We start from the raw sequence: 72,089 nt of genomic DNA on the forward strand, positions 1-72,089 counted from the left end.
CATACAACGGTTTCGTAACGTTTGATTTAATTCTTCATAAAGCCTCCATTATTCTATAACGGCCATATAACGGTCACTTTTTAATAATTACCAATTGCTCTATAAAGGTTTCTTAATGGTTCTCTTTCTTGTACCTATAAATTATTACTTTGAGCATAATTGGAAAGTGAAATATATACATATAAAAACAAGAATATTCTTTGTTCATTCTTTTATTTATCTTTCCTTTCTTTGCTGGGTTATACACATAACATTATTCCTGTTTCTTTCTAATATTTAGTGCGGAGTTTAGAAGAAGGTCTGTTGTATCTTGGGAGGATAGCCGCTAAAGCCTTACGCACCGAGTTTCGTACTCCGAGGGGCGGGATTATCTTTAAGGACAGTGCTTGCATGCTTCAGACATTTTGATATTATTTTTTCATGTTTTTTCAATAGACTTCCAATTCTTCTTATTTTTCCATGATATCTAACAATATTTCCAACAATCTTAAGGATAATGCCTTACGGATTCACAACCTGGAACTTCCGCTGCTACCACCGCTTTTGGAAATGAGCGTGGAATTGGAGATGGTGAAGGACAAGTATGGCATATTCGTGGGCGGTTGTCGAGGGACATTACTGAGCATTCAGCATAAGTGAAAATGCCTTTCAAGAGATACGTAGAGATCAAAAGGGTCACTCTCACCAACTATGGTAAGCTTGTCGAGTTTGTCGATGTCGTCGACCAGAACCAGGTATGCACTCGTCCTCTTTCTCGTGGGAAGTTTGAAATAAACCCTTTTTTTATGGCTGTGAAGTGTTCCAATTTGCGAGAAATAATGTTGTTGTCTTTGAAAGATATTTGATTTGGAATCACTCTATGAGAATGCTTGTGAGATTGTGTTCTAGCTGATTTATCGAGTGAATTTTGGTGAATCCCGATTTCATCCTCGAAATGCAATGCTCCAGTTTGACTAACGATGCTTCTTCGTCTTCATCTTTGAATTGTTTGATTGATTGTGCGTGATCCTGTGTTTCCGAGGCTGATTGGGCTATGCGTGTTTGGATCGTTTAAATCTAATGTCTGAACGTGTTGTGGCATTCAATCTGAAACTTTTTAGATTGTTTCGCTTCCTTGAGATCCTGGTGTGATGAGGAGTTTTAGTTTGCGAATTGGTGGTAGTTTGATGAAATTTTCGTAAGTTTTTAGGGGATTGGTTCTTGTTTTCTGTCATTGCACTTTGCGTACAAGAGGATGTGCAAATGAGCATGTAACAATCGGTTGAAAGAAATTAAGTTAGGGTTTTGATTCTTGGTTTTAATCTGGCAATTTTTGTGGATTGATGATGCGCGGTTTCGTTTGTTGGTTTGATTAGATGGGTTAGATATTTTGTTCTTTGCAACTTGATTGCTCCGATTGTTTTAATTGGTTGGCCACTTGATATTAGCCATTCTGTAGTGACCCCAGTTTATTCTTTAGTAATTGAGAAAAGATGGTGTCGCGACCTAAAAAAAATCGGATTTTTGATTTTAGGTTAATGAATTACTAGATCAATTAAATTAACTAACCTAGCTCGAGTTCTCCCAAACTCTACCAAATCGCAACTTAGGTCCAATCGTGAACATGCAAATATTTTCAATAGGAGTCGCCACTAATCATTTAAGGTAGGTTGATTAGAAACCTAAATAAAATAGCGGGATTACTATTTTATTTCTGCGAACCAGAAATTATAGATTCGGGGACTTGGTTACGCTAGATTCCCTAATGCCCTTTCGGTACCAATTTCAAGAAAAATACTCAATTGGACAATTTTGATAAATCCTGACTTAGAGTTCAAAGGTGCAGAAATTTTTTGATTTTCTTTTATTTATTTAAATGAAAGCTAACCTATATGTAATGACGTGCAAAAATTGACATGTGATTAATGCAACCTAACATGCAAACTATATGTCATGCGACGACGTGATCTATTTCTAATGACGGGCATATTATTTTTTTTTATTTTTTCTTTAATGAAATTCGGAATTAAAAATGCCAATTATCTAAACATGCAATTTTAAACTAAAGAAATTAACCTATTCTAGAGTAATCTTTTTGGCATTTTTTTTATCAAAATTCGAAACTAAAATCAAGTAAAAAAATATAACCGCTAAATCTTTCGAATTAAGTTTCGATCTGAAACCTGACAGATCGATCATAAAATTCGAAATACCCACTATGGAAATAACTCTATCTAAAGCCTGATAGATAGATTTATTTCCACGTGTGCGGTTACGGATTAGGAAATTTTCCTAATCGATCACATCTTGAAAAAATTAGATATCTTAAATATCTTGGATATATTCAAAAGATTTTGAAAATTCTAAATTCTACCCAAATTTAAAAAGTAATAGATATCCAAGATTTCAAAAAAAGGAATAAAATCCTAATTGAAATAACGCTTATTATCCAAATATGCAAAATTAGATATCAATAAGCACAAATTAGGCAACCAAATATTCGAATCAAATCGGGATATGATAATTACCTGATTTGCAGATTTCTTTCCTAATTTGAATCTGTAGCGGAACGGGATTGCGGATCGACGGTGCGTCGGGAGCGGCGGCGTGACGTCGGGAACAGTGGCGGCTAGCGACGGTGACACGATGGGAACGGCGGCGTGGCGGGCGTCTCCGGGCAGCGGCCAACGAGGCGGGGACGGGCGACTCTCCGGCTAGCTGTGCGGCGGCGGCGGCGGCACGGGCGGTGGGCTAACGGCGGTGCGAGCGGCTCCAGTGGCGGGCGGTGGTGCAGGGCAGCTCTGGCTGGCGGGCGACGGTGCAAGGCAGCTCTCCGGCGGCTGTGCAGCGAGCAGCGGCGACACAGGCGGGCGGAGCAAGGACGTCCAGGCGGCGGTGGCACCGGCGCGGCCGGTGGTGTATGCAGCCGAGGCGGCGCGAGCGAGGCGTGCGCAGCGGTGGCACACGGCGGGAGACGGCGGCGCGGCGCGGAGAAAGCGGCGGCAGCAGCGGCGGTGGCACGCGGCGGGGGCAGCAGCGCGCGGCAGGAGAGGACGGAGGCTTCGCAGGTGGGCGGTGGCGCGGCAGGCGTGCAGTGGGGCGCGGCGGGCGGTCTCCTTCTCTCTCTCTCTCTCACTCTTCACAAAATTCTCTCGTATGTCTCTCTAAAAATCCGATCTGAAAAATTATGAGAGCCCCCTCCCTTGATTATGAGACATAAACATATATTTATAATGTAAACCTAGGTCAATTAGCCGGGCTTTCTAGTCCTAATGGGCTTAGGTTTAGACTTTAATTTAATTCTAAGTGGGCTGAATTAATTTGGGCTTTTCTTTAATTAAGCATAATGGGTTAATTTAAGCTCAAATTAAGACAACCAAGCCTTTTTGTGTGTGATTTTCGGCCCATGCTTTCCGAGTGAGTCGAGTCTCGTCCGGTGCCCGAGCTCGATTTACGTGATGAATTTTAAGCTCGCTTACTACCGCCGATCCGATGCGAAATGTAGTTAATCTATATGAACCTAAACTTTATGCTATGCGATTTGTAATATTTTTGTTCAGGGATTAAAATTTAATCCCTAATTTTCTATGCAATTAATCACTAAATGATGCGCCGAAATTTAGGTGTCAACGGATGGAAACGCTGGATTTTTGTGAGTAAATTGTACTTTACAAGATGACAATAAAAATGGTTTCAAATTCTTACCATCAGACCGTCAACGACTACTAGTATCCGTGAAGAATTTATTTGTGCTGGTAAGACAAGGAGTATGTCTCCGAGCTTGAGTTGATCTCCACCGTAATGATGCTCTTGTTAACGGGATCATGTTCTTCTTCTTGTTTACCTTGTTTCGGGAAATTGACGTGAACTCATTGATCTTAGGTTTTGAGTAATTTGATGCCATGAATAGCTCAAGCGTGTTTTTATGCCCTTCATGCCTTCAGTATGTTGTCTTCTCAATATGAATATGGATGTATTTGGTCCAGTATGGTTGTTCTTTCACTTGTTCACGGCTAGGGCTCAATGTATTGTTGATTTCCCAGTTTTTTAAGCATGCTTAGAAGTCATTTTGAATTCATTTTAAATGTGATGTGTCGGCTGTGTTCGTCAAGACTTTTACTGTTATCTCTCTTCGGGCATGAATTGTAATGGTGTTCAGCCCATGTGGTTGTTGTCTTGATTGCTCATGATGCGGTATTGGCGAAAAGTTAATTTCCTAGTCACCTTAGTATCTTCGAGCATCATTTGTCATGTGAAATTTGGGTTGTTATGTATGTCTTCATGCTGGATGTCCTCCGTGATGCAGTCCAAAAGGTGTAGTTATTGTAATCATCACAGACTGAAAATTGCGTGAATAGTTTCTCTCTTGTTTGGTGAATTTATAATTATGAGCTTATATGTTGACGTGTTGTGTGTTTAGTGCTTTAAACTTTAAAGTGGCGTTTGCGTGCATCCACTCACGTGCTTGTAAGTTGTAAGGGTGTCTCTGTGCAAGCGAATTCATAAGTTGTGCAGTCCCTAGTGTTATGAAGTGCTCGAGACATAGCCTTCACCTTTCAGGGAACATCTATGGCATCCTACGCAGTGAACTTCCTACTGTATTAAAATGATACAGTGATACTAAATGAATTTCAAATTCAGATGAGACAAAAATCCATTAATGGATATGTGTTCACCTTTGTTGAGGTGTTGTAGTTTGGAAATAAACCAAACAAAATTGTAGGGGAAATGATAATCCTGCTAAATCAAAAGTCGACTTGGTTGAAGCAGATGATCTAATGACGTAATTGTTGCGGTCATTTCCCAAGCCAATATTATGGCCAATGTGAAAGAATGGGTGGTAGACTCAGGTGCTACCATGCATATATGTAAAAATAGAATGTTTAATCCTTCTACACTCTAGTAGGGCAAGGAGAAGAAAATATTTTTTGGTAATTTGAGAACAATCAAGTTCTTGAGGAAAGGGAAAATTCTTCTCAAAATTACACTTAAAAATGAGGCTAAGCAGTTGAAAAACTTCTTAGCAGTGATCCTTTGGGAATGAAACGATACCTTCTATGTCTAGACATTGTGATTGCCAAGAGGTAATAGCCATTGCAAAGAATGAAACTTTCAATGGTAAAAAAGAGACACATCCGATTAAAACGTGATGTGGTATAGCAGCTGCTTAAAGATGGAATTGTGTCCATTGATAATATAAAGTCAGAAGTGATTTATTATACATCGAGGGGAATGGGACAAGCCAGTTGAAAAGAAATCAACGGTGATGGTAACCGAACCTATGTGATTGGCGATCCCATGAATTAGGTTCATATGAGTAATAGCAAGTCACTTGTTGATCTATGATGCACTATAAAATTTCTTTTTTGTCCCTCCTAAAGTGAAAATAGTGCAAGGTTGCAAGGAAAAAGAGGGTGAGCTAAGCTCTTAATGAAATTCCATAGCCATTGTTGATGGTGTATTAAACTGCAGAATACACTTGATGGAATCACCTATATAAGTGTAGAGTGAGGCCGCTCCTATGAGTATTATTGGCGATAATCTCTAGAGCGCTTATGAATAAACCAAGCTTGCGCATGGCCTATTAGCGCAAAACCGCGTTGAACAATAAATTTTGTGGGAAGTGTAATGTGATTGATGAAAATCATAATTCACAAAAGGAATTATTGGTTCATAGAAGTTTTCAAACTTCACCAATGATTTCGTGAATTATATTTCATTTTTTGTAGGGCTAGTTCATAGCCTAACAAGCACTAGTTCCGATGCATTACTCTCCAATAATCCAGCATTATTTTATGTTTTCATTTCAAAACCTTTTGAAATATGTGGGAGATTGTTGGATATTTCAGCAGTTTTAAAATATTTCATGACTGCCATAAAGTTATCATTTTGTAACGGTTTTGCAACAGCCATATAACGGCTTCGTAACGTTTGATTTAATTCTTCATAAAGCCTCTATTATTCTATAACGGCCATATAACGGTCACTTTTTAATAATTACCAATTGCTCTATAACGGTTTCTTAACGACTTTTTCCTCTTTCTTAACGGTTCTCTTTCTTGTACCTATAAATTGTTACTTTGAGCATAATTGGAAAGTGAAATATATACATATAAAAACAAGAATATTCTTTATTCATTCTTTTATCTATCTTTCCTTTTTTACTGGGTTATACACATAACGTTGTTCATATTTTCTTCTAATATTTAGTGCGGAGTATAGAAGAAGATCTGTTGTATCTTGGGAGGATAGTCACTAAAGCCTTACGCACCGAGTTTCGTACTCTAAGGGGCAGAATTATCCTTAAGGACAGTGCTTGTATACCTCAGACATTTTAATATTATTTTCTCATGTTTTTTCAATAGATTTTCAATTCTTCTTATTTTTCCATGATATCTAACAATATTTCCAACAACTATATCTTGTAAATGTGTTGTAATGATTAAACTAAAGAAATTGCTGAACAACGCACCGTAGTGTCGTTTTCTTTCGATATCCTTCATTTTGTGCCTTTCTTTTTCACAATTTGGGACATAGTACTCATGATAATGTCAAGATTACATAACCCATATAGCTGGTTAGTTGTGGGACCATAGATGGGTTGTGGAATACTGTTCGCAGATCATGAAACTATATACCATCCCAACTTGATGGGCCGTTTGCGCCACTTATCTATCAAGCATTAGACTAAAAAAGGGAAGCCCTCCCTCCCTCCTCTCGCAATTCAGTCATCAACTTTTCAATTTTGTTAATTTAGTCCTAAATATTTTGACAATGTGCCAATTTAGTCTTAAACCTTTTAACTGTGTCAAATTAATCATAAACCTTTTTGTGATTTATCAATTTAGTCCTATACTTTTTGATAATTTACCAATTTAGTTTTTTTGACCAATTTTAGCCGCAAATCGTTAACGTGGACAACGGTTGTTTACTGTTGCATGGCCAACGCTGACTTGGAAATTTTTTTATAAAATTTTTGAATTTTTTTCTTTTCATTTCATTTCTTTCTTTTTTTTCCTTACTTCCTCTGCTAATCGTCGGGCCTGGTGACCTGCAACATACAAGGGCTGGCAAGGCCCAGTGACTAGTGGAGGTTGAAGGGAAAAAAAGAAAAGAAAAAGAAAGAAAAGAAATTTATAAAAATTTAGAAAATTTTAAAAAACATGCAAAGATTATCCACATCAGTATTGACCCTGCCACACAAGACGGTCGATGTTGACTAAACCGCCACATCAGCGATTTTGAGCCAAAATTATCTAGAATGACTAAATTAGCAAATTTGTCAAAATGTTTATTACTAAATTGACATATATTTGTAAGGTTTAGAATAAAATTGGTAAATATTAAAAGATTTAGGACTGAATTGGCCGCCGTACAATAGGTTTAGGACTTTTTGGACAATTTTTCCCAAGTCACCCATCGTCATTGATCATCGCACCGCCTATCCTCCGATTGTTGAAGCCTCTTTCTCTTTCCCTCAATTGTAGTCTCCATCTCCACTCGAACTCCCCCGACCAACACCCTCTCTCTGCTCACTCATCCCATTGCCATGCTCGACCACTCCATACTCCTCCCTCGTCGATGTTGACCCCTAGCTCGAGTGTTCTAAAGGCAAGAGAGGAAGAGAAGAGAGAGAGAGAGAGAGACCGGCCTTGGCAATTCCAAGGACATGCGTCCTTCATCAAATTGAGGTGATAGCATCTGGGTATAGTTTTCGAGTACAATACCACCACGTCCACTTAGAGGGGCTAGTAGCACCGCGAGATGTTCACCAGCATTTCTTTCTAGGATATTTTTAGCAAGCATAGCTTTTTATGTCATCCCTAACTTATATCATGCGTTTGTTGGATACTATCATCTCCTTGTTCATTCACATCGCATCAGATTTAATAAGTTACTGGCCACCAGACCTCTAAACGCCTTTTCTCACATGTGCAATACTATCTTCAAGGATGGTTGGTTACATCTTATAATTCTTGTCCTGCCGATCATGAGCTGTCGTTTCATCATTGTCTTGCATTAAATACGGTCGAACCCCTCAAGGTGGGGGCCGTTCCCGTCGTCCTCTCTCTTTCAGTCTCTCCGTCTTGACCTTTCAATTTCGTGCACACATCATGTTGCTTATATAGTCTCGAAAAGGCATAATGAGCAAGCTTCAACTACATGTGATTGGTAGTGTGGAACCACAGTAACAACGAGGAAAGGTCAAGGTCAATAACAAAAGGAGGAGAAAGGAGATGAAAAGCCACACCAACTGTCACTGCAGAGAGATTATTCATAAAATGAATGTGGATGCGTTACTTTTGGCTGCAGTTGCAGGAGAGAGGGTACGGAAAAGTTACAGCCTTTAGAAATGGTGATACCTGATGACACGCGCTTTTGTCTATCTCTCTCTCTCTCTCTCTCTCTCTCTCTCTCTCTCTCTCTCTATCTACTCTGAAGAAATATATTTGTGCATGCCAACCTGGCATTCCTTTCTATCTCCTTCATCTTCTTGTTCTGATCTGGCTATTGAGTATAGGCAGTGATCTTCATCCCATTTGGGTAAGTGGGAGTTTGGCACTCTCTCTCTCTCTCTCTCTCTCTCTCTCTCTCTCTCTCTCTCTCTCTCTCTCTCTCTCTCTCTCTCTCTCTCTCCATTCGGGTGGAGATAATTCATTTGGAGTTGTTGAAAACATGGAAACTCCCAATTTTTCAAGCTATTTCTTCTCTCCATTCCCGGTTGAAATACTTCTTATTGATAGTTATAAATAATAAACATTACTCACATATAAGCTTAGGTATGATAACAAGCGTTTAGTATCCATATTTGTGATTCACCAATCGAAAGTATGATTGGACAAAGATTGTCTTCACATAGGGATCGAGGAAATCACGGTCCCCTTGTGATTTAAGCTATCTTGAATGAAATTATGGGGGGCTCTTTAAGTTCGTCCCATTTGATAGCATGTGCTGCGTTTGGTGGCCCAAGTTTAAAGTCCGAGTGAGATATTTTTATCAAACCCGACCTTTATTTGGATTGAATCTGACCATATATCTCAATATTGTTATCCAATTATAACCTAAACAAATTATTAGAATATGTGAAATGGTTTGTTCCGTCCAGATAAAATGAGAAAATTTTATGGAATTCGAAATAACAAATTAAAAAAAAGGGCTAAGGGTCAAAGTGGGAGGAAGCAATGGCAGGCACCATGCCCCGAATGTTTTATGATCTATCAAAGAAAATGGGGGTCTGGCGAAGAATTTTTAGGCTCAAAACACAACTCCCCCTCCCCCACTGATCAAATCTACTGTCACCATGACCACACTATTCCATCAATATAGCTTTTGATTCTCTTTCCAATTCTAATTTTTTATCAAAATTGATTTTTAACCTAATCCTAGCCCATGGGAAAAATTACCGAAAAAGTCTTAAACCTATTACACTTTTGTCAATTCAGTCCTAAACCTTTTTATTGTGTCAATCAAGTCCTAAACACTTTCACGTATTAATAATAGAATCCATCCAACTAATTTTGACTAGAAATCGCTAACGTGGACGCCGGTGTCAACTTGTAGATCTTGATCTTTTGAACATCATACTAAAATTTTAGTCAATTCCGATACAATTTTACCGTCCAATGTGGACTGCATCTTCTCCTTTGAACTGTCGCTCTATGCCTCTCTTTTTTTTTCTCTTTTATGCGAATGCTCGTTTTTCTCTCTTCACTATCAAGAACATTTAGCCCTCTTTTTCTTTCCTTTTTTATTTTTCTTCTCTTTTTTCAACGATGTGGTGGGCCCCATGAGGCAGACCTAGCCCAAACCCCCCCTTCGCCTCATGAGGGAAGCTCCATCATGCTCGTTGTATCTCTACAAGAACCAAGTTTAACCATTGGCAAGGTTTTGCTCATCATAGTGGATCCATTGTCATTGGTGTAGACTTTCTCAAGCAAAAAGAGCCTCTTCTGTAGTTTCTCTTAGATCCAATGATATTTCACATTTATGTGCTTCGATCTTCAACATTGGATTTTTGCTAAGGTAGATAGCACTCATGAATATCACAGTACAACACAAATTTCTCTTACTTCAAACCCAACTCTTGTTGGAATTTCTTCATCCACAAGAGTTCCTTACCTTTTTCAGTAATATTGATGCACTATGTTTCAATTGTAGACAAAGCAATATATTTTTGCAATCTTGATTGCCACGAAATTGCTCCCCTGCAAAAGTGATCATGTAACTTGATGTGGACCTTCAAGAGTCAATGCCACCGGCATAGTTTGCATTCGAGTAGCTACTCAACTCGGGCTTTCCATTTCCATAGCATAAGTAGACTTTAGAAGTGCCTCTAAGATACCTCAAAATCCATTTTATAGCAACCCAATGCTCTTTACCTATATTTTAGAGAAACCTGCTCACAACACCCACTACATGAATAATATCCGGTCTTGTACAAACCATGGCATACATCAAACTACCCATGGCTGACATATAATGAATTTTCATCATCTCTTTTTTCTCCTTCTCACTTGTTGGACACTCTTTACTGCTCAACTTAAAGTGGCCAATAAGTGGAGTATTTACCAATTTGCATTTGCTTATCTTGAATCTCTCCAGCACTTTTTCAATGTATTTCTCTTGAAATAGCTAAAGTTTCATGTTCTTCCCGCCACAAGTAATTATCATGCGAAGCATTTGCTTAGTTGGCCCCAAATCTTTCACTACAAGAGCTTCACTCAACTCATTTTTCAAGCTTTTAATTTTCACAGCATCATGACCGATTATCAATTGTCATCCATATAGAGCAGGAGGATAATAAAATCATTATCTGAAAATCTTCTTATAAAGCCACAAGAATCAGAATTGGTCCTACCATAGATGAAGGATTCAAACTTCCGGTACCATTGCCTTGGCACTTGCTTTAGATCATATAAGTTTTTCCTCAATCTGCATTTAAGATGTCCTTACCTTCAGCTTTAAAACCCCCCGCCTACTCCATATATATTTCTTCTTCTAAGTTTCCATGAAGAAAAGTTATCTTTACATCAAGCTGGTCACTTTCTAAATCCAAGCTAGCTGCCAAACCAAGAACAACTTGAATAGAAGGCATTTTAACCACTGGTGAAAAACTCTCTTCAAACAATTCCTTTTTTCTTTCTTGTAACGAAAGCCTTTCACAACAAGCTTAGCCTTGCGTCAAGGTTGCAAGTTATTTTCTTTCGTCTTTAACTTGTACGTCCACTTGTTTTTTTAGTGTTTTCCTACCCTTAGACAACTTCACTAACTTAAATGCGTGGTTCTCATGTAAGGGTTTGAGCTCCTCTTCTATGACTTCATGCCACTCAACTAACTAAATTGGTTGCACGCAAAAGTTTGAAGTTCTAGGGTTTTAGAAATTTTCTGGTTCTTATCATATATCTTCTAAAGCGTAATGGTTTACCGTTTAAAGTCTAAGGTTCATATCTACCCAATTAATTAACTGTTGAAAAAAGTTAATGATTTTCCTTATGGCACTTTTATGTGTGTGTGTGTGTATATATATAAGCCCCTGATTCTTGAATCGGTCTCCTAACTTCCCCACATACAACAGATAGCTTAGGAATCCAACCGTACCACAGGACCCCAAGGACGGCCTACAAACCCTAAATTCATGCAAACCCCCCATTTATTTATTTTTTTGGTCGGATCAATCCCCCCATCTGGATTGCAAGAAAATGGTTAGAAGAATAGTAACTGAATTTTGAAAAGTGAGCCTATAGCTTGGCCTCAAAATGGTCTTTATTTATCTTATTTATGGAGCCCAAATAACCACCAACATTCCGACAAATTTTTTGTATGATTAGCTCAAAGGGATGGTGAGCTATCTTCATCAGTGGAAAGCATACAATAGAAATATATGTGTGTGTGTGTGTGTGTGTGTGTGTGTGTGTGTGTAGGTGTCAAAGCACGTGATATCTCAGCAAGGAAGAACGGTGAGAGATAAGAGCATAAGGTGGGTGTCAATTCTTTGGTGGCTTTTTAGGGTCCATTATTGATTCCAGGGGATTGTGGCCAAAAGGTGTGGACGAAGGCTCTCTCTCTTTTCCCATTTTACTCTGCATTTTAATTAGGGTTTCTGATAGAAGTTGTTTGGAGAGATTCGAGTTGGGATATCGACGTTTGGCATCGATGTCCATGTTATTTGTGCTTTTGATTAACTCGGGATGTGAAAGTTTAGAGATCCATGATACATAAATTTTCGCGATTGCCACGTGTTTGAATTTTGGTAACGGACATGCATGCTTCTATTAATAATTTTGACATATCGGTCTTGTTTGTGCATACAAATCCATTTTCAAACTCATGATAAAAAGTGAAGGGAAAGCGGGAAATCTACATAATTTATGAGAGACAATATAGATCACAAGGATTTGATTAACAAGCCAAACCTTATGTGCATACAAATCCATTTTCAAAGTCATGGGAAAAAGTGGAGGGGAAGCAGGAAAACTATATAGTTTATTAGAGAACGTAGATTACAATGATTTCATAACAAGCCAAAACTGAATAAAGTACATATAATTGGTTTTTCATACTTTAACTTTTCTTGGGAAGTGCGTGGTGCATAATTAGTATTGGGAAATTGAAACATTTCTATATACCAACAAGTATATCGAAAATACTCGTCAATATATTATAATTGACTATGCAATGCTACGTTAGTTATGACGTGATGTATATTTACATGATCATAATCCATTGCACAATAGTTCTGTTTTGAAAGACTACGCACGTTGACAAATCTAGCTGCCCCTTAGAAGATCTTTTGATGATGCATGGTCCCAAATTGCCGAAGTCTCTTTCGCCAAACATTGACTATAGCAGGTCTAGCAAACTCCCATCGTTCCCTGCTGGCCCAAAATAATATAATGGAAAAAAGAAAATCCTTATCACACTTCTTCTGTCCCCATTAAATGCGGTAGGCAACTAGCAAGAAATAAGGAGATGGAGATGGAGATGGAGATGTGATGCTAATGTGAACTAGGAAAAATTCCTTTAAACTATCTTTTTCGGTAAGCATCTCTCAGGTCCAAATGTATTGCAGATAGAGGCTCCCACAAATTAGAGAGACGAGACCCTAGTCCCTACAAAGTAGCCCGATTATCATCTCGATTTTCGTTCAACGGACTAACGGCGACAAATCATGACACCGGAGAGATTTGGGCGTCGACACATATATATAGTTTTCGATTTTAGAAAACCGAATTCATTCCATTAGTAAATTAGAGTTTCCATAGATATGGATCGGTGCCGACCAGCTCGATTTTTTTCTTTTTTATTTCATTTTGTGAGCAAAGTCCTATCAGAATTCCAACCTGGGCTGTCACCATCTTTGCAATACGGAAAGAACAATGCCAAATCGAAGGCAATAGGCTCACACATATAGTGGCAACATATCCACAAGCACAATTATTGCCAGTCCTCCAAAGGCGGTCGTAGTGGAACGTGATCGTGTCGCTGGCTTCGGTGACATCCCACATTTGGGACAACCCCCCACTATAATTATTTGGCTTCCCCTCTTGCAATTATTTGTGTGGGGGGAAGGGAGTTACGCAGCACACAAGGGGCTGAAATCAGTTCGGACAAAGTTGCAACATTTGATCGATTTGATCGTGTCGTGCTGCCGCAAGCTCGGATGAAACAAGAGAAGCATGACGCACTTTGTGCTAATGAGCAGGGAAATGACGTGACTAAGTGTCACTTGAGATCAGTTTAAGTACCCATCGAGGGTCTCCTTAATGATATAAGATGGTCATCGACCGGCTCCAACGGGCCGACTAAGTGTCATTTGCGCTAATGATTGCGAATGTTCCCAAATTGTTTTCGTCATTGGTGCGTGCGACTCGTAGTTATAAGTGTCGGTTGTTGGAAGCACTTTCGAAACTGTCCCTAAGCTGCATGAAGCTACTCCCGCATGTTTATCGTTAATCTTCGTTAATTCATGACGAAGTTGGTAGATTAGAACTACTGTCGAGCTCAGCTTCAAAGGGTTCTCGAATCTTGCAACAGAATCGTGCTGTGGAAGTTGTGGATCCTTCAACTGTAATTATGTTGTCTAAATAAATATCAGTCAAGAATGAAGATGGCTTTATGGACATGTGAATGTATCTTGCGTTCGATGGATGGACTGCACAGAAAAGTGGCATCGCTGGCCAATTGATGGGTCTCAATTGAAAAAGGTAGTGTCATCATGATCTGCACTCGATGCATGATGCATAGAGAACCCTCGCGACCTTATACGAATTTGTCAAGGTTAAGGTTTTTTTCCTTTTCCTGCTCAGCTGAAAAATTCCATATCTGAAGGATAATTTTCTATTGTATTTAGCTTTAATTTTTCTCTTTGCTAAAAAAAAGAATTGGATATATATATATAAAGTAAAATATCACCATAGTGTCTTTCTTTTTTCTTTTTCTTTTTGTGCCTCCTGAGCAAATGATGTGGCGGATCAGTTGAGTGGTGGATCTAATCGGATCAAATAGGAGATATTCCTCTAGCAACACAAAAGTGAAATAATAATGATAATGATAATAATAACAATAAAGCAGAGATATTCCATTTTTATATTCTTGTAAAGTGACTGATTGTACAAACCAAGCTGGGATTTTCGATCACAATCTATGTTTGGGTGTGGATTGCACAATTAAGAGGTAACCTGCAAATTGATTGAAGTATATTTCCCCATAATTTATAAAATAAACGTAATGTCCTATAAAAACCCTAACTCTTTCCTCTGTCGCCTTCTCCTTCCTCAGCTTTTTGCTTGACCGAACATCTCCTGACTCGTCGTTGCTTGCTCCCACCCACCATCCTTAAGAAAATTCTCTGTGAGGTCTCGACCTCAGGGAGGTAGGGAGAGAGAGATAGATTGATGTGGCAGTTTAAATCGCGATGGCTGGCGCAACGACGCAAAGAGCAGTCAGAATGGTGGCAAGCGATGGCATACGGAGGCGGAACATCGAGGAAGAAGGAGCAATAGGGAGAGAATTAAGGGGAGAAAAGGAAAAAAGGAAAGGAAAAAAAGAGAAAATAACATATCTGATCAACCATCGAAATTCAATGTATAATCCAGTCCTTTCAACACTTCTCATTCTTTTGTTTTTCTTAATGCAATAATTGCATATCGTGCGATGACCAAAGGGAGAATACGAATCAAAAACATAGACGAAACTCTCAAGTTGGATCTATTATGGACTTGTCAATAAACAAGAATATCTCCATCCATAAGCTTAAGCATATTCAATTTGGAAGACTCTCAGAAAACCCTAATTGACTGAGGTAGTCTCAAGCGCAAAGTAAGATTAGTTGTATATAAGCTCTACGAGCATCGAAACAAGAACAGAAACTTCACCATGGCTTATGGATTAAGCAAGAGGGAAGCACAAAATCCCCATATGTAAACATCTCCAATCACCATACCAATCTCTTTGGTAGACAGCTCTTAAGAAGAAGAGCTAGAAAAATGAGACGTGAACCCACTCCCATCATCTTTTTGCCCCCCTTTTTTCTATTTTAATTTTCTTTTTTAGCTGGACGATCATCTTCTCTTCCTTTCTTAATAATTTATTCAATTTACGGGTCCTAAAATCATTTTTGGGGAATTTCTTTTTCCTTTTTTTTTTTGGACACTTGGGGGTGGGGGGAAAAAAGGATGGGATGGGACCCACGCGCTCAGGGTGTCCACTGTCTTTTACTAGCTTGAACGATAAGGAGCACCGCACGTGGATTCTGAACCGAGGGGCTCTGTCCTCAACCCAACCCCAACATCATACAAGCACCAAAACATTACCCCCCCAAAAATAGGCAAAATTAGAGAGGAAAAAAATAAAATTACCAAGAAAACCCGGAATTTAAATTTACCAGCATATCTTCTCCCCAACGAAAGATTTCATTTTTTATTTTTTGAAAAAAAAAATATAATCATTTTCCCCCTTCATGATTCTTCTTCTGTTTTTGGTTGAATACCCTTTAATGAATGATTCTTTTCTCATTATGTATATGTTGCTTCAAGCTTTGCCCCCCCTCCTCCCTCTCTCTCTCTTTCTCTCGCGCGCGCGCGCCCATCTCTCCTCCGTATCCTCTCTCTTGGACTACACAGAGAAAACGACCCGTTTTTGCCAGCTCCCATCTGGAAGGAACCCCTGTATTATCCCTCTGAAAGAGGGAGAGAGAGAGAGAGAGAGAGACCCACAAGGGCACCAAGTTCACTGAGTAGCTGGGTCATCTACAGATACACACACACACACACCCACGAGCAGAGAGAAAGAGAAAGAGAAGGGGAAGAAAAAGGGAGGGGAAACAGTCCAACATAGTGTGTAGTATAGTCCACCACCGCCATATTATATTATTATGATCCAGACATGGATGATGATAATGGCTTCCGCAGACCTAATTTCCCTCTCCAATTGCTCGAGAGAAGCAATGACCACCGCCAACCACCACCTCCTCCCCCTCCTTCTTCCGCTCCCTCCTCCTACGCATCCCTCGCCATCGCCGGCGGCGGCGGCGAGCCGAGCACCAGCCGCCCCGGTTCCAACCTCCAGGTCCCCGAGCTGCCGAAGAAGGCCGTTCCCAAGCGGACCTCCACCAAGGACCGGCACACCAAGGTCGATGGCCGCGGCCGACGCATCCGCATGCCCGCCCAGTGCGCCGCGCGGGTCTTCCAGCTCACCCGCGAGCTCGGCCACAAGACCGACGGTGAGACCATCGAGTGGCTCCTCCAGCAGGCCGAGCCCGCCGTGATCGCCGCTACCGGCACCGGCACCATCCCCGCCAACTTCACCTCCCTCAACATCTCCCTCCGCAGCAGCGGCTCCAGCATGTCAGCCCCCTCCCACTTCCGCAGCGGCTACTTTAGCCCTGCCTCCACCAGCTTCGCTGCGTCGCCGCACCTGAGGAGCATGATGTTGCACGGCGTCAGTCAGTGGGAGCGGAGCATCTCCACTGTCGACGAGCCAGTGACCGCCTCCCAGCACAGAATTCTGTTCCCTGGAGTTGGCCTATCGTCGGATAATTCATTTAACGCGAACAGCAGCACCATGTCGGAAGCAAAGCAAGAGCTACGCGACGCCGATGCCGCGGCAGTGGCAGAGGAAGAGGGAGAGGAGGCAGGTTTAGGGAGGAAGCGGAGGCCCGAGCAGCCAGAATTCAACAATCAGAGCGTGATGATGGGGAACTACCTGTTGCAGACGCCAGGCGCCACAGCGGGATCTTCGAGCTCTGCCGGGAGCCCGACGGCATTCTGGATGATGCCGAATACGAGCAGCCAAGTGATAAGCGGCGATCCCTTATGGACGCTCCCTTCTGGTGCCAGCAACAGCAACGCTTCCATGTACAGAGGCTCCATCTCCAGTGGCCTTCATCTCATGAACTTCCCCATACCAATGACCCTCTTGTCTAGCCAACAATTGGGCCCGGGAATCGGTGGCGGCGGCGGAGTGACGGTAGCTGACAGCCACTTGGGCATGCTGGCGGCACTGAATGCATTTCGGCCAGGCGGCGGCGGTTCGGAGTCGCAGGCCAGCGGTCCACAGCCGCATCATCATGGAGGTGATCAAGATGGCCGCGATACAGCCAGTCATCATTCTCATCACCATCACCATCAACATTGACGTCATAATTAAAAAAAAATGTATGACCTTTTGATCTTCTCTGGCCTTTTTCTTCGCCCTACCTTTTCTTTTATATATGTATGTGCAATTTTTTTTTGGGCCATGGCGGACGTCGGAATATTTGTTTCTGATTAGGGATTGTTGAGATTGATGTTCGATTTTTTGGTTTGAGACCGACTGTGGAATTTAGGGTTTTTAATGCATAAGTGTTAATATGAGTATCGATTGGTTTTCTTTTTTGATTTTCTGATGAAGTTTCTTGTTCAAAGTATATATGTCTTTGATCTCTAAGTCCGAATGAACAAACTGCTACAAATTTTTTGTTGTCTGTTCCATTTTTGAAATTTGAATTATTACCAATAGCCAAGACATATCTTTGAATTGAAGAAGACGACTCGTATCATGCAATGTTAGTGCATTATCAATGACCTCTAACTTGCACTTTGATCAGCTTAGATGCAACAAACACCTAATAATAACTCTCTCTCTCTCTCTCTCTCTCTCTCTCTCTCTCTCTCTCTCTCTCTCTCTCTCTCTCTCTCTCTCTCTCTCTCTCTCTCTCTCTCCCGCTCTCTCTCTCTCTCTGAACCACATTAAATTCTTCCGTGTGGAGATCATCATGTCCATGGCATTATTGCGCTTTTCACATATCAGTGCTTCATATTTTGTTGGCATTTTTCATCTTACATGTGTCCTCTTCCTCAATCCGAAATTGGTAAAAGGAAAAACAAAGGGTGTTCTTCCCCATGAAACATGCTAAATAGCTGGGGATGATGAAGCATCAAGTATTGACAGAGATTGGTCAAGATCTGATCTTTCAGGTGACCCTCGTATGTTAAATTTAATAGACCCACCAACGCACTTCAATTTCATCAGTCCTCCTTTTCCTTACATAAGGTGTGCGGCTCTCTTGCAGAACTGTATGAGAAAACTGGTGAGTTTTCAGGACCCCACAAAAGAAAAAGCAAAATTGCTTCTTTCTATTTTATCGGCTATTTTATCAATACCCACCAAGGCCATTGGTTGATTTGCCATATATTAATCTCCATCCACCATCCTTAATTAGTGTCCTCCAGCCTGTGTTCCCTCATTCATGATAGATCAGAAGCCACGATGCATTACTATACATATATACCATTTGAAACAATGTATAAGATGAACACCTGTCAGAATTCATTTTCCCGGCGCAGCCGAGTTCAAATTCACCCTTTCCCTTGTTGAAGCAAAACTTCTTCGCGACTAACAAATTCAGCAAGGTTTTGTTGAGCATTAAGAACGACGTTTGCATTTTCATTCATGACATCTCTCATGCAGATTCTTGTAAGTGTCCAGAGACCAGTAAAAAAGGCACTCAGTTGCTGTGACTTCGGTTGCAAATGAGATGGTAAATTCATTTCAAAGGAAAGGGACACCACGTGCATTTGCCCCGAGTTCACCAACCAGTTGATCAGACTACGCATCAGGAACTGTTAATGCACTTCTGAAGCGCTAGAAGTTATGTCTTTCCTCTCATCGGGATCGAGTTTCAGTTGTGTTTCATGCGACGTCTGGAGTTGTCATCGTCCACACGTGCTTAGGGTCCTTTTCGATTCTGCAGATTGTTGGGTGAGTCCTCATCACTCAGTTTTTTTGATGATTTTATGCTGAGACTCTTCCTCGAGACCTAGCTATCATCAGACACGGTCTGCACTGAGCATGTGTAGGTGTGCACTAAAAGCCATTTCATGTGATCCCAAGTTGTATGAGCCGAAGGGTATCTGTAGCTATACCTAGATTGAACTGGTCGATACGGTGTTTCGGTTTATTGTCGTCGAGCAATGACCGACCAATCATCAGGAGGAGCTGAAACACATGCAAGGAAATGAGATGTCATTCGCGATTACTTGAAGCGGACTTCGTGCACTCAGTCTTGACTCAGCTTTGTTCATGGAACTATTTTTCTTTACTAGATGGTACTTAATAGTCTTGCACAGTTCCGAACCTTAGAAAATAAGGGGAAAAATACAATGTTTTAAGCATATGCATATACTCTCAAACTTAGACATGTACAGCAAGATAATGTGAAAAACATAAACTAGACTTCCGAGGTGCGTGTTTGGTGTACAGCTACAATTTTAAGAGGAGGTTTGATACAACTTTCTTTCAACGTTGTCCCTTGTGATATCCTTTCTACTAATTGAGGATTCTTCTTAGCATAGCACGGTTGCAATACAGCTAAACGAACTATCATACCAAGCGAACGGTAAGGTGAATAGAGGGTATCGATGATTCACATGTTGTGAGTGATTTCTATAGTTCAAATCAAGAAAAAGTATGTTGGAATGTCCTAAAATGATTTATCAAGGAGTACACTTATCGGTCCTATAACTTGTCATGTGCGGCATTAAAATTTTTTCATATTTAAAATGTCTAGCATGGCAATCTGATCTTAAAATGTACGAAATGAAATGTTGAAGGCTAAAGTTTGATAGTGCACAGCACAAATAATGTGAATTTGGAGGATTAGATAATGTGGTTTCCATCCTTCACTACTCCAGTCTTCATTGAAAATAAGTCAAAGATCGGAAGATTAAGCGGAGCCTTCATCGTTTCGAGCATATTATTTGCTTTCAATTACAAACAATCGGATTACTCGATTGAGATGATCTTGGTGCACTCCTGGTCGCCGTTAGATGATTTATCTCCAATTAGGAGTTAGGGTTTGTGCATGGAATGATTTGCACAGAAATATCTTTGATTCGAAGAAAAGATTGAACTGAAACAACATTGTTTAATGGCTCAATTGGGGAAACATTTCTCCTAGCAGCCATTTATTGTAGGACAACTCAAGAACCAAAAATATACCACGTTAGGCCGATATTCTCCGGACGAGATAAATTGTTTGAAAATAGTTCATTGAGCTACTTGAAAAAGTTTTGGAACTCAAATAATTGGACCTAAAGTTGGGGTTTTTCAGGTCCGATCTCAATTCTATCTCGAACTGGAATACCGTATCAATTCTATCTCTAACTAACCCTGATGTTGCTGGGACGACCGTGGTGTACGGAAGAACGATAACCTCATAATGTTGATAATTTTGAAAAAACAAGTGACTTTGGATGAGTGAGCAGATTTGGAACTAGATTATAAATTGGAGATTTTTTTTTAGACAAAAAAATGTTCGGGAAAAAATTGAGATAGAACCTGAAGTTTGGGGTTCTTTAGAGAATGTGGCCAATGATTGATGGAAAAGTTATTATACTCAGCAGAATAGTGCTATTTAGGACTTTCATGCACTTTTCTCTTATCACATGTGAACGGGGAGTCAATAATCAGTTTGGTAAAGCTTCATTTGAGAACGTAGACATAAAGAGAATCAGGAAAATTTGGCCCAATTCCTTTGTTTGTGAGAGGAGAGGAAGTGGGTATGTATAGTGAAACAAGTTACTTTAGGAATATCAGTTAAAACCATTTTACGGGATCAGACTTACAATTATGTGATAATTAGTTGCGAGCGTTTAAAGGAGTGAGATCATATGCCCAATATTCAATAAGAGTACATAAATTATAAATCGATCCTGGAAGTTTATGATTCTAGCAGAAAAATGGAAAGAAACCCTTAGTTCCTTATGAATGAGAATAGCTCATTTGCCTGATGAGTATCAGTTCCTGTGCATCAAAAGGGAAAAGCACTACAGAATGGCCAGGAGCTAAGTTCAGTTCTTGGAGGAGGCAAAAGGACAGGCGCCCCTGTTGAAGTCCTCTTTTGAATTCAAAAACTTAGCGCTGAGAGTTTGAGCAGAACAGTGAAACTCTTCAATCATCCATTTTTGAAGATATGTCAAATGGAAATTGGGGGATCTGGGTCCCATGATGGGAACTTTATTTTATGATCAGAATATGCAAAGGAGAAAAGAAAAAAACTTCCATTTTTAGAAGAATATCAAGTAGATGACATGAATATCGGGTAACAATACTAGTGGATCGTCACGAATAACACTTGTGGACCCTGAAAATTGCATTCGTATCTCATCATACTCACCACCAAGCATCAATACTTTTCTTTTATGGGTAAGTCAAGCATTTCTTACTAGTGCTGAAAAACATGGGGCAAACCCCGCTACAAGCCCAGCAACCTTCTTGTACAACTCCACGGAACAAGCTGCAACGACACACTTCACATCCCGGCAACAGTCGACTACAGCAGCAACCAAACGATGGATCAATAAACATCTCAAGAAGAATGCTCCAAGCAGTAGATAATATAGGAGACCATTAGAGGAAGCGGGACAGACTACTTTGTCAGCGACAGAAGTATTTGGCCACCACGCACCACGAAGAGCGACTTGGACAGCGACAAGTTCTTCTCATCTAACAGAGGGCCAAGTCCAAACAGATTCAGATATAACAGCAGCCACTTCTGCATTTAGAGAGAGAGAGAGAGAGAGAGAGCTGAGTTGTAAACAACCCTCCTAGGATAAGCTTCAAGAAGAATGCCATGTGGATGCCAATTATCAAACCACAAGTAGTTAGCCTTAACATCACCAACTACATACTTGATAACTGGTTTAAGGATGCCCCTGACCTTTGATAACTTTCTCCGAGCAAAAGGTAGACGTAGCAGATGCCTGAACAGCCCAAATATTACCTTTGCTTATGAATAACTGTGTAAACAAGCAATCCAAAGGGAACCTGTAATAACCTGGGTCCCACTCGCAAGATATTATCCACTTTAAACACTAAGTCCTCACGATTTTGTTCCTCTGATGGCAGCCCATACTACCCCCAGAAAAGGCCTCTTGCAAGTTAAGGCTTCCCAAGCCTTTATAAGTTGCCCAAGACTCCCCCCCCCTCAAGCGATGTGAGACAGGAGAGACGTGCCCCCTTCGCCATCCTAGAAACCTGCAAGGAGCCGCTCCTTGTCCAGGTCCTCGGACCCCGGCGACCACTCCCCGCCCTCATCGGACCGGGTTGTCACACTCCCCCCCCCCCTCGAGCACAGCGTCCTCGCTGTGGCCTCACACGCGGTCAGAAGTCGGCTCTGATACCACCTGTAACGACCTGAGTCCCACTCGCAAGATATTGTCCGCTTTGGACACTAAGTGCTCACGGTTTTGTTCCTTCAAGGGCAGCCCATACTACCCTCAGAAAAGGCCTCTTTCAAGTTAAGGCTTCCCCCTCAAGCGATGTGGGACAGGAGAGACGTGCCCCCTTCGCCATCCTAGAAGCCTGCCAGGAGCCGCTCCTTGTCCAAGTCCTCGGACCCCGGCGACCACTCCCCGCCCTCATCGGACCGGGTTGTCACAGAACCGGACATGGATAACTGTCTCCAGAGGCATTTGAGTATACAAGCAACGTTGCAAAGATCCAATCTTCGAAGACCGAGTCCTCCTTCCAGTTCAGGAAGACATATCTTGTCCCATTGAACCTTAGGTCCACCTGCGGCGTTCTAGAAACCTTTCTAGAGAAATGATAGGCATTTTTGCTCCACTGCTCTAATCACTTTCTTAGGGAGAAGAATGATATGGGACCAGTAATTAACGAGGCCATAGATGACAGATTTGATCGACTATAATCTCTGACAACAGGGAAGCTTCTTCACAGTCCAGCCATTAAATTTTGAAGCAATCCTTTCGACAAGTGGTTTACACTCTGTTTGTTAGTCTACGTGACGCAGAGGAAGATAGACTTGGAAAAGAATTCCAAAAGATAACATTTATTATGAATATCGAAGTACCATTTACGATATCTAAGTCGCCTATTTATAGGGAGGTCGCCCTTTGGGAAACAATCAAATATTTAAAATCAAATAACATAATTAAGGAAAACAATATTGATAAAGGGGAACATCTTCAAAACGCGTTCCGAAATCTGCAAATCACGTCCGAAATCTTTGAAGGCTTGAAAATCAAGGATTATCTTTAAGGATTGAATATCAAGGATTTTGATTTGATATGCTATATGCACCATAACTCCTCCGGATCAAAAGTTATGATCGTCTGAAATTGACCCGTCATTTAAGGCGAGGGCGGATCGCTTGCTCTTTTGATGCTCGAAAGTTTCCAAATAAGCATTTGCTATTTGTTCTACATCAGTCTTCTCCACTTCAAAGGAACTCGAACCGAGTTATTGTCAGGATAAAGGGGAGTATTTGGGGAATGATACTCAAACAGGTTCGCTACATTGAATGTCGGAGAAATGTTGAGGTCACCCGAAAGATCAACAATATAGGTGTTGTCATTGATCTTCTTTACGATTCGACAGGGGCCAATTTTCTTGTGCTTCAGCTTGTTATATGTACTAACAGGGAAGCGCTTTTTGCGGAGGTAGACCATCACTTCATCACCCTCAACAAAAACTTTGAGGCGGCGGTGTTTATCTGTAGCAACTTTATAGATAGCAATGGAAGCTTCCAGCTGTTGCTTCACACAACCTTTTATTTCGTGCAATTTTGTTGCTAAATTCTCAGCTGCAACGCTATATCCTGGGACTTTGGGCAAAGGCACGAGGTCCAGTGTATGTTGTGGGGTTCACCCATAAATAACCTCAAACGGCGATGTGCTTATGGAACGGTTGACAGTGTTGTTGAAGGCAAACTCAGCAGGAGCAAGATATCGATCCCATTGCTTTAGCATGTCACTACAAAGGCAACGAATGATATCCGCCATAGTACGGTTGACGACTTCAGTTTAACCGTCAGTTTGGGGATGGAAAGAGCTACTATACTGTAAATCATAAGCGCCATAGGGTCCTCCAAAAATGACTGAGGAACTTGGTGTCACGGTCAGATGTGATTGTTTTGGGCACACCATGCAGGCGGACTACTTCCCGAAAGAATAGGCTCGCCACATGGGAAGCATCGGAAGTTTTTTTGCAAGGAACAAAGTATGCCATCTTTGTGAACCTATCCACCACCACAAAAACAAAATCCATACCTCGTTGGGTTCGGGGAAGGCCCAACACAAAATCCATTGAAATGTTTACCCAAGGTCCAGAAGAAATAGGTAAAGGGGTGTAAAGACCAGTGTTCTGCGAGTGGCATTGGGTAGTCTGACAGATGTAGCATTTTTTTTACAAATCGCCCAATGTCCTGCTTCAGTTGAGGCCAATAGTACCGCTCTTCAACCAAGGCAATAGTTTTGGCTCGTCCCAAATGTCCTCCAAGGGTGCCACCATGGAGTTTTTGAATAAGTTGTTCCCGCAAAGAGATGCGAGGGATGTACAACCTATTGCCAAAGAACAAGAATTTATCTTGAATGATCATATCGCCATGAGAGCCTGTCGTAGAATACTTTTCCCAAATATCTTGAAAGTCATCATCATCGGCATAAAGGGCACAGAGGTGGTCAAATCCCACAACATCGGTGCGCATGATGACGAGTGTTGCAACACGGCGACTAAGTGCATCAACGACTTTGTTCAAGTGGCCCACCTTGTGTCGAAGCACGAAGTTGAATTGCTCCAAAAAAGAGACCCAACGTGCATGCATTCGATTTAGATGCTTTTGACTCTTGATATACTTGAGTGCTTGATAGTCAGTGTTAAGGACAAATTCATGTTGATAAATATAGGGCTACCAATGCTTGATGGCCCGTATTACAGCAAAGTACTCATGTTCATAGGTAGACCATCGCCTATGGACATCATTAAATTTTTCGCTAAAATGAGCAATAGGCTTACTTTCTTGGGAGATAACAGCGCAATGCCTACTCCAGAGGCATCATAGTCCAATTCGAATACCTTTTCAAAATCTGGGAGCATCAATACCGGTGCCGTGGAAAGTTTCTCCTTTATGAGAGCAAAGCTAGCTTCTGATTCATCGCCCCAATGAAATTTTCCTTTCTTCAAGCATTCAGTGATCGGCGCCATAATGGTACTGAAATTTCGAAGAAAGCGTCAATAGAATGTCACGAGCCTGTGGAAACTACTCGCCTCACCAACAGTCTAGGTAGCTGGCCAATCGCAAATAGCAGCTATCTCTTGTGCATCAACTTGGAGGCCTCTGCTTCAATAATATCCCCCAAGAAAAGGAGTCTGTCAGTCATGAAACTACATTTCTTCAAATTAATATACAATTGGTTCTTCTGCAAGGCCGACAAGACATCCTTTAGATGTTTCATGTGTTGTCGATCATATGGACTGTTTATGAGGATGTCATCAAAATATACCATCACGAACTTGCCAATGAAAGGTTTGATGACCTGAGTCATCAAACGCATGAAGGTGTTGGGTGCGTTGGTGAAGCCAAACGGCATGGCAAGCCATTCGTACAACCCTTCACTTGTTTTAAAGGCCGTCTTCCATTCGTCGCCGGGGTGGATGCAGACTTAGTGGTATCCACTACGTAAATCAATGTTTGTAAAGACCTTCGATCCAACAAGCCGGTCGAGCATGTCATCCAGGCGAGGGATTGGAAATCGGTATTTGACAGCCATCCGATTAATTGCATAGCTATCGACGCACATATGCATGCTCCCGTCTTTCTTCGGTGTGAGGAGTGCAGGGACTGCACAAGGGCTCATGCTCTCATGCAAGAAGCCTTTTCGAAGGAGTTCTACCACTTGGTCTTGTAAGATCTGGTTCTCCTTCGGGTTCATCCAGTAGTGCGGCAAATTAGGGAGGCTCGCTCCTGGAAGAAAGTCAATCTCATGTTGGATATCCCTCAAGGGAGGTAATCCAACAGGTAGATCATCCGGAATGACATCGCTATATGCTTTTAACAACGGTTGAAGAGCCTCGGGAATGGGAATAACAGCTTGTTGATCACCTTTTTCCATAATCATATATATCCCTTAACGTTTACGGACGTTTAGCATAACACCCGCACTTTGCTTCTTTGAGGCCTGGGGAATGTTACTCCGCGATTTCCAAATAATCTGTCTTTTCCCACACAAAAGAGTAGGTGTTCTCTCTGGCTCGGTGGGTGATATCAACGTCGTACTGCCACAGTCGTCCCAGCAAGACATGGCATGCATCCATCTCCATCACATCACAAATAATAGTATCCTTATAGGACTTTCCAATTGAAATAGATAAACGACATAATTGTGTTACCTTGAGTTCTGCCCCTTTACGAATCCACCCGATTGTATAAGGGAGGGATGTGACTCTGTCTTTAGCTGTAAGTGGTCCACCAGGGCCTTGGACACAATGTTCTCACAACTACCACTGTCAATGATGACATCGCAAACTTTACCGTTGACAGTACAACGGGAACGGAAAAGACTGTTTCGCTGGGTATCCTCTTTTCGCAAGGTAAGCAATAGTCGTCTGACAACGCAGTTGACATGCTTACCCTCTTCATCCTCCACATCTTCTTCATCCACCCACTCATCTTCATATATTTCGTCATCGTGATCAACAACATTAGCCATCTTTCGCCGTGGGCAATCACTTGAACGATTACCTAGATCATTACACTTGTAGCATCTAATTGGTTGTGGCTTAGCATACAGATTCTGGGCCTTCGGATTAGTGTTACGATTGTTTGCAACAACTGGTTCCTTGGGCGCCCCAGCATTACTCCCCAAAGTTCGGTTCATATTACTGGTTTGTTGGTTTGAGGATTCTGGAACATCTAGTTGTCTCCCCCTTCCAAATGATCCACGTGCAAAATAATTATTAGCCCAATTAGTGGGGCTAGTTCTCTCCAATTGCATCTCGATCTTTTGGGCCATTTCTTGAGCAACCTCAACAAAGAACAAACGGTGTAGAGAAACGTGGTCTTGAATGTTGAGTCGCAAGCCATTGATGTACCTAGCAGTCTGTTGTGCCTCCAATTCAGCCAGGTTGTTGCAGGTGGAGAGTCGAAGAAACTCCTCCGTGTAGGTTTGGATTGATCGGTTTAGCTGCTTACAATTCTGGAATTGCTGAAATAACAATCGTTCATAATCGGTTGGAAGGAACCTGACCTTCAACATTTGCTTCATCCGATTCCACGTTCGGATGGGGGCTTTCCCTTGTTGGCACCGGGTCAGCTGTGTTTGCTCCCACCAGACTGAGGCACCTCCCTTCAATTTGTACGCCACCGGTTTTACTTGGCGGTCCTCTTCAATCTCCATGGCATCGAAAAATTTCTCAACTTCCCAAAGCCAATCCAAAAAGTCTTCGATATTCAAGTTGCCATTGAAGGTTGGGAGGTCAACTTTCAATTGATATTGCGTGGGGTCTCATCGATATCCACCGTTTCAACGAACTCCACGAATAGGCCCGTCCAAGAACTCTTCGTCTTCTTCTTCGGAGTCCTCCACATAGGCTTGTCACCTCTGTCGGGGATTTGCCCCACGTTCCATAGCTACCTCCAGGACTCGAGCGGCATGAGCACGTTCTACCGGAAGATTACCAGGTATGAGGTTGGCAGACAAATGCTAGATGGCAACAAGTAATTCTTGAAACCTTTGTGCGGTTTGCTCCACAAATCGATTGAACTCAACCAGTGTAATAAGCTCGTTTTCACGACCCTCAGCTACGGGATGATTGACATTAACATTATTTGTCATCGTCATAGAAGAGACCTGCTCTGATACCAAATGACGCAGAGGAAGATAGACTTGGAAAAGAATTCCAAAAGAAAACGTTTATTCTGAATATCGAAGTACTATTTACAATATTTTAGGCGCCTATTTATAGAGAGGTCGGCCTTTGGGAAACAATCAAATATTTAAAATCAAATACCATAATTAAGGAAAGCAATATTGATAAAGGGGAAAATATTCAAAACGCATTCCGAAATCTACAAATCGCGTCCCAAATCTTTGAAGGCTTGAAAGTCAAGGATTATTTTTAAGGATCGGAAATCAAGAATTTTGATTTGATATGTTGTACGCACCACAACTCCTCCGGATCAAAAGTTATGATCGTTTGAAATTGACCCGTCATTTAAGGCGAGGGTGGAACTACTCGCTCTTTTGACGCTCGAAAGTTTCCAAATAAGCATTCGCTATTTGTTCTACGTCACTACTTGAAGTAAGTTGAACTGCAAGGTATCAAACAGGGGCTTGGCCCCTTGTAAAACCACTAGCATTCACCAACTCTGCCACTTGATCAGCAGAATAGCCAGCGATGCCGATTTCAGTGGTAAGTGGTTTCACTTGATGACCAGAAATGGATCTGCAAAACTGTAAAATTTCGAAGTTTCTCGTTGAAAGTAGCAAGATCATCTTTAAAAAAATCATCAAATCATCAGCAAAGCACGATTGAACTGGACTAATGAGCAAAGAGGGGTGGTACTGAACACTCTCGTGTGCTGCAGCAGGACTTCCATGACTGAACCTATGCTGTTTTTGACCTGACAATGATCATGTGCCCACTTATTTTATTACATAAAAGAATTCTCTTCTTGCAACCTTTTCATCGGACAACTGACCCCTTAAGGATTTGTTTTTTGTCCAAAAAGTTCAGGATCTGACATGTGTGAGCTGGCTTTGTTTAAGAACGCATGTAGAAAGCGAGAGATGTCTATCCTTTTTTCCTAATAAACCGACGTAGTACTTTTGGTGGTTAATTTACATTTATAGCACCATGGACGGACGACAGCACGAGTGTCAGCTTGGCTGGCTAATTAAAGCACGTACAACGAATGATTTGATTCCGTTCGGAACTAACTACACGGGCGTCGAATTGATTAGGTACTTATTGTATTGCATCGATTCCCTGCACTCATCGAAGTGACCTTAAAAGCACGATAATCGTTAAGACGGTAGGGAACTTTAAAGTGACCTCAAAAGAAGTCGTCTTTGTCGGGACTTGAAGCCGTGATCGTGGCTCCCCCGTGCAATCTATCGCGATTGCTACCTGCGTCGAGGCAAGTATGAATCTGGTTCAGTTGAGAAAACGAAAAGGGAATAATTTATTTTCAGCATGCCAGGTTGATCGACTACGAAATGGCTCTTGACCTCTTACTCTGTTTATGCTGTCTTTCGAGCAAGCACGAAGCAAGAATTGTGACACGAGACCTGGAATAAGAACTTTTCATCTTGCCAATCTTTCTTAATTGCATAATAGTATGTGAAAGTTTCGGTACTTTTATCACCAAGCAGACAGAATAAGAATTATTAGTTCGGAGCACATTTAAATTGATAGAAAGTAACCTTACCATGCATCGAACAAACTAATAAACAAAACGATGTCCTTAATCAGAAACAAAAGGACAATTCTCGTATGCATCAGCTAAAACACATGCTGTTTCCCTTAACTAGGAAACATGTAAAATCGAGGTAATTAATGGAAGTCTTATGAATTATAACTTACCTTAATCAAAAGAAAAACGAAAATGTGTACTATCAGCAAAAAAAAAAAAGGATAATGACACAAACAGTCCCTGAACTTTGGTCCAATGTGTAATTTGATCCCTAAACTTTTAATTTGTTTAATGTAGTCCATGAACTTTAGCCTAAAGGTCAATTTGGTCCATGAACTTTTAATATGTTCAATGTGGTCCCTGGACTTTTGGTACATATTCAATGTGGTCCCTGGACTTTTGGTACATGTTCAATTTAGTCCATAAACTATATGGAAATATTCAATCTAGTCCCTGAACTTGAATTGATAAAAGGACCACATTGAACATTTTCATATAGTTCATGGACTAAATTGAATATTTACTAAAAGTTTAGGGACCACGTTGACTAGATTAAAAGTTCATGGACCAAATTGAACTTTAAACTAAAGTTCAGGGACTACATTAAACAAATTAAAAGTTCGGGGATCAAATTGTACATTGAGTCAAAGTTCGGAGACTGTTCATGTTATTTTTCCAAAAAAGAAAATCTCGAAAAAGCTCCAAAGACAGCATAGACAAAATAAAATAAAATAAAATCTTTATCTCGAGAATCATCGGACTTCGAATCATAATATATTTCTTCGGAGCAAAAAATACTTTCCGACATACGGAGGGGTGCGCGGTCAAACCTTGACCAGTACCGACGAAGCCAAGGAACGGGACGCGGGGGGGGGGGGGGGGTAGGGCAGCCCAGGGGCCGCGAGCTGACGCGGCGCTCATCGATTGGCGGGGCCGTGCGGGTGCGCGGTAGGTCCTCGCAGCAGCGGATAAAATTTCCGAGAATTCGGTGCCCCCCTCGCGCAAAGATTCTCCGGAAAATCAGCCTCGTTTTGCTCTGCAGAACTCCCGCCTGTTTTCCAAAGTTTCCTCCCCTGTTTTTTCTGCCCTTCGCCCTTTCTCGGTTTTCGAAGTCTCGCTTTTTTCGTGCCTTTGTCAGCTTTCACTATTCACTTGAAAAATCTACCCTTTCTTTTTTTTTTGTTTTTTTGCTCCCGTGCGCGTGTCGTGGAGAAGGAGAAGGAGAAGAAGGAGGACCCGGAGGAGAGCGCGCGCGGAGCAGCTCCCGGCGGCGAGAGCGAAATGGGTTCTGGGAATCTCCTCCAAGTCGTGGCCAGCAACTTCGATGTCCTCGCGCTGTATGTCTCTGTTCGTTTCTCACGTTTCGAGGTGTTTGGTGTTTGTTTGTGCTCCGTGCTGTTTGTTTCCAATGGAGTGAAGTTGGGTTCTTTGTGCTCGATTCGCAGGCCTCTCGTCACTCTCGTTTTTCCTCTGTAAGTTTGGGTTCGAGCTACATTGGTTTGGGTTCGAGCTACATTGGTTTTGGGTTTGAGGGTCTGTTGATTTTGTTCGAAATTACGGAGTTTGGTTTGCTTTTCTTCTTCTTTTTCTTTTTTTTTTCCTTTTTGTTGGGGGGTTTGACGCAGGTATGCTTCGATAAAGGCCATAGAGACCAGGTCTCGCACGGATGATCAGCAATGGCTCACTTACTGGGTTCTCTATTCCTTGATTACCCTCTTCGAGCTTACTTTTGCCAAACTCCTCGAATGGTAATCCAATCTTGTTCGTTCTTCGACTGTCTTTTTTTTTGGCCTATGGTTAGTTCGTGAAGATAAAAGAAACATGTCGATATGCAGAAAAAAATCTGGTGTCGTCTTTTAATTTTAATAAAAGAGGGGCACTTATTGTTTTAGGTACAGACATGTTTTCTATGTACATTGGTGCATCTGTACTTCTTTCATGACAAACTAGATGCGGTAATCTCAATTCAAATTCTCTTTAGGGGAAAAAAAGTAGTAAACTATAGAAGCCCAAAAGGTCATCCCCATTGTGGCTCAGTAATTTCTGGAAAAAATCTGGGCATTAATTGATCTAGCACACTTTTGACTTGGGCTTTTTGGAAGGAGTATGATGAACGTGCAATGGATGGAAGGAGTGGCTGCTATAGCAAACGGAACAGATTTAACTTCAGAAGAGAGCAATCGAGCTTGACAATTCAACCGACCCTAATATGTAGTATCTGCAGGCCACTTTGCTTTTGCAACATTAGGCCTTGTTAGGACCGGTGCTTTTTAGTAGCGTAACCAGGATAAGTTACGCTGTGAAAATGCTAATGGGCATCATTCTTCTGATAAAACTATTGCCAATTTGACATGAGCAGCATGTTTACTGGCCTAATTAATTATGTTTGATCGTAGAAGCAAGTGTGAGACTGCATCTTCATTTATGGATGGAAGCAATGTACTTTCAAACTAGAATGGTGCTACTGCCAGATTCAACTCAGACTAGTTCATTATTCATCTATGTTCTGATTATTAATGATTATACGGGAAAGATTTGTGATAATCTGCTTATTAGGAAAAATAATCAAATGTAGTTGTGTTGCCAAACCAATTTTCATCTTGTCCCTAGTTAAACTGTCACCGAGCGGTCCTGGCACCCGAATATGTATCTGCTCGTGGCATCTATCTGATTGGTGTAGTTTTCATTTTCTTCTCTATTTCAGGTTTCCTATATGGCCTTATGCAAAGCTGATATTCGCCTGCTGGTTGGTCTTGCCACACTTCAACGGCGCGGCTCATGTGTATCGGCACTTTATCAGACCCTTTTATATGAATCCTCATTCTACTACAATGTGGTATGTTCCACGGAAGGGCCTTTTTCATAAGCGAGACGATGTGCTCACGGCTGCTGAGAAGTACATGGAAGAACATGGGACCGAAGCATTTGAGAGGCTCATTTCCAAGGTATGCAGGCTCTTACATGATGAAATTTTATTTTTGGGACTTGCAAGGCCTGATCCGCTTGTTTGATATGTCGAGCCAATGTAGTGTGAATTGCTAAGGCCTCATGGTACTGTCTCTTGATTTTACATTTGATTTGATTGTCAGCGACAAACAACCCGTTCTCGTTGGCGAACTGAAGAACTTGGGGTTCATGGTCCTCCTGAAGAGCATCACTGGGGGTTTGATACGAATGTAAAATCTTTTATTCATGCTAGGCTTCTTTCTGGAACATAAGGATGAGCACTTGCATTGGCATTTAGGATTTACTCTTTTAATCATGCAGAACATATCGGTAAATCAGGTCTTAGTTTCTATTCTCCGACAAAATCTCACTTTGGTAATCTTTCAATGTTCCCGAACTTCAATTGAAAATCCTTCTTCTCGCTACTAATATTTTAGTCATGCAACAACCAGCGCCCTGTTCTAGCTGTTCTTCTATGGCCTATTCTCACTTTTCCTTTAATTATCACAATGAAGACGGTTCCTAACTTCTATAGATCATGAATTGGATGATTAGTACCGATAAGATACCCAGGTTCAACTTTGTCCACAACGTGGTTCATGCTCCTAAAGAATTTGCCTCGATATATTTACTCGTCTATGTAATATGCAGGCTGATAGAGAAGCTCGAGCTAGAAGAAAGACCAACTACGTAATATTTGACGATGACTACAGATATTGAAGAAGATGAATGTGGCTTTTTCGGGTCGAAGCTGTGAGGAACCCGGATAGCAACAGAGTAGGCAATTACATTCCCAAATCATGTCCATCTGCTTCCTTAATTCGTGTTGTGGTAATTCCTCGCAGCTGAGAGTCGGACATGATGCTAGGATTGTAGAGAGTTCCCTATGTACTGGAGGAGTTCATGCTACTTACCTAACGGTATGCTTGTGAATACTAGTTTCTGTAATCTTTTGGATGGGATAATGAATCCTTTTGAGTTGGTTTGACACTGCAATTCTTCTTTTAGTTGGCAACTTGATGCTTGAAGCTTAGGGAGCTGGAGTAGCTGTGCTCTGGACAGCTACTTGGATATCTAAACATGACCAATAGTCACTTTGGAATTTAAACAGGATCTCTTGTGATCATGTATCTATAAATGGTGAAAATAGGGAAAAGTGTCAAAAAAGTCCTAAACCTTTTACATTGATGCCAATTTAGTCCTAAATCTTTTTTTGGTGCCAATTCAGTCCTAAACCTTTTGCATTTGTGCCAATTGAGTTATAAACCTTTTTTTAATGCCAATTGAGTCATAAACCTTTTTTTTTGTGCCAATTCAGTTCTAAACAATTTGCATTGGTGTCAATTCAATCCTAAACCTTTTTTTGTGCTAATTCAGTCCTAAACATTTTGCATTGGTGCCAATTCAGTTTTAAACCTTTTGCATTGGTGCCAATTCAGTCCTTCGACACGTGAATAGCTATTAGCCGGAAGGACTGAATTAGCACCAATGCAAAAGGTTTAAAACTGAATTGGCACAAATGCAAAAGATTTAAGACTGAATTGGCACAAATGCAAAAGGTTTAGGACTTTTTTGACACTTTTCTCGGTGAAAATAAGTTGGGTCATAAGATCAGACATGGCCCAGCCACTAAGTTACTATGAGCACGTTAGCTATAGGTATGGCTGCATAGTAACTAGATAAATAATTCTAAAACTTTGTTAAATTATTACAATCATTAAAAGCTTATAGCTTCAGTACTTTGTCAATTTCACTCATGATACAGTATTGTTATATAAACAATTTAAATTAAGTAAGTGGATGTAAGTGGGTTTGTCGATAAGGTCGGCACAGACCTTTTTAACCAAATAGGTCAAAAAGATCAATTTCGAGTTGTGCAAGTTGAACCCGAATACTATCGGTTTATTAACCCTGTCATACAGGATGACACAATCATGGCAAGAACACAATCGACTTATGTCCAAACCTGTTAATTTAGTATCATGTCCAAGTCGTGTTATTATGTTGTACCGATAATCGCCACCCCTAGCTATAATTTGTTGTAATTTGTGTATTTCGCATATCAAAGCACTTTTTTTGCACAACTTATAAATATTATTTAGGAACTTAAATCAAAACCAAACAAAATGAAGCTAAGCATATATATGGCATAAACTATGAACATGAATAACCAACCAAAATACAGTTCTATTTCGTACCACATTTTGAAATTTATGATGCCCAAACACAAGGTTACATCAAATGTGTTTCTTTTATACTTAACATACCTCGTCCTAATCTCTAAACTCAGCCACAATATAGTTAAAAAAGAAGTACAAATCAGCAGACTCATAAACTCTAGAGGACAAATCCAAAAAAATAAAAAATAAACTCTAGAGGTGAGCATCAATCGAAATGCATCATAGAAGCTAGAGGCGACAAGTTGGAGGAAACTAAACCCGTTTTGCGATCGACTATATGCTTAAAACTGATTTTCCCTCATCTCATTTACGCTTTTGTTATTTATTATTAGAGTGTCGGGGCGCCGGTCAATAATTGCTTAATCCTGTCTGAATACAGCAGTCCCCATCTCCGGACCGCACCAGAGTAATCGCGGAGAGAGTCGCACGGGTCTAGACTCCTGAGAATGGCGTTGAGGAAATTGGAATCGCTTAGGGTCAAACTCGGGATCTCTCGCTTCTTAATAAAGCAAAATCTTAGAGGCAAACGAAACGAGCGACTAAAGTAGCGAATGATAACCATTCTGTTCCGGAATGAGTTCCTGAACCAGAAATAGATTTTTCTATTTCTGGTTTCTGGATGAGTTTCTGAGAAAAAAAACCCGTTTGATAATGACAAAAAATTTCTATTTCTAGAACGTAAAACCCGTTTGATAACAGCACAAAATTTCTATTTCCTGAAATAAAAACCCGTTTGATAAACAACAGAAAATTCTATTTCCAGGAACAAAATTCCATTTTTTTAGAAATGGAATAAAAATAATAAAAAATCCGAAAAATTCATAAAAATCTTTAAAAAAATTCAGAAAATCCCAAAAAATTGAAAAATTCCAGAAAAAATCATCAAAATGTCGAGAAAATAAAAAAAATTTAGATTTCGGGAAAATAGGAAATTTGTTGAATTTTTTCAAAAAAAATCAAGAAATCAAAAATTTCAAAACTTCACAGAATTGCTTAGAATACCTGTGGCCACCCCCTTTTAGTGAAATTTAAATTTTTTTAGGTGCAAAAAAAAATAAAAAAATCAAAAATTTCAAAACTTCACAGAATAGTTTAGAATACATATGGCCACCCACTTTGAGTGAAATTTAAATTTTTTAAGGTGCCCAAAAAAATTCAAAAACTCAAAAATTTCAAAACTTTACAGAATGGCTTAGAATACCTATGGCCACCCACTTTGAGTGAAATTTTAATTTTTGGAGGTGAAAAAAAAAGCAAAAAATCAAAAATTTCAAAACTTCACAGAATGACTTAGAATACATATGGCCATCCACTTTGAGTGAAATTTAAATTTTTTTAGGTGAAAAAAAAACATAAAAAATCAAAAATTTCAAAACTTCACAGAATGACTTACAATACCTCTAGCCACCCACTTTGAGTAAAATTTAATTTTTTTAGATGCCCAAATGGTATTTTTTATTTATTTATTATTTTTTTTGGTTCCTAAAGAAAATTAAATTTCACTCAAAGTGGATGGCCACATGTATTCTAAGCCACTCTGTAAAGTTTTGAAAATTTTTCTTTTTTGCTTATTTTTATTTTTTTTCGACACCTAAAAAAAATTAAATTTCACTCAAAGTGGGTGGCCACAGGTATTCTAAGCAATTATGTGAAGTTTTTTATTTTTTATTTTTTTATTTTTTTCGACACCTAAAAAAATTTAAATTTCGCTTAAAGTGGATGGCAACAGGTATTCTAAGCCATTTTGTGAAGTTTTGAAATTTTTTCTTTTTTTCTTTTTGTTTATTTTTTTCGGCACCTAAAAAAATAAAATTTCGCTCAAAGTGGGTGGCCACAGGTATTTTAAGCCATTCTGTAAAGTTTTGAAATTTTTACTTTTTTGCTTATTTTTATTTTTTTTGGCATATAAAAAAATTTAAATTTCACTCAAAGTGGGTGGCCACAGGTATTTTAAGCTATTCTGTGAAGTTTTGAAATTTTTTATTTTTTTTATTTTTTTCGGTACCTAAAAAAATTTAAATTTCACTGAAAGTGGGTAGCCACATATTCTAAACCATTCTGTTAAGTTTTGAAATTTTTGATTTTTTGCTTTTTTTTCTCACCTCAAAGATCGTGACTTCCATATGAATATGTGTGTTGAAGAAAATGAATTCCTCAGAAATGGTTCTCACTTTTGTTCCAGAAATGAAAAACCAACTTTTTTTTGGTTCTCATTTCTGGTTTCAGAATCAGTTTTGGAAGCAAACTTGTCCCGGAAATAGAAAAATGAAATTGCGTTACCAAACGGGTTTCTGGTCCAAAACTGATTCTGGGAATAAAAAACCAGTTCTGGACAGAACTAGAATGGTTTTCATGCAGCACCTAAAGTATTGAGATTGGGCCTTATTCCATTTTCGTTCAATTTCTGAAAATTTCTGTGTTGGTCCACGGGCTTTTTCTATGACTACCGGCCCTAAAAAATGGCCTTCAATGAAGTCCAAAAGGTGGGACGCAAAAAACTTTAACCTTGGGATGAATGGAACATAACAATTTGACTATCGACATCAGGTTAATTCAACCTCGGAAGGAAAAGTGAAAATCTCGGCTTCAGAAACAATGGGATGGATAATTGCAAAAATTCTTCTTTCATGAGAGAGCCGACTTTAGGTAGGTGAAATGCCAAGCTCACGAAATGCCCGACCGACATCGTGAACCGGGTAAAACGCAAGCTAAACCTTAGATGAGTAAACGGATTGGTGGGAATTCATTAAATGTTTTGTGGTGTTGGAGTCAAATCGATACTGTTGAGCACTTTAAACCGTACGCACAAATTCGTTACTCCATCTTTAAGACACTCGCGAGGCTCATTACAATTCTTATTATAAAAATGTAGATAGATGTCATGTGTGTGACATTTTGCGAATGAATTATCAACGGAAAGGAGAGTGGAACAAGCAAAAGCTTGCTTGCTTTAGTCGAACATGGCTCGATAAGTTTTCTTTCTCGACGACCCAAAATGCAATAGCGAAACTAAAGAGTGAATTTCAAATTTTACTTTTTCAGCAGTCGCCAATCGCCGGTATCTACGTAACACTTCTAGTAGCTTATATTCTCTTCCTTTCTGCTTACTTTTCTTTAGCTCTCAAACGAAGATACACGGGAACAAGTCACCATTTTTTATATATAGACAGGCTGTGTTTATGAAGTAAAAGACTTTCGTACACGAACTTGGGCTGGTCCCTCCCGAGAGCTTCGGATATGATATGGACATCGAGCCAACCGCATTTTCTCTGAATTATCTCTTCTGTATTATTGGCATGATACATACAAAACCAGTTGACGCGTCTTGAATTGAATTTCACCACAGCGTTCGTCAATCATTGCATGTCACTGTCGTTCTTCCTTCGATTGTATGCTTGTGGAGTTGGTATGGAGATTAATCAAATGTTCGAGATGTAATGCTCGGATATTATCGTAGGTCGATTCTTGGCCAGACGTATTAATCAAAACCCTACTTGCTTGAACGATTGTGTTGAATAGCCGATCATCTTGTTTAATGTTCGGTACTTTTCATGCACCAGCAACGACGACATGTTAAGCGAAACACCAGAAGATAAGAAGAGCGTAGAGTGTTGCCGTGAAAGAGAGAAAGAGTATTGAGTAGAGAGACATGATTGCGAAACTCTTTCTTCGACTGCGAAAACGAAAACACTCTTTCCTTTTTCGGTTGTTTATGGTAAACAGACTGGACTTGCTTCTAGGTCACGACATCCACGTTATGATTTTTGCGGTGCGTAAAAGCTCGAAACGAATCATCAACATGAACAATGCCGAACTCGTTCGTCTTCTGCATGCTTGTGATCTACAGATCGGAGACGCGGTCGGAGGGAGGTTTGAAAACATGGCCCTATTCGGAAACCACTACGTACCCTTCATTACAATCGACTCGTCTTCTATCTAGATTGATTGAGGCCCATTTCTGTTTTTAAGCATAGTATCTTCTTTTGTTTCAATAGTTGGTCTCAATTATTGACTCGTCGACTCCTTTGATTTTGAACGTCCTTCTCCTTTGTCTCTTCCTTGAGTTTAGCCCTTTTCTGCCACTTGTTCACACTAGAATTTTAGAGATTCACAGAAGAGGATTATGAATGAAAAAACTAGCGATAGCTTAATCTATAACTCTTTGACTAAGCAAAACTTTTTTGGTTTGAAAAGTAAAATAAATAACCATATATGTGAGATTTTATGGTACTACTCAAACTGATAGAGCAAGTTGAGGTTTTATATTTAACTATTCTGATACTTTCCCTCACTCATTGGCTAGGTTTTGGCTTAAGTGTGGAAATATATCATTGAGAAGGCAAATAAGGGCATATAAAGATTTAAACTCGGGATCTCCTATTCTGAGACCATGTGAGAAAGTTCATCCCAAGAGTTTCGTTTGGACTTTCTCCCATTGTATCAAAGCTAGTGTCATTCCTTTCACGTATATGCGTCCACCCCGATCAGTCAAATTCCATGTGCCGCTCCTAATCTGGCTTACAGTAGCATTGAAAATATTATCCCACATTACTTGATAACGAGTGTTATATGCTCTTCATATTTATGTAGTAACATTTCACCTTTTAGTTTAAACTTTTGAGTTAGATTTTCAAATAATAGAAATGGACTTAAGTTGCAATATACTCCAACATTAAACACTCGATTCAGCAACAGCAAAATTTAACGGATTTGAAATCATTTATTCTAAGTTATTGCCACACCCTATTCTTACGTAAGACATTCCATATCAATACGTAATCGAATATTTCACGACTAATCCATACCTTCAAGAATTGGAAGATAAATAAATAAATAAATACATTATAATTGTTTTACCACAGTTAAATGCATGGCATTATGATTAACTATATATGCGAAATTCATGTTTATAATTTAAAAATTTTGAAGAAAAGTCCGCGCAACGCACGGGCAGACAAACTAGCTTGATAAGCAATCGTGAAGTCGTCCACTTGTTTCCCAGTGAATTGCGCACCAAATTTACAAATCGAATAAAGTCTATGATTGGTGGTGGGGTACCGCATTCGATGACCAAGTTGCATCTAGAAAAAATCAACAAGATTATTCAATTCAAAAGCCAACAAATTTGGAAAAAAAAAAAAGAAGAAAGCAATTGCGGATGAAGCACGCCGCCCCTTCCCTTTCAATCCCCATTAATTTCGGTCAATTTCATCTTTTCGTAAAATATATTATACGAAATAGAGCCGTTGAATTTGATAGGGACGGCCCCGAATGGACAAATTCACGCACCCAAACTCGGGTCAATCGGGCCGACTTCGAAGAAAAATCATCAGCCGAGGATACTATTTTGAAGTGGACTCCAACCCCGCATCTTTTTGCCTTTTCTACGTCTAGCTTGCGAGCTTTTGTTCTCGCGAAGGCATCTCTTGTCGTGCCTCCACCAAACACCGGCGGCAGTTCATATTGTCTTTTTATAAGGAAAAAAGCAAAGTCTTGCACGGCATAGATACGATAAGAAGCCGGTTCTGACTGTCCATTTCTCACTCTTCCAAAGAAAAACCCTTAAAAACATAAATGGAATACGACTTTTTTGCGTGCGATAAGATGGAAACCTAAGAGCGAATCATCTGGTGTGACCCTCGATTTATTAACGGGATGAAGCTAAGCATGAGAACACTATTTCGTAAACTCGGGATACTAAGTAAATATAACATATTTTGATTAGGGTTGGATTCGTGGCATCGCATCACCGAATTAATTAATTTCGCGTGTCAGTTAATTATACCCAAAATTATTCGAAAATCAATAACTTCTTTTTAAGGGGGAAATCAGGAGCAAAAGGGGTTCTCAAAAACAGTGCCTTCCTCCTTTTAATTTCCCTTCTCGCAATCAATTCGAGAGCAAATTCTCTCTTTTGGGCCATGCCTATGCAATCAAAATCAAAGGACATCACTAACCAAGTTGATTGATTTACAAAAGAAAAAAAGAAGCTGTAAATAAAAAAGAGAAAGGAGAGAGCTTTATCGAAAGGACCAGCTTGTCGCATTGCGCAGCATCTTCAATGTCGAAAGAAAATGCCTTATCATCATCAAGAAAAAGGAGATGCCATTCCCACATAGCACATTGGAAAGGCTCCTGGTTTATCCAACATTTGTTGCCAAGCTTTCATATGGAATTTATTCTCGTAAGAAGGCCGCCCGCTTTTCCTTCCTTTTGACATTTTCATTTCGCGGCACATTCCGTAGATGACTTGCTTCCAATCACCGTCCATGTCGAGGGTCGACGTCTTTAACCATATCGCAAAAATTGGAAAGAAAAAACCAAAAGAAAATTTTAATAAAGGCTCGTCTTGACTTTTGCTTGTAGCGCGCGCATTGTTAGTCAATTGCCAAATTAAACCACTGGAGTTTGCCCCGGTGATCACCATTCTTACTTGGCAAGGGAGAGATGGGAAGTTCGAATCCCCACCTTATCAGGAGGAGTTACGGGTGGGGACGTATAGTTTCAGATGTGAATTTCGACTCCCACGCCCTGCAAGAGACAGGATAAAAGTCTGAGAGTGAATTGAGAATTAGAGTAGGACAAATAAAAAAAAATCGCCAAATTCCTTAAATTTCTAATTTTATAAACTTAAGGACCATCCCAGAAACTACAACTCTCCGGCCAAGAAACTTACCCTGCTTTGTTGCGTAGGGTTAATCGATCTTTAGATTCCTTAAAAAAAAATTCGAAAATTTAATTCCATAATGTCATCAAATTACCTTATGAAACTAAAAAGTACAGGGTCATGTTAGAATATCTCTCCTGTAGAGATACATTTAATGTGATCCTCTTTGTTACAGTCATCAAGTTCTAGAACCCTAATACCAATGAGGTGATATTGAGTCCGGTGACAATTAATGATCAACTCGATCTTTGAAAAGTCGTAATTAAGGTTTTGTGTCTTCCAATGCTCTCTCGATGAAAGATACACTGAATCAAATTCAAGTTAAATAAGGTGATTGTGGTCCTTAATCTAGCCAATAAATATGGAAGTGAGCTCCATCGACTTAAGGTGTTCCCCGAAATTCCCGCGACGTACCGTTATTTTTGTGTTGAATATCTTTCGTAAATAATCAATGTGTGTATCGTTATTTTTTTCCTCCATAATGCCAAATTAGCAAAATTTCATTAACTTGAATTAATGAAAAAATAATACCGAATAGTTTCATAAGATGCAAGGACTGCATTAAATATTTATCAAAAATTTTGGTGATCAAACTGAACAAATTAAAACTTTCGAGATGAATTCTGCGCATCGAATTAAAATTCACGCAACGCTTAGTTCGAAGAGGGAATTTGTACGAAACGCCGAGGGCATTTTAGGAATTTCAGGACTTGGCAAAAGAAGGAAATTGCTGGTGCGAATCCGGGACGGTAGCGTCAAAACACATGGCCGACAGCTCATGGTCCGGTCCGGAGCTCATTATCAAGTGGTCCCACGTGGGCCCCCCCACCCTCTGCGTGTCCATCACGTTCTGATTCGACCGGGGCCAGCATCCGTGGGTCCCCCACCCGCACCTGGGCCCCCCACCCCAATAAAGCAGCAACGCCACGCCCGTACGCGATTATTGTTCTGCGCCCCAAGCTGTTCCCGCTTTTTAGTATTTTGTCAAAGGAGGGAAGGGAGGGGTTCGCTTGTTTTACTTATTATTATATTCAGCGAAAGTCTCCAACTTTAGAAAGGTCCAAAAATAAAGGGGTCGACATGCGTCGGTCGCGAAAATTTAAATTGAGTCAAAAGGCTGAAATGTTAAGAACATGTCCAAATTGAGATCCGGCTTTTCTTTATCGACATTAATTGGTTAATTAGATTCCGTCGCATATATTAATATTATGACCTAGTTCTTTTCTCCCGATATTATTCGAATTCTAAAGTCGATCAGATATTCGAATCAAAAGAAAAAGTCGATTGGAGTCTCTTCGTATCGTGTTTCTGAAGTCAAAAGTTTGTACTGATCCACATGGATTAAATAAAAGTTGAGCCAGAGATAAATTGAATTGATTGATATTGTCACTTCAAAATTAATTGGGCTCGAGTTTATCTCTTATCTAATGTGTTGTGAAATAACGTGGAAACTACCAACGTTATAATCAATCGAAATAAGATGAATTGATTGGAGAAATCAATAAGCAAACGAAAAGGATATCGGAGATTTTATGTAATATGATTCGAGTAACGGTATTTACATCGGGGGTAGAATCATCAGCTAATAAACCCACTATGAATTCGGAGAATTACAATTACAATGGCTCGAGTGTTTCGCAGACTAGATTAGATTACAATCTCTTAAAGAGAACTCACTCGAGAAACTTTATAGAAAACCCTCGCACTTCTTTTGTTTGTTCTCTAGAGTAACTTGCGAAAATGGATTAGCAATGAGTTTTGAATTTCGAGTTTACCTAGATCGGTTCTCCTAGGCGTTCGGTACATGGGCAAAATTGAGAGCCCATCTCAACTAATCATGGAAGATTGAACTGGAAACATGTACTCCCGAACAATTAAAATGCAAGAGATCTCTACCGTTCAACATATTTCAGTTCGGACGATTACGATTTTTTGCTTATCAAGCCGATAGTGAAAAATTTATGGAGGCACAACATCCATGAGGGACCATAGACTCCTCGAAAATTAAGGTGCGCTCACCCCTCATGAATCCTACATTAAGTATGATGGTCTCACCATCGTTTAAATTCAAGATGAACTCATTTGTGAATATAATAGTGTATTTTTTTTTATTATGAAAGGGGCTAAAGCCAAATAAAAAAATTTAACATTGTAAATTTATTATCCCTATTTTATCACCTAATAAAACATGAAGTAACAACGGAAAAAAACTAGTATCCAAGCATTTATCGATTTCAAGATCAATAAGCCGATCAGCAGAGCGATTTCCTTCTCGAAAATTATATTGCACTTTAAACTCAAAATCAGAGCACATCAATCTTCTTATATTTTTAAGCAGAGCAAGGCCAATATCATCAACCATAAGCTCTAGCCTAATAAAATCAGTGATAGCTCTAGAGCCAATCTCTTCATCAAATTGTTTTAGGAAGTTAATTCCCAACCACGAAGCTCAAAGTTCTACTTATGTCGACGTTAAGTGGATCGAGCACTTCTCCGATTCTGGTAAGATGGGATCCTCCACCTTCCAGATGGTTAAACTGAATACTAACTTGCTGGCGCATGGGGATTACTTAGAAATGAAGGGGCTGACTTATTATAATTTTTTATTTGCTTAGCGACATAGAATAAGGTGATGAACTAATATTATCAGAACTGTTGCGTTTGGGTACAAGTTTGTACAATTTCAACTTCCATGCTTTCCAACAACAAAGGTAAAATATCCAACGGATGAAAAAGGAAATATACGAATGTTGTCGTATACAACACTTTCGGCAACAAATCTAAGTAACTGCCCATAAATGTCTCATCGTCCATCGTAGGTATTGAATAGAGTCAATTTTAGGAGCCCCTTCGTTTCGCGGAAATGATAACACCGTCGAAATATTAATTTATCCAAAAATAAATGTAAAAGATTTCCCACTTGCCGTGGGGGGTTAAAACTGTAAGAAATTTCCAATTTTCCACCATGAAAATGATGCTTCTAATTGCTGTTTCACATTTAAACTTGGCTAAACAAATTTCAATCATCTCTTTGTGCATTCACAGTTCATTGTCTTCTAATCTAGAGTTTCCCAACAGCTTCCTCCCTAACACTAAGTCTTAATCCACGGCAGAGTGCACAAAACGAAAGAAACAAATTTTTTTCCCTTCACTTTGCAGCAACCCCCCCACCCCACTTCCGCTACTTTTTTTTTTTCCACTTCCACCCCCGCTCGGAACAGCCTGCTTTGCAAATTGGACCCCTACATGAAGAGCTCGGACTGCAACAGGGTGTAGTAATTGGCGGCCTCGTCTTCCAGCTCCCAGAGGCCGTCGTAAGACAAGAACTCCACGCCGCCCGTTCCCGCTTCCGCCCCTTCGTCCTCCCTGCTGGGCAGGCCGAGCTCGTCGTCGGAGGCCACGAGCAGGTGTCTGAACACCTTCTCCTTGTCCTCGTCGCCGTCGCTCTCCTCCTCCGGGGAGGAGGAGGAGGAGGAAGGCGACGCGAGCTCCGGCTCGGAGGGGAGGCCGGGGTCGGACTCGGAGGAGGCGAGCTCGTCCTGGAGGGCGGAGATGAGGGAGGACAGGTCCTGGCTGGAGATCTGGCCGTCGTCCAGCTGGTCGTCGAGGAAGGAGAGGATGCTGGGGCACGACGGCGGCGGCGGCGGCGGCGGCGGCGGCAGCTTGAGGCGCTTCGCTTGGTCTTCCGCTTGACCGTCGACGTGGGTCTCCTCCGCTTCTTCTCTTTGGCGCTTCAGCGGCGTGTCCGCCATGGTTTCGCTTCAAGGTTTGTTCTAGAGAGAGAGAGAGAAAGATGGAGGATGAGGAGTGCACGAGGGGGGGGAGGTAGGCTAGGGTTAAGGACGAGGAGAGAGAGTAGGGGTTTCAGAGGGTTATATAGAGGGAGAAACTGAAGTGTTGGAGGGAGGGGGTTGCGGTCAAAACGGGGGGTTCGAAGAAAACAAACACGAAAAGGGCCCAAAAAAAATCGATTAAATTAAAACTATGTAAAATTTATTTTAATGAAAGTTAGAAATTGTTCTGGTGTTGCAGGGGTCGTGCCGGGGAAAGGGAAAACAGGGAGGGTCAGAATTGGGATTTCACGGCCGGGGCCGCATGAGGCGGTCCGCCCTTTTCGTTGCGGACCGTTGGATTCGGCTTTTGTGGGAGATTGCGTTCGTGATCGAGCGGATCGCGGCCGAAGGGGTTGAACGCATCCGGTGGAATTCAACACCCGAGGAGATGTATAGGTACCGAGGTCTTTACATTGTTGTGGACCAAATCCGGTTGATCTTGTGAATTCCACGTAATTGACGGCTTAGATTAATCATGTTCGCATGATCTACGACCCGTACCATAAAGAAAATCAACAAGGTTTTATCGAAATTCATGAGATTGGATATGAAATCATAATCTCAAATATCTTGAGAAAGCGGTCCACCCTAAGAGTCTCGAGATGGCCATGGGGGATTCCGAGATGGCCAATAGTAACGATCCTTATTAGGCACGGCTCAGCAATGTGACTGGCAAGCTTTTTCCTGAAGGTTCTTTATGAAATGATTTATCGAGACGTCAAGAGAAAGATTGTAACGGGACATTCAACGAGGAACATGCCATCACTCTCGAACTTAGACAGAGAAGCATACGGAGCCCCTCGCATCGAATTATAAAAATCCCTGACATCTTCTTCTCTCGCGAAATACACGACTCCGCCATGTGCACACTTGGATGACGGAGGAATGCATCTTGACTAAACATTATTCGTAGGCAAAGTGGAGCCTAAGTAATCTCCGAACCAACTATTTAATTCCCCCCCGTCGCATTCAAATGATGCAATCCGACAGATCGATCGGGTCCTGTCCTTCCCTACTCCGCAACTAATACCTATACAAATTTGATGAATCACTCCGGCGTCGACCCACCCATGCTTTTCCCATAATTACTCCCACTTCCTTGATTGATCGATTGATTGATTGATTAGGGGGTCCCATAATCGGGAGATTAACAGAATGTCGCAACGGACGGCCACGATCGCTCCGATGACGTGGAGGGGGGGGAAAGAGAGAGAAAACGAAAAAGGTGGGAGGCGTGACGAAGGATCAAGATCTAGAAGGAAGGAAGGAAAGAGGTGGTGGAGAGATCTAGTTGGAGATATTGTCTTGTTTTTAATGGCAAAAGCCATCGACTGCCACACCACGACCCTACAGGTACAGTCTCTCTATACGTGTCCCATCGAGCGCGACCTTTTCCTTTTCTTTTTTATTTTAATTCGAATTTGGAAATTTCTTTTGGCTCTTCGAACGTGGATGTTATCAAAATTGTACCTAACTTCTCCTGCTACGGAAAATAATAATAATAATAATAATTGACGCGATGCGGTCCAACCGCATTGTCTCCGCCTTTTGTCGGGCGAGTTCTCCAGACGTGGAATTTTTCATGGGGTCCAACATAGTATGATTAGGAATTATATGTTGGTCCTTATTTTCACGTTCTGCCCCCAATCTATACAAGAATCTATCTTTCCTCTATGCTTTATTGGTCCCCCCCCCCCCCCGCCCCCCCCAAAATTTTTCTTTTTTTTTCTTTTATAACGAATAGAAAGCGAAGTATTGGCTCGCGCTATTTCGACGTTTTGGATAGTTATAATACGCCATAACTTATTGAGCTTACGAAAATAACCTTGATATTACTGATTTGATTTAAGATCACTAGTGGAAGGTGTGAAAGTTGTTATTTAATTTTTTTGGTCAAAGTAACATTTCATTCATTTTCGTGTAAATACCAGAAAAAACATCACAGTCCAAATGCAAATCAAGGCAAATTTCTGACAATTTCGATACAAGAAAATGTCTAAATAACAAGACGAATCATCAAAATAAGATTAGGGGTCACCCGATCAAAGAGCAAATCTGTGACTTATTTAAACCAAAATCAACGGCCGATCATCAAATCCTTCTTCAGTAACGAGCACAAACCAAGATCTCCATATGTTACTACGGGTTTAGACTCCAGAGTAACAATGTTGAATGAGCACGTATCTGATACATGTGAAGCCACTCCAATCTCCTTTGAAACTAGACTCGTACACCAACGAAACTCGAGAAAAGCAAACCCCGAAACCATATACACTAAAACCTCCAAATCTAGACTAGATCGGGATAGAAACCTCCCCAAAACATGAGAGAAAAAAGCTTTCAAATATAGACTAAATTAGAAGAGAAAAGCTCTACAAAACCAGATTAGCCAAAAAAAAATAAGAAAAGGGAGTGATCTAACTCAAACCCTCCCCTCATCTTTGGAATGAGTTTGAATCTTGTTGGTAGTTTTTTTTTTTTTTTTGATAACCCAGGGAATTCCCGCACGGCCGACAGCCGGGAGGTAAACCCTAGGGGCGACACGTGCTAGCCACCACACACGTGCACCGGTTAAGTCACCCTGCGGCACCCGGGATTCGAACACTCAACCTTTTGCGAGAGGAAGAGTGCGCGCTCCAGCAGCGCCACCCAGGCGGGTGGTAAATCTTGTTGGTAGTTTTTTGTTACTTAACATATGCAAAGTCTAAATTATAACCGGAAAGAGTTCAGAACTTTAATCAAAGAATTCCATTCAAAACAGAATTTGAACTAAAGAATTGTATACGACAACAAATTATTAGAAGTTGAACTTTAGGAAGAGATTGTAAATAAATGCTCCAAACATCATAGCTTTATCAATATTCTTTTAAAATAGAATTACAATCATTAAATTTGCTAAAATTACTCAAATTTTAGAGGATTACCTTAAGGAACCATGAATTTGTAAATTTCTCCGATTTGAATACAAAAGAAGATGAAACAACGATTAAGGAAAGTGTATAAAAATCACGTGATCGATTGATCCACGTTAAAAGTATGTTTTTTTTCTCTTTTGTCAATATACAATATCCCCGTAAGGGTTATTTTAGATCAGTTAATTTTAGAGTGTGTCTAAAACTATAAAAGGGTGGAAATAGCACGAGCGAAATTATATCGCATTTACGAATACTTCACGGATATCTTTTTAATAAGAAGAATACGTGAGTTAGAATTTAAATAGGTGATATAAATATGAAATTGTTCAAAACAACGGTATGATGAATTGAATCTCCTTTAATCTGCACAGTTATTAGTTTTTTAAAATTTCAAACCGTTATTGGTCATCAAGTATACATGTGTACTAACATGTGCCGGGACATTCTATGTCTGACTTTTAACTAATAAGTGACACGTGCATGTTATGGTTATTTTTGTGTGTGAGAACTTTTATGTTGCCGACCTTCAAACATCACTTGAGCGTGCGACATTGAGGCCACATACGACCTTAATCCCGAATGACATGAGGTCGATAAGATATTTTCTTTTGACGGGCTATACTTTAAATGGGTTAACACCATGAAAAATTCAAAATTAATAAAATTATGATAAATTTATTTCAAATTAATTTTTTGACCACCAACAATCCCATAACGGATACATTTGTGATAAATTTACCTTCCGTTAGTTTTCGTTAAATTGAATTAATACTACAAAAATCTCGAACTTATACATGTGACAAATGGAGAGTAAAATCCTAAATTGGTACACTCGTCAACTATTACTTATCATTTAACTTAGCAATTCGACAGTAAAATTTAACGGAAACTAACCAATGATAAATTTGTTATAGGTATACCGGTTTGGAGTCTTTAGGATAAATTTGTCACAGATATATCAATTTGGGATTTTTTGTGATATTAACCATGCTTTATGTACACTTCACATGTATCTTTCAAGTTTGTGAACCATTGTTGAACCTGTTCCCATTTTATCACTTGTCAAAGCAAAAAGAAGATGGGTCTTCAATTGGGGTTGGTCGCCGATCTAGCTCTCAGAAAGAGTTTAAAGAGAACGGGGATGGGCCAAAGTCACTCGTCAACAAGAGATAATTTGGAAGATTTATCTATATGCGGACTTCTTTGATCGCAAATCAAAGCAAAAATAAATCTTCTCGTTCTTGCACGGGTTTGTAGATCGTAGATAATGGACAGTACTCTAACGGTATGTCCCTCTAAAGTTTGATACTCCAAATGTTGTCTACAGACAACAAGAACCGTTGTATCATTATTTATAGCTCGAGTTGAAAAAGAAAATAATGCTACATAAACAAAGCGACTACAAAAAGATTAGGTGTCCAAAATTTCGTGTCTTTGATGGGACAATAATTAGTTAGTGTTGGAGATGACATGAAATAGATTTCCTTTGTTCCCTCAAATATTATATCAATTAAGGACATGTTTATAGTGCAATTCCAAGTCAAGTCACGGAAAGATTCCTCCTTTTAAGACCAGAAAACAATAATTTGTCAAGTCCGAAGGAGACTAGACCCCAAATAGCTGCAACAATTGTGGTGCCGACGTTAGGTTTTGTGCTTTTAAAGTTGGAAAGGAGCATGACATTTTATATGTTGATGTTGCAATTTTGACATTGGATGATTTTTTTTTAGATAATTAATAAAAGCAGGCCAACATTTGTTCAATATATAATATTTTCTCCAATATCGTGAGTAACAAATAATATAGAGTTGTACAAGCCTCGAACCTCGGATTCTATGTAAAAAGAGAAACTTCACGAAAAGCTAATTTAATTCGTGGGCGTGATCATTCAAAAGCACCCATTGCATAGACCGACGAGAAAAAGTTAAGCGCGCATAAGATAAAAAAGCACACGAGGCCACCCTCGGTTGGCGAATCGGGCCAACATGACCGACCAATCGATCGATCGTTGCGAAATTCGGGCGCCCGGATTTCGAGAAATTTAGTGACTTAAAAGTACTTATTTTATAAGAAAAATTATTGGTTCGTCGCGAAAGCCGAGTACATAAAAAATAAATCCTAGGTGTCATAGAGAAATCAAAGGCCCCTCGACAAAAAATAGTCAGTTTCTTTGACGAAGTAAATTGATTCCTACAGGAGAATTAATTGTCGTTACGGAATTGTCCGTAGATCGAAACGAGGGAGCTATTTTTATCCTTTTTTTTTCTTGTCGTATTTATGGAGAATAATTATAAAAAAAAATCCCATAAAAATTAAATCAAGAGGTTTTTTGTTTTTTGTTTTTTGTTTTTTCCCATAAAACAAGGAGGTCCTTGGGAGCAACGATGAACTAAAGAAGACAATAATAAGAACTCGTGCCGCTTTTAATTGCTCCCAAAAATATTTAATTATATTTTAATTTTTATATCCATAAATTTTTTAGGCTTTAATTTAATGATAAATTTTTTTTAATCTGGAGATTAGGTCTTCTGAAATTAGCGTCTTGATCAGCGTTCATATTGTCATGTCTTTGTGTGGTTTTGAAGAAACCGACGGAGGCATAATGCTGACCAAGACCATGAATCTGATTGGCCATTAATCATATTAATTAATCTATTTATTTATGTGGGTTTTGGGATCTATTTCACGTGTAATCTCTGGAAAATCAATGCCCTAAAAATTCTAAAACTTTTACCACCCGCAAGTCACGGGAAGAAAAAAAGACGCCGTGCACGCGCGAAGATGTGATCTTTTGGAATTTTTTTTGATGAAGAATATTTTGGTTTTCATAAATTATGAATTTTTAAAAAATCGAGGGAGTAGTACAACCCCCCACTTCAGATACTTGGACATTAAAATGTGTGAGACTAAATCTTTAAATTTTGCCAATAAAATCCTAAGTTTTTTTAAGTTTTGTTAATTGAGTTCATCCGGTCAGAAACACTAATGTGGACGCCAAGTTTCCTATGTGGCATGGCCGACGTAGGACGGCTGGTGCTAATGTGGATAATTTTTAATAATATTATAATATTTTGTTAATTTTTTTCCTTTTTCTTTTTCTTTTTTTTTTTCCTTCCATCTTTTCACTTTTTATTTCCCACGGTAGTCAGGCGATCACAAAGCTCTCGCCAACTGCCAACAAGGGTCGCAGCCCTAGCCAAATCTGGGAGAGGCCATTATGGCCACGGGCGAGGGCGGCCAATTCGCCCATGGTTGTGCCCAGAGCATTGCAAGGCTCGGCCACGGGCAAGCTCCAATGGCCCAGTTGACCAACTCAATGGCCACTATGGGAAACCAAAAATAAAAAGATGGAAGGAATAAAAGAACAAAAAAAAAAGAAAAGGAAAAAGAAAAAAATTAATAAAAATTGTTCATATCAATGCCAGTCGTCACATCAGCGCTGGCCATATCATGCATAACATCCAACGTCAACGCCAGCGATTTTCGATCAATGGATTCAATTGGCAAAATTTGAAAAGGTTTAAAACTCTATTGACAAAATTGAAAGGTTTGGATTGAATTGGAAAAAGTATAATAATTTCAGGACTTTTTGGGCAATTTTCCCCTCAACGAATGTAGGATTTGCTCCTTTTAAATCAATTTTGAGGTTTGTAATTGCATTATACGGACTGCGTGGGATAAATTTCTCTTATTAGATTACATAATGTGGTAGTGACGCCTCCCAAAAGCGTAAAAAAAAAATGGTGTGGCAATTACATTACGCGGTAGCGACACGTGTCGTTACATACCGATTAGAAATAAGAGATTTTGAAGTCTAAATATCGCTCGCAGTGACATACATATTATGCAGATAATATAATTGTCCTTACATCACATCAATCGTGTCACTGACGCCTAAAATAATTTCTCCTCATGTGGAGCCTCCTCAAAAAGAAACCTCAATCAAGGTTTCCCCTTTTGCTTTCATAACACATCAAATTTAGGGTCCAGACCACATTATTGATCAGCACTATCTTCCTTATATATGTGTAAATATTATATAATTGCTATTCAAGTAGTTTTATTGGGGAAAAAAAAGAATTTAATATATTAAACCATGGCTTTAACAATAATTGGCAGAAAAGAAAGGGCGAAACACATACAACATCTTTCACTGGTTCAATAATTGCCGAGAGCCCAAAGTCATGTCGATCATGATTCAAAAGCAAAGACCATTATCTTCAATCATTAGCCACCATGTATTCACCTCTGCTAAATTACATGCATAAGATAAGATGCAGATATTTCCAAAAGATAAATCGATGATCAATTCACCCCGGGTTAATGAAAATCTTCGAGACCGAAAGAACAACAGCAAAGCGGTTCCGGCGATAAACCAATCAAAACCCTAAAAACGAATGAGCCTTCCGTCTTTTAACTAGTCCCATTCTTTAGTACACACTACATGAAACAGTCGTTTATATTACAGGAAAATAGAAACTATGCCACATGTGAGGTCTATTCTATTCCGTCCAAGCTTGTCCTGCTTCGCAGAGAAAAACCCAAAGAAGGGTTCGTATTGAATAATGGGAGAGACACTGAAAAAGTGAAATGTAGGGTCGGAGATGTCCTTTTTATCTAGTGGTTGGCTTGGCAGGATCACATCATATTTCACATTGACATTCGTGTGCTGGAAGCTTAAGGCTAAAACGAAGTTGTTTAGATTAAAATATAATTTTTAATTTAAATGTTATTCAAATTAGATAAAGAATAAATCAAATTTAAAAAGAAAACGGCAAAACGGCAAGGGCCACGCCACCCCACCCCACCATCGCCGGCCCTTTTCGGCGACGTGGGGGATGGCCGGCCAATGTTCAACGAGGATTGCTGGCCCTTGCTCAACGTTTTGCCTTCTTCTTCATTTTTTTAAAATTTAATTTATGTTTCAGCCTAATTCTAATAATATATAGATTAAAAATTCATCGATGTTGTTTTAGTCTTATCCTTTATATTTTACTCTCATTAGCGTCACGTAGGAAAGAAAAAATAATAATAAAAAGTCAGAATTTTTCGTTAGGAGAAGTTAATGAAATAATTTAATTGTATCAATTTAATAAGTTTTAGAAATTGATTGTATTTTTTGTAAGTTGTGGGACTCGATTATATTTTAGTGACAAGTTTTAGGACTTCGAGCGCACTTACTTATCCCTTACTTATCCCTTCATAAAATAAATTAACGAAAGTATAGAAGAGTTCCTGGATTCCTGTGAATTAAATATTGGAAAAAGAAAAGAAGAAGAAGAGAAAAGAGCATCCAAAGCGACAGTGGACATTATATAAAACGACAACACGCACTGCATTTGCCGAAGTTGCAGGGATTGGATGGATTTTGCCGGATCCATCATGATTCATGCCGAATCTCCAATATTATTTATTTTTTGCTCTTTTTTTTAATTAATTATTTATGTTAACTTTTTTTTGGTCCGTCTTTTTATTTATTTTTTGGTATGATCTTTTTTCTTTTGTGATTTATTGTTTGGCAAACCTGCCTTTTTGTTTGACCGCAAAGCCCGAACCTGTGGTGAGATAAGACTGCCCCAACCGCCCCACGTTCTTAGTGAGATGTAATGTGCATTATTTGATTTTTATTGTGGAATAATTAATTCTAAGCACATCACAAGATGAGATAAAATCTTATCGGGTTTAGAATTTAACTCGGGTATTTGACATTCAATCGCGACATATACTAAGGGTCCGTTTTTTTCGCGATTTTTTTTTTCAAAAAATATTTTCCTAAAAATAATTATTTGTATCGCTTGAAATAATTAGTCAATAAAAAATATTTTCATTATTAATAACAATTTATATCTGAATATTTTCGTGAACGATGAAAATACTTTTCGTTTATTAATTTTTTTAAGTGATATAAACGATTATTTTTAATAAAATATTTTTTAATTATTTATTTTTCGTGAAATAAGCGGATCATAAATTTATATCCAATATTACAATTTTTTTGTTATTAGTGCCCTGTGATGTGACATGCCATCATCAATGAAAGAATTTAGTTGTCATGTTGGTTGGTCTTTAGACGGAAACTAAATCTAGACGCTTGTGAGTGGGTTGCACATCTGCCTCGCATTAAAGTCAATTCCAAGGTAAATTCATGTGAGAGTTGCTTGATCGTCAAACCAATCTCGAAATGCAATCAATGGTCCCCAGATTATTCATGTGGGGGTCGCTCAGTCCTTTGAGGTCCTTTTCAATGAACACGACATCTGTATCGAAATAAAGAGCGTTCGAACGTAAGACTCTACGTCGATCCCGATATAAAGTTTCGAACTCTCTACTGGTTATTCAGAACTCTAAATTTAATCGACTATTCCGTTCACTTAGGAGGGAAAAGAAAAAAAAGAAGATAGAAGAAATTTAAACTCTGAATTTGATTGATTAATATTTCTTTCTTTTTTTGTTTTTTGTTGACGGAAAATTAAGTGCCGTGATTAGAAATGATGATCAGCTACTTTTTTGGAAGAAAGGAAGCTGGGAATCACAAAGAAACAAAAAGAAGAAATTGAAGACAACCGGGCCACGAAAGAGATGCATTGCCAAATTTTCAAACTTACAGAAATTGTTTAAAAAAAAGGGAAAATGTCAATTAAGGACCCAAAGTGAGTCTTTTTTTTTTCAAAAAAGGACCCAAAGTAGACAATATTTCAATTAAGGACCTAAAGTGTCCGAACTAGTCTAAAAGAACGACCCAGCTCGCCGGCCGGCGATCGTGAGACATTTTCCGGCGTCGGAATATGGGCAATTTTTTCTTTTTTGTTTTCTTTTTCCTTTTTTCTTTTCTCTCTTCCCCCTTGTGGCCATCGTCGGCGACGTCCGCCGGCCTCAGGAGAGGGCCGCCTTCGCCTGGGCGGGCGAGAGTCGCCCTCGCCAAATCCGGCGAGGGCAAGATCGGCCCTTGTCGGATCTGGCGTCCTCGCTCGACGCCAGCGAGGCTGAGGGCGGCCCTCGCCGCAACCCTTGCCAACCTAGGCGAGGACGGCGCTCGCCAGCCCAGATCCGGCGAGGGCCGCCCTTGGCCTCGCCAGCCCAAGCGAGAGTTGCCCTTGTCGACGTCGGGCGAGGGTCACCCTCGCCAGATCCAACGAGGGTTGCGGTGAGGGCCGCCCTTGCCCTTGCCGGATCTGGCGAGGACGAGGGTAGCTCTCACCCACCTAGGCGAGGGCGGCCGTCGCTCGACGCTGGAGAAGGTGGCCTTGCCAGCGTCAGGCGTTCCTCGCCAGATCCGGCGAGGGCAACCCTCGCCCTCGCTCGATCCGGTGAGGGTCACCCTCGCCCACCCAGGCGAGGGTTGCGGCCTCACCTGGGCTGGCAAGGGCTGCCCTTGGCCTTGCCGGCGTCGGGCGAGGACGTTCCTCGCCCACCCAAGCGAGGGCGGCCGTCGCCCGACACAGGCGAAGGCGGCCCTCGCCTGAGGCCGGCGACGTCGCCGGCTATGGCTACAAGAGGGAAGAGAGAAAAGAAAAAAGGAAAAAGAAAAAAAAGAAAGAAAAAGACAAAATTGCCCCTATTTCGGCGCCGGAAAATGTCTCACGGTCGCCGCCCCGCGAGCTGGGTCCTTATTTGAGACTAGTTTGGGTACTTTTGGTCGTTAATTGAAACATTGTCCACTTAAGGTCCTTTTTTGAAAAAAGAGACCCACTTTGTATCCTTAATTGACATTTTTCAAAAAAAACATGACGTTTAAATTCGTCATCATATATTATGCCCATCACTTTCTTTGCTAATTTTTCTTTTCGTGTGTGACTTGTACGTATCTGAATCCGGTAAAATTGCTTCTAGAATGAGAGAACTCCTGCTCCATTAGAAAAAAGGAAAACTCCAAAACAAAATCATATAATAGAGATAGAACCGATTGATTACATATTAAATATCTTATGGTACACCCGAATTAAGTAGGGTTCATTCACAACAGTTCTCGACATACGTATCAGTCCGAACACCTCAAATATTCTCGTACGTGAAGCGAATGGTTTCGTTCGTGATATCTTCCTTTTCACCGCCTTAATCATTACAATATTTATGACCAAAGAAAGGTAGAGCCCCCATCCCATCATATAAAATTTCAAAAACCCAGAAGAAAGTAAGGGCCAAAAAAAGGAAAAGAAGAAATTAGTGGGCAGGATAACAATTTTCTTGGGGGAATCCAATCCAAATAACTTTCTATATTGATATGTGTGTGTATATACGTGTACGGCGATTAGGAGGAGCATGTGCTCATCACCTAATTCTAGTGACCAATGCGCATGCATGTGGAGGGTGGCCATAATTTCTCCTTCTCTTTCTTTGTTTTGCCATTATTGGGGGGGTTGGGGGGAGGAGGCTGAAGTGGCATGCACGTGGTGAGTGACAACTCAATCCGAAGTGGATTTGGATCCACGCAACATCGATCTTCTCCATCACATGATTACACCATTTTTTTCGCTTTTTGAAAAATACCGGCTTCAACTTGTTTAACGAAAAAAGTGAACGAGGAGCAAAATATTTTTTCGATGAACGATCACGATAAAAATATATAAATATAAATTATCGTCAATAACGAAAATATTATCTTTTAATTAATTACTTAGACCGCTCGTTTTTCTACTAAACAAGCGAAGTCATGATTTTTTTATTTTTGTTTTGGGGTGGTGGTCAATTTGGTTGGTTGAATAATTAGGAGGCAATCATGGTGGTGCCTCAACCACGAGGCACGTGGTCCATTTTGGGACATCATTTGTTTTGCTCGATCATGTTTGCTTTGCGGGGTGGTTGACGATGGGTGGCTCCATTCCTGAGGTGTCGGTTTTTGTCGTTGTGTCGTGTGTTCGTGGCTCGTCCAATGGTAGCTTAAGCTTTCGCGACACTTGGATTAAGATAGGATTTGTTGGTAAATTTTGACATGAGAAATGGATGGGATATGTGTTGAGATGAGGCGTGGGGTTGAGCAGTGGAATATCGACTTTTATTTAGTACACCGACGGTGTAACAGTAAAGTTACACGAGCGGGGTTCGGGGCGGTTCTTAATGTTGATTAATGAATTCGTTCCATTGGCAAGATGGGAATTTCAACTTCCAAACCTCTTCTATAAGAAATGCTTTGTATTGGTGGCCGTGAGGAAGTCCGATCTAAAAGTTTAAGTTTGTAGATGGAAAGAGACCGCATGCATGTAAAGATCATGTAAACCCTTTTATCGAGCGATGTGAGATATTTCCAGCACCTTCTCTAACATACAAGCCTGATTAGGAGTGTTACGCGGAACTTGAATAACGGGGATGGACGCGCACCAAAAAGGGTAGAAGAGACGCAAAGCTTTTGTGGGATCTAGAAGTTTAAATTTTTTGGGTTGGATTTTTTAAAATGGTATTAAAGTCATATTCTACCACTTATGCGTGTGCAACCACCCTTGTTTGTCAAATTCCACGTACCACTCCTAAACCGGCTTGCACATGAGAGACGGTGTTAAAATATATCACGTCACTCGACGGTGAGGTTCATATACTTTTTATATACATGTAGTCTCTCTTTACTTATAAACTTAATTTTTTGAGGTTAGATTTTCTAACACAGTATACACCAAGCATTAAGCAGCTAAAGAGGGACAACAACCTCGCTAAACCCCACTCCTCCACCCCTTATCGGTCGGTAATTTGATCACAGGATCTGTTTGTGAATCAGAATCTCGAAATTACAAAGGAGGAAAGGGCGAGAAAAGGATATGCTCCACACATGAAAATGTGTTTTGATTAATTAGTGGATGTGTAGGATCACAACACTTACCCCCAAAAGCAGCGGCTCCTAGATCTTGCGATTGTCCTCATTTCACGATCTCCCCAAAGTGACAAGCCAATTAAAATAGGGAAAAGACGCACGAGGCTTATATCCTTGGGCCTCGATCAGGGGCAAAAAAAAGTTATGCCCATTAGCGAAGCACCGAGGAGCAAGATATATATGCTCGTACGATACCATTCCTAATCAACATCGATGCTTAATGCGCCACCTTCTCGAGGCACTTTGCTCCGACCAAAGGCTCAAAAGAAAAGGGGGGGGGGGGGGGTAGGAAAAAAAATCAAAAGAGAGTTATCAGGAGAGTTGCGGTGGATTGGACGTGAAGAAATCGATGGGTGGGAATCGGAAGATCTTTTCTGCGATTTGATTTGACAACTTTGTCTGGGGGCGGGTGTCGCTAGTGTAATTTAGTTAGTACTCCCAGCACGTTTTGCTTTTGCCAGGTTTTGAACGGTAGTGGAGACCACGGCATTCGTTGTGTTGCCATCGCTTTCCCGGGTGTGTTCTTTGGTGGGGCGGTGGTTGTTCTGTTTCCATCCTTTCCCTGTGGAACGACGTGTCCCGAAAAGTCTGGTAGATCGAGTTAAAGGTTTATACGAGGTGGGAGGTAAAATCGATCATGTCGTCTGAAAGAGCTGCTCGATCCTGTTGTTACCATGAAAAACTTTAGCGTAGTGGGAGGAAAAGAAACACCTCTTTCCCAGAGGTCTTCATAAAATATGGAGAAGCACCGCAAGATTACGGACCACATTTATTTGATACGGCCATCTTAACGAAGTTTTGTCAGGACTAATTTCGATTTTGGCATTGAATTTCAATCGGAAACTAAAAGCATGTACTGTTGTCTCGCGTAATCATGTAAAGGTTGTGAAGTTACTGTTTTGGGAAACATGCATAGGTACATAACGCTGAGCAAAGCACCAACGCACTGGGAAAATTTGGAGCGTTTCCCTCTACAGCCTGCAGAGAACTTAATCGTGGAGAGACTAAATTTAAATGAACCATCGATGCGATTGCGTGATACCATATGGTTTTAGGGCCCACCAAAGTTTAGAGAATTTTCTTTACTACAAAGAGTGGTCGGTTCATGAATTACATATACTACCGTCCTGCTAGAACCTCGCAATCGCAGGCGCGCCTCCCTTATAACTTTCACTTGTCGGTTTTGAGAAATTTACCAGAGCCCCATGTCCTTCGCACTGAGTACCCACACGAAGCGGAAGCAAAGATGATAGTCAGGTCCAATCGTGCATGCAAATCGTGAAATAGAACCGGCCAGAACGAGACACGAGTTACCGAAAGAAGTCACGAGTGACTCAAAACTAGCATATCCTTGCACAGGCACCCGACAGGAGGAGTCCGTGGCTTAAGAATAGGAACATGTGGAGTCACATTATCAATTCGATAAGAGCGAGCAGCTCGAATAAAATAAAATAGAGAGAGTGCAGATTTGACAAGTCTAATCACCTTTCGTGATACCATCAAATTCAACTAATACTGCAGCTTCACCCCCAAGCATTTTGTTCAAGCAAAGCAAATAGTCGGGTTTGCATCTCAAAGTAGGACTGTCACACCGAGAAACAAAAGAATAATATTCAATGGGCACACGTACCAGAAACCAAAGATGACTGCCATCCAAATGCCCAGTTGACAGAAAATGCAAAACTGCAGCACGAAAAGACTTCGGCAAAGGGAAAAGGAACGAGCAAGCACTCTCCTACCTCCATTCACCCACCCTGCCTATAACGTCGACACCATTCCCAGACTTTAGACCTGTTCTGTTTAGGTGAAAAAACCACCTGAAATAAGTTCCCACGTGACTCCTTTGAAACCTAATCAAACACTAATGCATCAAATGGTGCAAACTTTCTTTCTTATTACGACGACGATGACAGTGACTAAGCCTTTTCCAAAGGTGTAGGCACCAACTCATTGAAGACAAGAAGCCCAAGTTAGGGCAAAGCAAAGCTGCACAGCCCTGATTGAAAAGAATCTAGCATGCCATCTAAGAACTTTAGCTGACCTGGTTGCTCGATCATCATGTCAAGCCAAAATTTCACCCATCGCGATCAAGTGTGATGCTACACGACTTTCAAAGAAGTCACTTCCCGTCGATGTCAACACTCCTAGAATAATGGATTGAATCGGTAGTAAACCTCGTCGTGAGAGTTTACCATCCTAAAGGATCGACTGTCCCATGATAGATAAGAGAAATATCCACAAAACTAGAAGCATTACCAAAAGAAAGATTGTATGACGAGAAAAACAAAAACCACCAAAAGACAATCTATATCTATAGTCAGACAAGCCAAAATTTAGACGAATACTTGAGGTAGCCCAAGAAGAAGACCAACAGAAGCTATTGGTTAAGACAGCAGAAAAATCAACACGCTATTTGGAACCGCCAACTTCAGATCAATCTAGGTATTCCGAATCCTTTGGCCAAGGTCTAGTATCAATGCATTGACGCATTTATAAGCCAACTACGAAAAGAGAGATTATCAAACTGCTGATTGCAGTTTTACACCACTTGCAATGGCAAGTTAAGCCAAGTAAAGAGACAGAGAATGAAAGCCATTTGCCTACATAGAACCCACCTACTCTTGCCTTGATCCATATCAAACACCAAAAAGTAACTACAAGTGAACCATAATATAAATTCAAGGAAGATGGCCAGCTGGCTTTCCACAGGCATCAGCCCGACAGTTTTCAAGCTTCTGTATGGGCCATGATCAAGCACAAGTCAAAATTTTGTATCCCCCCTTTTAAATTGCAAAGGATACTACTCCTAAGCCACCTCAAATTAGCCCCTCCCCTTGTCTATCTCTAGTAAAAGCCAACAGTACAAGTTACAAACATAGAGCGCACAACCAATCTGCTCTGTTGTAAGGATGAGATTCATTCCCTTAGGACAAAATCGTCATAAAATCCAAATTCCCACAGCTCCGACAATCACTCCACACAAGTTCATAATGGATGTTACATACCCTGCAAATACTCATTGCTCATCGTATGAGGTGTTTCCAGCAGTACACCACGAGGGCAAGCACAATATGACTAGGGCAAGGACACAATAGGGATGGCAAATCCTTCTCAAGTTCATATCAATGCACAAGCGAGCTCTGTCACACATACATACACAGCCAGAGGTTCAAGATACATTCAAGAGATTTGCCAACAAACTCATAACAACGCACATCTCTGAAGGAATAATATTAGCAGTAAAATATTATGAAATTTCATAATATACAAACGCAATTTTTTTTTTCAATTTCAAAATTTTGGGAAGGAAAGCAAAAGGTACTTGAAGAAAGACAGGACAAACTAACCTCAAATAACGGAATTTAAAAATCGCATTTTTGGTTAATATCGAATCCTTAAATATTTCAAAAACAAATGAATTTCAACATTTAAGGTCAATCTCAAATTTGTTCACCTTTTGATTATAAGTACTTCTTTTGGTCCGGGGCCAAAAATGGTTATACCCCAAGCAAACAACCCTAGTACTACCAGAAACAAACAACCATGCTTAATCCGAAAATACTATCTATTACTAAGAAAGCCAATGTATAACATTGATCATCTGATCTTTTCCAATCTCAAAGGAGAACAGTAGGCACTGTCACTTACATGCTCTTCCTGTTTACATATGTATATAAGACTAGGCACTGTCATACATGTCGATATATTATTAATGTCCACCACAAGTACATTCCTGCGCACTCTGCTTAAGGAAGCAACCCCATTTATGTTTAAAAATGAGAGTCTAGTCACCATATGTGTGCATCATAAAAAAATGTGAGTTTTGGCAGGGAAACCTATCCGACATGGTGAACCTCTACTGCTTCCAGGATGATAAACATCAATAACATCAGAAGTACATTTTCATGCATACTGCTAAATGTAACTGCCAGTACTATCCACACCTAACATCAGATTCCATATAATATCTCACCCGCAAGTCATTTCTCACATAACTTGACACCTTTTCAGTGGAGATTTATTCACAAAACAACTATCAAATATTGGAAGAGCATGAAGAGAGATTTCCAAAATCAAGTCACCAGGATCCATATGATATTTCACCCACAAGTCATTTCTCACATACCAGATGACATCTTTCTTGTTGGACTATTAACAATAAACCAATAGCCCCATCATCACCTCCACTAATACCTGGACCACATATACTCAATATCTCCTATTGATACTTTTCAACCAACAGTAACATTGCCGACATGCCCAGCATAAAGAATTTTCAAGAACTGTTAGCCAGGAAACTTGTCCGGTTTAAAAGCATCTTTATCCAAAGAGTTTTGAATATCTCTGTGGTCATTCTTTTCTTCTCACACATATCAACCTGGACACCTTGTCCTACTACGTGGAAACAAAATGTACCCAATTCAGCAAAGGAAGTATGCTATCACGTTAACATCCTCCACAACTAGATTCTCAGCAACAATGATAAATTATAATAAACGATATGAAACATTTTCTGCAATTATCTGATTTTGTGAGATATCATGGCAAAGAAGTGCCCATTATGACCAATACACACGCACAAAACTAGGAATTGGATAATCAAGTTGTTCCAGATTAAATTCTCGATTAACTTCGCGTAGACAACAAACTATATACAAGATTGACGGGATTGGGATGAGGATCACAAGATCCTACCAATTCAATAGTTGAGGCCTAAAATGTGAAACTTTTTTAATTTGCTTCATTCAATTGCATATGTATTAACATGGAAAAGACAGAATAAACCTGAAAGGTAGTCCTCCAACTTAATAGGAGGTCATCACTAAACTTTTGCTTTCTCAATAGTCAACTAAAGCATAAATGATATCCTGTCATATTGTTCAAAGTTCAAACAAAGCGTGACATTTAGCGAACCAATCAAGTTTCACATGGTAATTCGACAAACACCCTGTGACATCACAAGAAAACATGCTAAAATCCACTGATTAATAACCATCCTTTATGGGCACATCCACCATGACCCTCACCCAACAAAGAATCCACATTTTCACACTCATCATCGCTCTAACTAACCTACCTAAATCTTGGTTGAACGAAAAAGAAAATTGGGCCCAATTTTAAGAGCGATTTACATTACTGAGTCACAGGGTCAAACTATCACGACCCTACAATCTGAGTCGCTATCCTGAAAACTATCGCATCCTATAGAAGATGTGAAAAGCCAGTACAAAGAAGTTCTCATAGTGTACAGATCATTATATTAACAGAGAAAAGGACAAATAATCGGAAGAAATTCGTTTTTATCAGTCAACTGAATATAACTGCCAAAAGAAATCCAGAAACGCTTGCCCCCACATCAATATTAAGGCTACATCTGATTAGATTCAAAATTGTCAAGCACAAGATCCCCATCTCAACGCAACAAATTATGACGGTGTACTCATCTAATTGACTTGAACGACACGCGCTACAGCAGAATTCCAAAAACATATACGGTACAAAATGAAGAGAAGCAACAGACCCGAATCTGGGAAAAGCTCTACTCATTAGCGCAACACTAAAGTCAACAAATGACATGCACGCGATCGATTGAGAATACCAAATATACCCACTTTTTAGTGCCTTTTTTTTTTTAATCGAAGCCCAAAGAATTTGACTCTTATGTCTGGTTTGTATCCTGAGAAGATAAAACTCAGAACCTGTAGCAGCTAAAAGATTGCTGACGATTAGATATTCCAAACTTTACAAGAAAGGAGGAAAATACTGACTCAATGGTGGAAATGAAACTTAATGTATTGAAGATGAAAGTGAAATCATGACCTCCTCTTTTGGGAAAAAAATTTCTATAATTCTTGAAGAAGGAAATCTGAAATTATTCCCCGTTCTTCCCTAGTCCCAATGGGGAAGAGAAATAAAAAGAAAGAGGGGAAAAATACCCGTTAGCAAGAATCCTGTGTTGAAGGAGAAGCCGATCTTGTACAACCCTTGGGAGGGAGGAACTGCTAAAGTACACAAGATGCTAAAATATCCAACTGTTTAGCATCCCATCACGGCACAATTATACACAAAGTTACTCGAACTCTTTCTTGCGAGCAAGTTCCAACGCGGAGGGCCTTCACTTGGAACCCATGAATTGATCTCTATGAAAACTTCACCTGGCGTCCTAGGTCCACCAATGACGATAAGACTATCTCCACAAGCCCTGAAGGCAATTCCCCAACCATTCATTGAGTCTGCACGTTCAGGCAATCTCCCCACTGTAAACCACACCTTCCTCTCCTTATCATACTTTCTCACCTCCATGTCAGCATAATCAGCTGCATACAGTTCGTTGTTAACCACTGCAACTAGAGGAGGTGCTTCCGCTGCTGCAGGCACCTCGGCCTCCCTCGCTGGACCTCCCCTCACAGGCGACATATTAGGAATTACGGTCCAAGTTTGTGTCCTTGGATCATACTCTTCCCCACATGTGAGAACTCTTGGCTGACCCGTTTCATTTCTACCAATCCCACCAATCACGTAAAACTTGTCATCCATAAACACTCCCGAGCACATCTTTCTGGGTGTGTGCATGTTATTAAGAGGTAACCACTGCCGAGTCTCGGAATTGTACATCTCTGCAGAGTTAAAAATGTTCCCCTGTGAATCACAACCGCCAGCTAGTATTGCTTTCTCCCCGAGGCTCGCAGACCCAAATAAGCATCTAGGAGCATTCATACTCATTCCAGAAGTCCATGAATTTGTTAGAAGGCTATAGTTGTATATCACATGCGAATTTGTCATATCCTTAGTGAACACCAGAAGCTCTGTACCCACTGCTAAGGATTCCTTATCAGGAAATATGACATATTCATTGGAGATCATTCTGGGCAAATGCATCCACCGACCGCGAATAGGATCAAAAGCTTCCCATTCGAGTAAATGGCAAGAAAAATATATCCAGTGCTCAATCACGCGGTACTGCTTACGCAACCTATAAAGCTCGCCGCTCTTGATCAAACTCCGAAAGCTGGTATTCAACAGGGCTATGGAACCATAATCAGATCTCGAGCAGCGGATGAGACAGCTGATTGAGTTGTCCCTCCCAATGGCACCTATGAGAGAATCCAAATGCGTATTGTCCCCAGCATGACGTTGATCGCTGGGTTGTTCCCCCGAATCCTGAGCGTGCCCATCGATTTCTTGCGACTCCGAAAGCTTCGACGACTTCCTGCGCGGGTGATCTTCATTGCCATCAATATCCCGAGGATGCTTGCTACTCCCAATGTCGATTTCAAGCCGGAAACTCATGCAACCTGGCCAATTACTTTCCGACTGGCAAGAGTTTGCAAGCACCCTCGGGATCAGACAGGACCGACCTTCCAACATGTCTTTGTTATTCTACCGGGGGAGAACCAGAAAATTACTAAACCACTCGCACTCCGATTTATCAGCCCCACCTTCCTTTTCTCTCCTTTTTCTTCTTTTGGTTGCCCCTTTCACCCAGAAAATGAAGACCCCCTTCAAACAAAATTGCGACTTGCGAGCACCGAAGGTCCCAGCAAAGTCTGTTCACGGACAGAAAGCACCCGTTAGCGTTAGGGGCCAAAGAAAGCAGGGAACGAAGCCGATGCAATTCAATCCAAATAAACAAAGACCAATCGATTTAGCGCATGGAAAATCACGAAAAGAGAAGAGACAGAGATGGAGGAGAAAGAGGAAAAAAATCATCTCTTCTCCATCCCGATCTTCGTCAACAAATGGTATGCACAAAGCGCGATTCAATTCAGCAACAGCAGGCATCGGGGACGAACGAATCGAAACCGGAATCGCCCGATTCGTTCCCCACGCGCGCAAGCAATTGAACGCACGCACGCACACGGCGCAGGCTCGAAATTCGATTTGCAAAATTAAAAAAAATATGTATAGATATTTATTTAAGCCGGAGCAGGTCGGTCCGCCTGGTATTCCCAGGACGAGACCGCAGATCTATTCCGCTTCGGCGCACGCAAAGATTGGGAAAGACGGAGGGAGGAGGGAGGAGGAGGAGGTGGTCAAGAGCCTCGAAAAGGAAGGGGGGTGGGGGGGGGGGGAGGAGAAAAAAACTCACGGGGGCATGAATTAGAGAGCTAGACTAGATCTGCCACTACAATCGCTAACAATGCTTCTCCCTAATCCACGGCCCAAAAACAAGAAGAAGGGCGATGAAAACTACAGAGCACGAAGAAGGAAACACAAGAAGAAGAAGAAGAAGAAGGGGAAGGAGGGAGGGATTAGGGGGAAAGCGGAGGAAGAAAAGCGCAGAGGGGGGTGGGGGCGGGGGCGGGGGCGGGGGCGGGGGAGGGAAGGATAACAACAAAACAACAACAAACACAGCGGCGGGGAAGGGGAGGGGAATAGGAGGGGGACTTACAGGGATTGGATAAGGAGGAGGAGGAGGTGATAAAAAAGAAGGCCGAGACTTTCTATTCGGTAATTATAAATTTATAGCTTAACCCCCCCGCACCTCCCAAAAACACGCACGCACGCACACAAAAATCTCTCTCTCTAGAAACGCAGCTTCTGTTCTTCGCGTTCTTCGTGACCCCCCCTCTCTCTGTCTCTCTGTCTCTCTGCAAATCAGAGCTCAAAGCTCTGGGCGTTCCCGGCTCTGGCTGCTGATGGCGAAGGAGGACCCCCCCCAACTCTCTCTCTCTCTCTCTCTCTCCTCTCTCTCTCCTCTTCTCTCTCGCGCAGCTCGCTTTAATATTTTAATGGCTGTCCTAACAATGTATATAACCACGACAAAGCCCGCAAATCGCAGGATCTTTTCCTTTTTCCCCCTTTTCCTTTTTCTCCCCTCCCACCCCCCCCAACTTTTCCCTGATATAATAATAACGGGGAAATTCAATTTAATTAGCAGCTAAAACCCGCGATTCCCCAGAGAACTCGGTTCACCTCGATTAATCCCTTTTGGGACTAATATCTCCTAACATAAAATATATATTAAAAAAAAAAAAAATCACCATCGCGCTCGTGTTTTACCTTCATCGGGGCCGGTCGATGCTCCGCTTCTCGGATCGGGAAAGGGCGGAGGGCCTCCGCCGTGGAGTTTGCCGAGCAGCCGGACGTCCGGGGAGAGAGAGACACGCGAACGCGGAGCCGTGCGGTGTTGGGGGGCGCTCTCTCCCTCTCTCTTTAGTTAAGGACGATCGAATTAGAAGTTAATAACGATGCGCCTTCCCCCTGCGTTTGTTTTTATAATTTCGGCACGACTTATCATCTTTCTTCTTTTCTCTTTTTAAATAATTGGATTCTATTTTATTCTCTGCTTTTTGTCTGGGCTCTCGGCGATCGTTGATGCGGAGGGTGGGAGTGAGGAGGAGGAGGAAGAGGTCGTGGCGGGTGGCGGCGGCGACGGCGGGACGCGGGACTTTTTTTCCTCTTTGTCCTTTTCGGTGTTTTCCGCGGTTTGGCTTCCTGCGGGCGCCGTTTTGGCTGCCCACCGGCGGTAGCCGGTGGAGACACGTGTTGACCGGGTAAAACGAAACCGTCCCTGTCGCCCCGCCCCCCCCCCCCCCCCGGGCCCCACACAGCGCGCCTCCTGCTCTCCGTTGGATCGTCGACCCCTGTCCAACGGATCGTGCGGTCAATTCCCCCCCCCGTCTCTCGCCCTTCCTTTTTCGCTTTTGCGGTCAGCGGTCAACGGGGGCGGGGGTTAACAGGTTCGTATCGGCTTCTTGTGGGAAATGATTGTGTGCGACGCGGCGTAGGTGGGGCGGGGGGGAGGGAGTTTCCGTTCGCGAGCTGGCTTCGCGCGGGCCCTTTTGGCCTCGTTTTGGTGCCCGTCATGATGCCCGCGTTGACCGGTCAAATTCGGAATTTTGCGTATTCGTTGAACATGGAATTCCATGATCGCCCTTTTTTTTTTTTTCCCGATCGCCCCATCCTTGAGCTTCTCTGCCTAACCACGGCAAAGGAAAGCGGGCAAGCCTCGCTTTCTCCCCCGACATCCGAAATTTCCCTTTTTTTAAAATGTTTGAAATTCGTATTGACATTCGTATGGTTTTAATATGTCTCCGGTATCTCTCTCGCGTAGGTTTAACAGTCGAAATTTGTTAGGATCGCACGAGAAGGAAGGGCGGTCTTCACCAGGTAAAATGTGTTCCACGGACGTTCGTGGGCTCGGAGCTTTCGGATGCTCGAACCGAAGCACGAGGCGGGTCTCGTTCCAAACCATGACGATGCCATCCATAACCAACCTTCCCGGGCAGATAAAAAATGCACAACCCAGGAGTTTTTTTTTTTCTCAAAGCCTTTGCGTTGTTTCGAAAGCACCGTAAGAATTTGAATTATGTTAAGGCCGCAACAAAAACGCATTCTCTTTCGGTCAGGTGAAAACGAAATCTGGACAATTGATGCGGATCGAGCAGGGTCTTCACAATCTCCAGGACAGTTAATTCCCGAAAAGGGCTGGCGAGCCCGACGGTCGATCATCGCGCGCATGCTTTTTTTGCCCTAGAAAATCCATGGGACGAGAGAAATGTCAAAAGACATGCTCTTTAGAGCAGATGGAGAGACAGAGAGAGAGAGAGAGAGGGAGGGATCATGATGGGAACAAACTCCATTAATTAATCTAATGGGGATTTAGATTCTACGCAATAATGTAATCCCGCCCTTGGACTTTTGATGAGCCAACAGGGGGGATGGGGCGTGGTGCGATGTGTGTGTATGTACGTGGTATCGTTATAATTAGTCGAGATGGGGATCGGCCACCGTACTTTTCAGCCTATCACCTTTGGAAAAACATCTGATCATATATCGTGATATCACCCCCCCCCCCCCCCCCCCTATTACCATTTCGTCTCTTTCCATCGGCCCCCCGTGGGACCCATCATCTCTCCCCTCTCCTTTTGAATTTTCGTTGATTTAATTGGACCCGTTTGCTTATTTTAATTTGAGGTTAATAAAAGGAGTGAAAAAATGAGGTCCATGAGATAGGATCCGCTGCCGTGCGTGGAATTTTATGATATCATTGGTAATAGTTTTTAAATTTTAAGTTGATAAATGAAGACATGATTTGATATTTAAATATTCAAATACTTCCCCGGAAAGGAGGGAGGGAGCCTCATCCCGAGCTACTCTTCACTCATCACTTATTTGCATGAACTCGTGAAAGACTTAGGACTTTCAAAGACAGGTTCCTCGAGGCTCGAAGTTTCAATCTCTTACCAAGAAGTGAAAAATCTCTCACTCTCCGCTCGATCTCTTTACACTCTTTACATGAGTTCCGCTCACACTCTCTCACGCGCGAGCTGACGTGAACATAGATTTGGAGTATCGAGACAACCTCCTCTCGTGCTCGCCCTCGCCCTTCTGGCACCTGGTCAAATCGAAAATTAGAAACAAAAAGGAAAAAAACAAATCCGTTAAAAATATTTACGCGTCGATGTAATCGGCAGCCAGAGATCTCCCCAAAAATGGCTCATCGTTCTTTTCTTTTCTTTTTCTTTTGGTCATAATGGCCAATTATTTGACCGTCAATCACATTTTCCAACCGCGGCACGCCCGTACGGACGGTCCGCGTCGCGGTGGTTATGGTCGCGATGCGAGTTACGTGCGCGGATTTCGGTCGTAATCTTTGAAACGTTTTTCCACGCCAACGAGTGGGGGGGCGGGCTTTTGGGTCCGGTCCAAAAGACGGCCCCCCGTGCTTCCAAGGGGAAGAAAATCGAAACGCCGTCCACCGCGAAATCCCCAGAACGCCCCTCCGTGATCGCATCCCCGTAATCACCATCCCACTTCAACCCGGGTGGAAGACCACCCGACCGCCGCGTTCCGGTTTCGGCGTGGGCCCCCCCCCCCCCAACACCACGCCCCACACCACGCCCCAACACGCACCCCCGGCGCCGCTGACCGCGTCAACACGTGCGGAGCCACGCCTTCGATCTCCAAGAAAATAAAGGGAGCGTGTATATAAATATATGTTTATTCATATATTATATGGTCTATCTTCATGTTATACAAAAGTTACAATTTTCAACGGGAATCGATTAGATTTTGGGGACACGTCGAGATCCGATGGCTGAAAACGACCCCCTATCCTCTCGCTCGCCAATCACCACGCATCGAATGATAAGGGCCATTCCTCATTTTTTCTTTGTTTTTTTTTTCTTCCTTTTTTAAGTTTATACCTAATATAATGCCGTGCCCGAAAAACTTCGGTAACACCACGTCACAGTACTTGCATATATAAGCAGTATAAAAATGGCCGGCTGTAATTCGGCCCCATCAGAAAATTCTAAATCGCAGGAACGAGTTATAACTTTCTTAATCGATGGTCACCCGATACCTAATTGGTTTTTGGGTAGGGAGCGTCGGCATCTCCATTTATCCCTCCCTAAATTAGGTCCGCCGCCACACTAACGAGTTTAATGATGCCGTTACGCAATTTTTCTAGAAAGAATGAAAGATGATCTATTATTCGTTTTAGACCGCCGCTTCGTTCTCGGCGTCACAAGGATAACGGAGCGAAAAAAAAAAATTAAGACAGAAAATAGGCCCAATAATTACGGCCGTGCGATTTCCATAGAGTTTTGATGTTTTACAGATAAGATCACGTGGCGTAACGGCGCTTGTGGGACGTCCTTAAGCCGTGCGACTTCGATGGAAGCCCTCGATTAATTGGGCACGCATTGAATTTTTGCGTGCGCATCGAGCCCCGCTTTACGGATGGAACGGGCGGATGTGGCCGAATCGGCGGTGGTCCCGCCGACTTTTGCTCCCCCCCGTTACGCCTTTTCCCTGATGCGAAGCAACGGCCCGGAATCGGCCTCGACTGTCCAAGTTTGACCCCTCCCCGCCATCGCAAGGAAACGGGGGGGGTGCGAAATTCTCAATTTGTGAAGCTGCTTCTTAACGTGCCGACCTCGGAACAATAGTCACACGCCCCCCAAATAAGAAAGGAAGAAAGAAAAATTAGAAATGCCCACTATCTATCTTCTTTCTCCTCTCTTTTTCTTGTAGAATAAAAATTAGGGGGTGATCGATTTTTCAATCCGATTCAATGGAACCGGTTACTTAGGGCTTAGTTCAAATTTTGCCAATTTTTGTCAATGAAATTTACTCGGGATTTAATTTACATTTTACTATTTTGTGAAGAAATTTAAAAAAAAAAAATTAAAATATATATATGCAGTTGGTCCGGTCAATCCAGTTCGGTCAGGTTCCCCATTGGAACTAGAAACAGGAGCGACATTCCCGGAAATCAGACCAAACTGACCGATTTGGGCAGTCCGTTTTGCACGCCCCTAATAAAAAGGCATCGTGAACCTGAGGGCACATTTCTTTCCTTGATTTCGCCGAGACATGACTACATGGAAACCCGTTTCTTAGCTTCCTGAAAGGGTTATGTCACAAAGATTAATTCATCAACCGGTCCGTCAAGTGATGTAATAAATCGCGGCGGGATAATTAAATCGAGCCGATCATGTTCGAGTACCCGCGAAGAGATCGACGCCGTCGTATAATTTGGTAACCGTGCGATCTAACGATGTCTAATTATACTAATGGTTCGATCGATGGGATGTGGACGCACGTGCCGCCTAGATACGTGTGCGCGGCTAAAATGAGAACACCGGTCTCGGAACCCGAGTCACGTGTCCGCGCACGTGGGGAGCTATTGATATATATATATATATATGCACGGCTCGGCTCCTGGAAAAAAATTAAATAAATAACAAAAAAAGAGACGGAGATTAAAAAACGAGACATTAAAAAGGGGATTTTAAGAGAGGAAAACGCGCACTTAGTTTTCCATCCAAAAGGAAGGGGGGCGATTAATTTAAAGAGATTAGGCAGCCGCCTAAAGCTTTGCGTGAGCAAAAGCGAGGGGGTGGAGCGGGGAGGTGGGGGGGTTTAATTAGTCGGGGGAGATCGATAAGAGCGTTCCACGTGGACGAGTGCCCCGCCCGTGCCGGCTTTTTTGCCCCCTTTGCCCATCGAGATTAAGGCGATAATCTAGATTAATTAGCCGTGATGATTCGTGCGCTTGATGTTCCTTAACTTTTAGCTTTTGGCAGTTATTGATGAAAGAGAGATCAAAAAAAGGCGAAGGGGGT

General features: G+C 41.1%; 4 protein-coding genes and 1 long non-coding RNA gene across 7 annotated transcripts; 3 read left to right on the plus strand and 2 right to left on the minus strand.

Annotated features, from left to right (window-relative positions):
* The first annotated feature begins 16,014 nt into the window (after positions 1–16,014).
* LOC115672104 (transcription factor TCP15) lies at positions 16,015–17,884 on the plus strand. The gene has a single exon (XM_030593874.2). The coding sequence runs from the start codon at positions 16,363–16,365 to the stop codon at positions 17,611–17,613; it is 1,251 nt and encodes a 416-aa protein (XP_030449734.1). The 5' UTR covers positions 16,015–16,362; the 3' UTR covers positions 17,614–17,884.
* Positions 17,885–18,295: 411 nt separating this feature from the next.
* Positions 18,296–19,759, plus strand: LOC130137806 (uncharacterized). The gene is made up of 2 exons (XR_008816246.1): positions 18,296–18,434; positions 18,928–19,759. It is a non-coding gene; the product is annotated as an uncharacterized LOC130137806 (long non-coding RNA).
* Positions 19,760–30,603: 10,844 nt separating this feature from the next.
* On the plus strand, positions 30,604–33,613 carry LOC115671716 (HVA22-like protein c). 2 transcript variants are annotated; one of them, XM_030593341.2, is made up of 6 exons: positions 30,604–31,008; positions 31,117–31,143; positions 31,297–31,419; positions 32,376–32,616; positions 32,761–32,847; positions 33,269–33,613. In XM_030593341.2, exons 1-6 carry the CDS (start codon positions 30,953–30,955, stop codon positions 33,335–33,337), a joined length of 603 nt encoding a protein of 200 aa, XP_030449201.1. In that variant the 5' UTR covers positions 30,604–30,952; the 3' UTR covers positions 33,338–33,613. The 2 variants fall into 2 exon arrangements, with proteins under 2 accessions (XP_030449201.1, XP_030449202.1); XM_030593342.2 differs by lacking the exon at positions 32,761–32,847 and having other exon boundaries at positions 30,608–31,008.
* Positions 33,614–44,420: 10,807 nt separating this feature from the next.
* On the minus strand, positions 44,421–45,315 carry LOC115672086 (uncharacterized). Its single transcript, XM_056309110.1, has one exon. The coding sequence runs from the start codon at positions 45,214–45,216 to the stop codon at positions 44,707–44,709; it is 510 nt and encodes a 169-aa protein (XP_056165085.1). The 5' UTR covers positions 45,217–45,315; the 3' UTR covers positions 44,421–44,706.
* An 18,398-nt stretch (positions 45,316–63,713) lies between these two features.
* Positions 63,714–67,143, minus strand: LOC115671894 (F-box/kelch-repeat protein SKIP11-like). Of its 2 annotated transcripts, none has more exons than XM_030593572.2 (2): positions 67,015–67,143; positions 63,714–65,558 (listed from the first exon to the last, which is right to left on the minus strand). In XM_030593572.2, the coding sequence occupies exon 2, from the start codon at positions 65,377–65,379 to the stop codon at positions 64,048–64,050; it is 1,332 nt and encodes a 443-aa protein (XP_030449432.1). In that variant the 5' UTR covers positions 65,380–65,558; positions 67,015–67,143; the 3' UTR covers positions 63,714–64,047. The 2 variants fall into 2 exon arrangements, with proteins under 2 accessions (XP_030449432.1, XP_030449431.1); XM_030593571.2 differs by lacking the exon at positions 67,015–67,143 and adding an exon at positions 66,404–66,419.
* Positions 67,144–72,089: the final 4,946 nt, after the last annotated feature.

The sequence above is a fragment of the Syzygium oleosum genome, unplaced genomic scaffold, assembly GCF_021117445.2.
Source record: "Syzygium oleosum isolate NSW1041296 unplaced genomic scaffold, Sole_v2.1 Sole_v2.03, whole genome shotgun sequence".
NCBI classification, from domain to species: Eukaryota; Viridiplantae; Streptophyta; class Magnoliopsida; order Myrtales; family Myrtaceae; genus Syzygium; species Syzygium oleosum.

Excerpts from the sequence above, each read along its gene's own strand:
- LOC115671716 (XM_030593341.2), top strand. The coding sequence starts at position 30,953 with ATGGGTTCTGGGAATCTCCTCCAAGTCGTGGCCAGCAACTTCGATGTC. Across the intron at positions 31,420-32,375 it reads TTTGCCAAACTCCTCGAATG|GTTTCCTATATGGCCTTATG; the intron begins GTAATCCAATCT and ends TCTCTATTTCAG. Across the intron at positions 32,617-32,760 it reads TTGAGAGGCTCATTTCCAAG|CGACAAACAACCCGTTCTCG; the intron begins GTATGCAGGCTC and ends TTTGATTGTCAG.
- LOC115671894 (XM_030593572.2), bottom strand. The coding sequence starts at position 65,379 with ATGTTGGAAGGTCGGTCCTGTCTGATCCCGAGGGTGCTTGCAAACTCT.
- LOC115672086 (XM_056309110.1), bottom strand. The coding sequence starts at position 45,216 with ATGGCGGACACGCCGCTGAAGCGCCAAAGAGAAGAAGCGGAGGAGACC.
- LOC115672104 (XM_030593874.2), top strand. The coding sequence starts at position 16,363 with ATGGATGATGATAATGGCTTCCGCAGACCTAATTTCCCTCTCCAATTG.